Below are 72,089 nucleotides of genomic sequence, written 5' to 3'. Positions count from 1 at the left end.
TGAAATGCTTATGAAATTTTTCATTTCCATATTCATATTCTTTATAATGGTTGATGAACGTAATTGGCAATTTTTATATTTTCTCCAGTATTTATTGTACCTTTTTCTAGCTCTAAGCGTATTGATGATTGAATCAGATGCTAATTGTAATCATACCTTTGCAGTTTCTTGTTGTAATGTAATGCTTATTTGCTGAATATTTTTATGACATCTGATAGGATTTGTTCAATCGCATTGAGAAAGATATGGAAACCTTTCATGTGTCTGGACTGCCTGAAGATTCACAACCTGCCAAAGATTCCAAACAAGGGCGTGATGATGTTATCAGTCAAGCTGATCCAGATGACTTTGATAGTCAAAGTGGTATCAGTAAATCAATGCCAGAGAAAGGATCCAAGAAGAAAAAAGGAAAATCAATGGGGAATGTTAAAGCGGGGGGTTCTGAAATTGTGCCAGACTTCCAAGAATCTGCTGTGACTAATCCAAGAAAAATCAGAAAAAAGGAAAAGTTGTCTCTGCTTTACAAGTACCAGATTCTAAATCAGGTTCTAAAAAGTCTAATAGAGTGGACAATCCTATCTTTCTATCAGAAGAATCACTAATCCAGAAAATAAAAGAGCTGATCCCCGATTTAGAAGAGCAAGGTGCGTGTTTTATGAAGCTCCTGACAGGTCTACTAATTTGGAGTCTTTTGTTTTCACGTGTCTTGACAAAGACTCGTATTACAAAGGTTTTGACGATCCCGAGTCGATTCTTGCACCGTTGGCAAACTATTTGAGGCCCATGCTTCTAAATTCATGGATGGAAAGAAGAAATGCTGCTTTTACAGAAAATTCTCAGAAAATGAAACGAGTAATCGATAATTTGCAGCGCAAGCTTGATGAGGTAATGACAGACATTCCTTTTTTTATTTGTTTCAAAAAAATTTAAATGAAGATTTTCTTAGCTTATTCTCCCTTTTTATGTTGTTTTATGAAGTATTTGGAGTATGGTCTATGAATAACTGAGTAGTTCCTCTTAATTAGTTGGCATCGCATCCAGCACAAGCATTTGTTATGTTCTTATGAATCACTCAACGTCCCATGATATATACAATAGTCTTCTCATGATCTCTTCTTATTCATTTTGATTTTCTGCAGCTGAACTTGTAGTTATTGTACAGACCAGTTTTCTAATGACCTTACCGTCTTGATCTCCAGGCTTTCTTGAACATTCAACTATATGAAAAGGCTCTGGATTTATTTGAAGATGACCAGTCAATTTCTGTAAGGCCTTGGTTGAATTTTGATTTGCTCTGTGATTCATCCTACGTAGTGCTCAATGACATGGTTTTCCTTTTTCTGATAGGTTCTTTTGCACAAACATTTGTTACGAACTGCAGCTATCCCAATGGTGGATTCTCTCTTAGTTAACCTGGTAACTTATGCTGATTTTACATTTATTTGAATTTTTTGAACGCTAAATGATTGTCTTTCTGCTCTAATAATCTAATATCTTTCTATGTAGGACATGCACAGCAAATTAACCAATGGAATTCAAGTTGAGGAATCTCAGGATCCCAAAACTGAGTCACTTAGCTCTTCCACTAGAATGGCACTGGTGAATTTCGTGATATGGATGCTTCTCCAGCATTTGATCCTTATTCAAACCATGAATTATGACTCCGAGTTCTGTATTCACAGGCAAAAGGCTTACCTGGATCTTTGTCAACCAAAGCTATTGGACTAGTTGAAATTTTGGAGGGGAAAGTAAGTCCTTCATATAAGCCACACATCACACGTGATCCTCTCTCTATATAGCCTGGGGTCTAGGTATTTAAGTTCCTCTAATGACTTGGATTATGATTTTGTAACGCAGCGGGTGGAGTTATTTATGAGTGCAATGAGAGAACTGACAGAGGAAAGGTAAAGAAGATGCCTTTGTATTCTGTATTTCAAGTGCTCGTACATATAGAACTAAAGTTCTTCCCCCCGCCCCCGATGTTTGCAGTGGGATAATTCTCAAAAAACTTGATAAGAAGTTGGAGAGGACTCTTTTGAATTCATATCGTAAGGTTTGTTGGTCCTGCTCATCGATTTTGTTCAGTGTTCTCCGAGATGTTATCATTTCCAAATGAGTGGGGTAGATGAGCAGATCTGTGTTAGAGTTGTTTAACATTGCATTAGCATTTCAGGATGATTATTATATTCGTTAGTGTTGTGGCAAAATATTTCAATTGGTGTATTAATCTAGGCTAGTTATTTGGAATGATGCTGTGCGTAGGTGATCTTTTAGAAGGGATTCTACCTCACACACATTTCAGAATATCACACAGTTAATAGTTTTAGCTGGGGAGCTATTTGAATAATCTTTTTTGTTTTTGCTAGCATCTTTGTCCTTTTTGTCTCGGTAGCATCTTTTTTGTCCTTTTTTCGGGTCTCTTGTTGTTTTTAGTAGCTTTTGCTTTTTCAGATATTGGACTCTACCCACTCCCTGTATCAAGTTATCTAGTCATAGCACACATACAATAATGTATGTGTGAACACACTCGGTTATTCAGTGATGTCAGTTGCTCATGTTAATAACAATCAGATAGATCAAAAATTGATTTATATGAATGATGACACAAACTTAAATATAAACAAACTTAAATATAAACAGTAGCTCTATTTCATGTTGGTGGTGTTGTGAGTTGATAGGCAAGCAGGGTACATCTGTGGGCTTTTGGAAGGTGGTTATTTATTCCATAACGCGAGTCTACAACATAGCAAATCACTAGCTGATGGTTCAGGTATATAACATATACAGGCGTAGATATATAGGTTTGGAATTGCTTAGACTCCAGTCCATTAACTTCAATAACATGTTTGGATGTTTGCATTTTATGCTTCTGTTGAACATGCAGATAAATGTCTTTGAGATACAGATGTGCTAAATTTTGGAACAATCCTCTTGAAATTTACAGGATTTGACATCTCAAGTTTCGACAGAAACTGATCCTGTTTCTCTTCTACCTAAAGTTGTTTCTGTACTATACATCCAGGTCAGTTTTTGTTTTGTAATATATCACATAACCTGTTCACAGACTGTTAACAATTGACATCTTTTTTCGTTCTTAATTTAGATTTTTGTTTACTTACGGCAGGTACATGGAAAAGCTCTTCAAGCTCCAGGAAGGGCTATTTCTGTAGCTGTTTCTCGATTGAAGGTGTGAGATTTAATTTCTCATGAAAACATTCTATAGAACTTTTAGTCTTTATTGATTATAGTTGTGCTTTCAAATAGTCATAGGAGGTCGAGAATGTGAGCCTTCAGGACGGCAGCGGTGACTGAATGATATCTGATCATGGATGTTGGCCTTTCATTATAAAATGCTTTTTCATTACCTCTTCACACCCAAACAAGTTCATGCTAGTGAAGCTTTTATCATACATATTCATGCTAATACTTTTCTTTGCAAGAGAGCCCTTGGTGCACATCCCAATGATATCGTAGTTCACATCCACATCTGAAAATGTTTTTCTCGCTTTGGCATGTTAGCTTGTTAGACTCAAGAATTGCTTTAGAATACTGAGTGTAGCTTGAATTCACCTTCTCCGGTTATTGCTGAAAATTGAATATTGAACTGTTGCGCGTAACTTGATGTAATAAGCTTGTCGGTCAAAAGTAACTCGATTTGTGGTTTCACATTTAGAATGAAGGTATCTAATTATGTCTCTAACTGATGTGAGAGTAGAATGATTATTTGCTCTGACTTTTGAACTTTATTATTGGGGGTCTCCGAAATTCTGGATCTTACATGGATTAGCTTGTAGGGTAAATTGGATGATTCCGCGTTCAAGACTTTATCAGATTATCAAAGTGCCGCAGTAACCCTTTTGGCTCTAATATCTGCAGGAACTGGCAACGTGAGTTTATTCCCCATAAAACTTTTTAATATCCAGTTAATGATAAAAATGTAGAAATGTTTTACAAGTTACTAAGGATGTGCTATTATGTTATGAAATCCTCGTATCACAATTAACGGCTTGTGCACCATAATATGAAGAGCTCATTTAGGTGAACTTACTTTAATATCATATATTCATATAAGATTGACTTTATGTTCAGTCAACTGGACCTAATGTTATTGGATTAATTGTTCTTTAGGAGGATGATTGTTCATCAGATAGAATTTTGAGCAAGAAGGAGCTCCTTGAAGACTCAATGCCAGCATTGAAGAGCTTGGTGTTTGGTGGAAGCTCACAATCTTGATTTGCATAGTTATTTCTCCTAGATAAACTTAACATATGAAAAATTATCTTACACTTTCCTAATTTTCTTTTAGAATTGTTCTTTCATGGAATAATAGACTGATATTCCTCCTGTTGCAGTTACATGAGAATTCTGACTCCTTAAATTCTTTCTTTCTTTTTTCTTTTCTATCGAAAGAATATTCTGGTGGGTCTTCTTTCTCCTAGTTTCTAGATAACGAAATTAAATTCGATTTTTTATTAGCCAGTATTCATTATTTAATTGGAAGTAGGTCTGTGAAACTGTTTCACCCCCCACATATATATATATACATGTAAGACATGTCGATCTGGATCATTCTTTAAGTGAAAAATATTACTTTTAATATAAAAAATTATATATTTCATAGATTATGTCTGATAGAAGATTTTAATCCGTCTCACATAAAAGCGTGATTATTATCTATGGTGTCTATATTGAACAGATAAGAAAAAGTTTCTTGGAATAACTGGTCTCGTAGATTTTAAAATATGTAAATTGATATTGTTAATTTATTGTTAAATAAGAGACTATCGTAACTACTTTGGTGTTTAAAACACCGTCAAATTTCTTTTTCCAAATTATTCTTACATGATACCTTTTGCATATATAGATAATTTGTGATGGTTAAACGATTAGATATGATATGGAATATTCACAGATTGATAATATATTATTTATTCTAATGGAGTCAAATTAAGATTGAACCTTGTGATTGAAAAATGGAATGTATTTTTACATTTAGCCATATTAAATAAATGGTAGGTTTCTTATAGAATTGGTGAAAAAAAAAGCATTGATCCTGTCTCAATTTTTACATAGAGGACGCCTCTAGGAGTTGTTGTATTAATTGGTTGCCGCTTGAGCGGTTCGGAATCAACCTATGTTCAATTCAAATCAACAAGAAAAAAGAAAGGATGTGTCACTTGCTAGTGAAGCAATAATGACATGAGGATGAAGCATTGATGGTGGATATCAAGATGTTGAAACAAATGTTGAAGATATAATAGAAATTTACGAAGAAGAATAGAGAAAGAATATGTCATAAGTTTTGAATTTGAATCCGATACCAAAAAAATTTTAATCATGAGTTTGAATATGTTTATCACGAAAACTTGCGTACGTGCCAAACACGTGATCACACTAAATGTGAAATGACCTGACTTCTTTTATCAAGCATTGTGTCCCGATTCGACCGTCTGTTTTACTTCACTCGGTATGACTTCAAAGCTAAAATATAAAGTGAGGAATATGATTAAATTATAGAGAGAATCCATGAACAAAATCAAATTTAATTATGTTGTTATGAGCTTGAACGACATTTTTACAATAAAGTTGAAGGAATTTAAAGAAACTAGACTGCCGGAAATTGAAGATACAGAGATAAATTACTGAGAGAATTTGAAGAAGCTTTGTTGTAGCTTTTTTGTTGATTTTTGTGGAGTCCATTTTTTTATTCTTCCTTTCAGCTTTTGTTCCACTCCACCGAGCAGTTTAGTCTTCTTCCACGATCGTTCATCGTGGATCGTGAATCAACTCCTCCCATCATGGTCATCAACCGATCCCTTCATGGGCTTGCCCACTTGGCTCTTCATATTTTAAGGGCTTTCATTGCTAGTGGGCTTCAAAAGATTTGAGCTAAACAATTATAGGCTTCAAAGGATTTGGGCTAAATAATTACCCCTAGCCAATTTGGGTTATTGGGCAATTTGGCCCATTTGGGCAATTTGGCTATATTTGAACTTGTTTGTTGAGTTCAATTCTTCAAAGATTTAGAAATGAGCCAGAGTAAAATTTGATGGTTGGGAGGAATGGTTCTATAAACTTGTGGATGAATTGACGGCTGTGAGGTATGTTCTTCTTAAAATTTGATGGTTGGGAGGAATGGTTCTATAAACTTGTGGATGAATTGACGGCTGTGACGTATGTTCTTCCTCCAACAAATTAAATTTGAGTGTGCGTTCCTTGAACCCCAGATTCCTTTAGTTTTTCTCAACCTAAGGTTCATCACTGTAATTCATTTGTAGTGAGAAACCCACATCTCCTTTTCAAATTCCCCTTTCCACACCAAACACTGATATTTCTATCACAATCTTTAAACTCTTCATTCTCCCTTCCCTCATCTCCTCCATAGCCAAAAACCCCATCGGCGCCTACTGTTGTGCCTGAAAAAAACGCCTCACACCATCGCTACCCCTCATTTCTTGATTTCTCTCATCTTTCTAATGGCTTTCAGCGTCTGAGGCCCACAAATTTCCCTGCTCTAACTAGTGCATCAACATAACCATTAGCTAAAGCGGACGACACCTTCACGTGGCGACGCTCTCAGAGTTTGCTGGATCTTGTTCAAGCCTCTGTTAATTCCACTCTTCGAGTGGCATAGGTTCTTCTCCTCTAGGGTTCTACGTTTCGGCTTTCCATCTATCAACCGCAAAAATTCCAGGGACAAGTATTTGAATTCCCATTTTAGTCCGGAAAGTGTTGGACTTAATTAGATAATGCAGCCAGGTGCCTAATCTAAAATCTCGTTTAAAGATATGGGGTGCACGTCTTATGTTGTCATATTGATGTGGATGAAATCTTTGGTGATACATTAATAATTGACATTTTGTCCTTTAATCTCCTTCGCTTTGATTATGTTTGTGTCTCTAAGTGTCTACATAAATATTCAAAATTTCTAAGCCTCTGACATGAACTTCATACATGTGGATCGTATTTTCCGATCTCCATTAGCCGTCCTATTTGATCATCGTGTCATAAGACTATATAAAATGTTCTTAATCATACAAAATTTTCAGAGGTCATCTTATCAGTGAGGTAGGGTGATTTTCACGTTCTATATTGCAGAGACATCTGGTGATTCTCTTTTTGTTGGCACAAACTCTTTTGGATATTAGGTCTTCCTCGTGTCATAAAACTATATAAAATGTTCTTAATCATACAAAATTTTCAGAGGTCATCTTATCAGTGAGGGAAGGTGATTTTCACGTTTTATATTGCAGGGACGTCTGGTGATTCTCTTTTTGTTGGCACAAACTCTTTTGGCTATCGTGTCGATCCTCTCTCAGTAGCCAACAAGATGTCTAATCTTAGGTATTCTTTCATATTTTTCTGGCTTTGACAAATCAATTCGTGTTTCCTTATCCTGATTTTCCTGTGTATTTGCAGGTCAAATACATCCCTGAAGACTCCGCCTTGGTAAAGATCTTCAACCAAATCATCGATCTTTCTTACAGTCAAATTCCTTTATCCACCGAGAGAACCAACCTATTATTCCCTCTATCTACTCTCGAGTTTAGTTCTCTGTTGTTGAATCACAAAATGTCGCCACCTTTTGAGTATTCTAAGTTTAAATCTTTGCCACGTGGTGATATCAATTGGAATACTTGGGTAGATCGATTGAAAAAATTTGATGGAAGTACCTGTTAGAAAAAGTCTTTACCAGTTCATTCAAATATTTACTGTTGATACCACCTTTAATATAGACCTCCTTGAGGGTGATATCAGGTTGTGGGCTCCTTGTTGCGTGTTTTCTTGATTGCTCGAAAGAGCACGACGTCAAATTATAGTAAAATATATTTTTGAGTACAAGTGTTGATCCCACGAGGAGTGTGTATGTAAACGTATATCAGTGCTTGTAATTAAAATATTATCGAATTTATTTAGAAAAATCAAAAGAGGTCTGGTTTGTTTAAAAACAACTTAATTGCAAATAAATAATTAAACTAAACACCGAATGGAGAAATATCACCGAGAGAAAATATCTAGATGAATGATTTCATAAGTTTCTGCGATAATTATTCCTGACTGAATTTATATTCATGAATTCCAATTATTTAATGGCCAAGAATACTTAATTATTTTATTCCCCCTTTTCCAAGTGACGAATAAATTCAAACTTCGATTCAAATATTCCTAATAAAAATCTAAATTTCATTGATAAATGCAAACGATGTTCTCATTAAGCCTCGCTAAAGTTATACGCCTTCCGAACGATATAAACTTTCAACGATGTGTCTCTAACGATCTATGATCCTAATCCCTCTCCCGAGTTATAGAGTTAATCAAACAACACACAAAATTTATGGCCAGTAAATTGCAGTGAATAAAAAAACAAGAGACACAATTAAACCAAACGGAATTTAATCATATAAACAGCCGCATCAAATCATCGTATTGATAAAGCTACGTCATTCTCTAGATTAGAAAATTATTTCATAACGAATTCTAAATAAAAACAACAAATGTTTAAAGTTTTAGACATCGCAACATAGTAAAATATAGAAGTGAGAGAATAGATGACAAATCCCAAGTGTCGTCTCTGTCCCCAGATCCGTCATTCTTCGTATTTGTGATCGATCTTCGCACTCCGGATCTTCGTCTCGTGTTCGCTCCTGCTCGTCTATGAATTTTTCTCTCCAAAAACGGCGTACCTATATTTTGAACCCTCTTTTTCTTTATATTTCCGCGCCCGGGCCTTAAATGAAAGTCCATTAGTTATTTTCTCGCCGCCATTAGCGTCGCGGCGCTGCTTGGCAGGGCCTAGGCGCACGATCCTCGTGGGTGTGGCGCCGGCGCTGAGAGGCAGCACCTAGGCGCTTGTTGCGCGGCAGTTCAGCGCTGCGGCTCTGACAGTTGGCGCCTAGGCGCTTGATCCTTGGTGTTTCTGCTCCAGTTCATCAATGGTTCGACATCAGAAATTGCTCCTAATCGCTATCATTCGTCCAATAGTTGTTTATCTCCTGCACAGCACAAAAACAACAACGAACAAGCGTAATTCTGTTCGAAACAAACATAGATCAAATGGATTAACATATAAATTAAGTGCAATTCTTGCACTTATCACTCCTCCATGTAATTCATTTATATTCTCTTGTGGTCCTATGTCCGTTACTCTGCAGGATATCCTCCAATTCATAGATCTTCCACTTCTTTGGAACTACTTTGTTGGTCTAGCTGACACTCAAGATTTACCCCAGCTTTTCGAACAATACTTAAATCCTTCTTCCTACTCCAAAGTCATCTAGTCTTGGTGTGCCCTTAAACGAACTACCCCATCACCGAGGAGTGTATAACTTTTATCTGGGTTTTGATATGCAAGTATCTTTTTTGTCCTTCTTCTGATAAGCCTACCATGGAATATTTGGCTCTTGCTAGGTCTTTGAGTATTGGGTATGTCCATGGCCTTGGCATGATGTTCTTAGGGTCGCTTTATCATGGAAATAAGAACATACTGAACATTTTCTTATTTCCATGATTTGAAATCTCCTCCGAGCTCTCTTACTGAACATTTGCTGTGGAAGGATCTCATGTCTTGCCAGAGTAACTTTATTGTTGGAGAGACTTTTTCCTTCATGCAGTCTTTACCTTTAGATCTGCCAACCCGTCATCCACTTTGCTTCACAGTTAGGGCTGAAGATTATCAATGGATCGAACATATGGCCACTGCAAGAAAAATCAATGTATCATCCATCATTGAGGCTGTCTGTGTTACCATCCTTCACCATGGATTTTTAGTGTGTGATGAGACATCCTCTCATGATTAGAGCACTCATTCCTTCGAGTTTTACAATCCAGTGTTGTATCCTTCCCAGTTAGGTTTGTGCCCGAGACTCCTTCCAGCACCCTATAACTCCCCCATCCTATCAATGACATGATGAAAATGGAACTTTCCCAAAAGAATTTTACCTCACTATCTCTTATTGTGTCGTCTGAGCAAGCAAAATTCTTCAAGAATCCTATCATCGAAAATACTATTTATGCGTCTGACGGCTATTTTGATTGGTGGACTGCGAGATATATTTCTTTTGAACTTGAAGCGTTAAAAATCTCAGGTACATTTATTCATTCTTATTTCATTTGTCGTGATTTGTTACCATTATTGTCTGAAATGTATTGTGTTCCTATTTGAAGATACTCAAAGTGTCCGAAATGCATTAGATTTGTCGGTCACCTGGAATAATAAAAAGGTTAAGGAACCAAAGCCAACCCCCCAGCTAAACCAACCAAAATTGGTCGAGAAAGAAAGGTACCTACGTCTGAGTCGTCGAGGAGGCGAACTCAATCCACAATCAAACTACCTTCTGGAATATTCAAACATGTACCGAACCCATCGGCTGACACCATAACCGTGGAAGATGACAGTGATTCATCCTCTGAACCGAGTGTCCCCCCTTCGGCCGATCCAGAGACTGAATCAGATGACTATACTCACTCGGCTATTCCGTTGTCTTACAGTAAACACATGAAGATTGCTATGGAGAGCAATTCCGATGAAAGAATATTCCATGGTAGGCTTATCAGAAGAAGGACAAAAAAGATACTTGCATATCGAAACCTACATAAAAGATATACGCTCCTCGCTGATGGGGGAAGTTCGTTTAAGGGCACACCAAGAATGGATGTCTTGGGAGTAGGAAGAAGGATTTAAGTATTGTTCGGAAAGCTAGGGTAAATCTTGAGCCGTCGAGGAGGCGAACTTAGTCCACAACCAAACTACCTTCTAGAATCTTCAAACCTGTACCGAGCCCATCGACTGACACCATAACCATGGAAGATGACAGTGATTCATCCTCTGAACCGAGTGATCCCCCTTTGGCCCATCCAGAGACTGAATTAGATATATTCACTCGGCTATTCCATTGTCTTCCAGTAAACACATGAAGATTGCTATAGAGAGCCCCGATGATTTGGAAGAATGTCCTTTAGCAATCACTTCCAACATTCATGTGATTGTAATCTATTTATCTTCTTTTTTTATCACTCATGGATCATTTTTTCATCTGGCATTGCAGGATTTAACATCGAGACAAGCCATGGTTTCCTTGGTAGAAGAGAATCTAGACTTTGGCTTCAACTTCTTGGACCAGGACCATCCCACAAAATTTTTTCTTCTTATCTTCCCTCTAGTTTGGAATTAGCCACACCTAAAGCCTCATTGCTAGGGGTGGGCATCGGGTCGGGTTTCACGGGTTCGGGTACTTCGGGTCGGGTACCCGAAATTTTCGGGTAGCTTATTTAGTACCCGAACCCGAACTTTAATCGGTGCTACCCGACGGTTCGGGTACCCGAAACTTTCCTTTGTAGTCGGGTACCCGAAATTTTTGTTTAGATTAACATGTCTTTTAGGATTTTTTTTATTAATGAAGTTTTTGTCCAATCAATTCAATTGGTATATTTTTAAACTGCAATTGGTCTCAATCGGTATGGATTGTAAATAGGCTGCTAATCGCACACCACCGGTTGAGAGATGGTTTGGCACCGAAAACTAAGTTGTGTATTAGTACTTCGTGGAGGTATTACCCAAAAGCCAAAACTCAGTTCAATGATAATAAGTTTGAAAGACAATATTATCTATTTTAAAAACCACTATATTTTGTTACTATATCTTTTAAAGAATTATCACTTTAAATCTTTCATTTAGGAAAAAAAATTTAAAAATCTACTTAATAAGTTTTTTAAGTTAAATAGTAAGTACTCGACGCAATGAGTCGTACATATCCAACGGCTAAGATTTCACACCGAATTGTACCAAATTTCAACACAACAAGAAAAACGAAAGACTCAAATTTGACATTCATTTTGAAGTGAACATAATACCATTGTCAAACAAAATGACTCGACCTATAAGAACACATTATGCCAATTGCCCTAGCATATCGCCTGGCTGCAGTTGTAACCATCTTGAATTTTCATCCAAGCTACCCCAGGCGATGAACTGATTTGTGCGACAAGTGTGCTCGCTGTGGTTGACTCGCTGCATCATAGAGTTTCATTAATAATTTGCATCAAATTATAAAACACTACAAAGTGAAAAGACAAAGTAGTAAACACAAATTGTTGAGAAGAACGAGAAAACACAAATTGTTTAGATTAACTAGCTCTCCACGCAAAACATCTTCCTGTATCTGAAAAACCAGCTTAATAATGCTAGTAAGCCACAGTCACAATACACAATTATTTCTAGTAAACTGCATTGAAAAGCAAAACATGGATAAGGGTATGAGCATATTAGTATTTACAGTCATCGAATATAATGAATTTAGACTTTAAAAACTTACAATAATCGATTGTTGATGTTTTCCATAATTATATATCAATTATGGTTGAATCCTTCCCTGAGTTTGTTAATTCTATGCCAAAAATAAAAAAAACAAATAGATTAGTCATTAGAGAATAAAACATAACCATTAAGAATAAATATAGAAAAGTAAAAGAGACAAAAAATATGCCTTTCTCAAGTATTTCGATTTCAGCTAAATCTTCCTCCACGCATATAGGCTTAGAATCCAACCTTAGCCAATCTTGGGTACATACCAAAGCTTGAACTATTATAGGAGACAGTGAACTTCTAAAAGCATCCAAAACACGACCACCTGTACTAAATGTTGATTCCGAAGCAACAGTGGACACAGGAATAGCTAAGATATCACGTGCCAATCGAGAAAGAATAGGAAATCTGGGAGAATTGACTTTCCACCACTGAAGGATGTCAAAATTTTCATCATAATCTTCAGGATCCTCACCTAGATATTTCTCCAATTCTGACTTCACATGTTCTTTTTTCCCACCAAGTTTGTATTTTCTAAACTCATCTTTCAAGTATGTTCGAGAAGTCATTGAATTATTAGGTTGAGAATCTTTTGAAAATGATGTAGAACCTAATGCAGAACGTACCGGACTTCCTGGAGTTCCATGTGTCACTTTATAATCGAAAAAAATTTCTTGCATTCCACTCTTCACTTTTTCTTCATCATCGCTCTCTTTCCGATATCATCATACATTGTATCAAATGAAAACTCAACAAACTCTAATTTTTGACGAGGATCAAGAATCACTGCATAATACAACATCATGTTCATTTTTTCAATCGAGCCCCAATACTTGTCAAACTTATCTTTCATTTTTCTTGACATTTCACTTAGTTCAAAATCATCGCTTCCTAACCACTGTTTTAGAAGCATGTCAACAGCACTTATTTCATGAAATATGATGTTCGAAGTGACATATAGAGAGCCAGAAATTGCCAAAGTGAGCTTGTAAAAGTGTCCAAGAAACTTGACCAACAAACTAGCCATTTCCCAATCATATTCCGATGGAATCCCATCATACGGTGGTTTCAAGAGATCATTCACGTAGGCAAGATCTATATCGGCATATGAATCAAATGCTCTTTTCAAAGATATTGCAGACTCTAACATTAGATATGTTGAGTTCCATCTTGTAGGTACATCAAGGCTTAACAATTTCTTTGTATCTATCTTTTCGATCTCAACACATTCACAAAATCTTTTATACCTTGCTGGCGAGTTTCGGACATACCTCACTGCTCCTCTAATTCGAGAGATAGCTAAATGTTCGTCTTTCCCTTTCAGACCATCCTGCACAATAAGGTTGACAATATGTGCAATACATCGCATGTGTAAATATTTCCCCCCTAAAATATTTGTTTTCCAATTGTCAAACTTTTTTTGCAAATATGTTATTGCACCATCATTTGATGAAGCATTATCAACTGTGATGGTAAAGATTTTATCAATTCTCCAATCAAGTAAACATTTTTCAACTGCTTTACCCACATCATCACTCTTATGTTCGGAAATCGGACAAAAATTCAAAATTCTCTTTTGCAAAGTCCATTCATCATCAATGAAATGAGCCGTTAGACACATATAATTCACTTTCTGTATTGATGTCCATGTGTCTGTAGTTATAGAAATTCTTGGACCATGTTGTTTCATAAAAGACATCAACTGCACTTTTTCATTCATGTATAAATTATAAACATCCTTTGTTGTTGTCCTTCGAGATGGAATGCTAAACATTGGACATGCAGTTCTCAACTGTTTTGAATGGAAGTTCATCGACAATCAACCAATAAGTTAGTGCCTATCTTAATTTGTTCTGATCAAATTTCCAAGTACCAATTTGCGCTTCTTTCGGATCATCTTTTGATGGTTGAAAAGAAATCCGAGCTTGATTAGTTGCAACTACATGAGGTTTTTTTTTACAAGATGCGAAGTGATTCTGTAAAGGTCGAGTCCCATGTATTTTTGGATCTGCCTTGATCTCTCTACAACAATATTTGCACCTACCTTTTTGCACCTTGTCACTTTCACAGTAAAATTTTTCAAAGTGTTCCCAATATTGTGATCTAGAGGTCATATCTTTTCTAGCTCTCTTTTTAGACTCGGGTTTCACTTCATCTTTATCACCATCATTATCTAAATCTTCCACAAAATCAGCATCATTGTTCTTGTTTTCATCAACATTATGAGCTTCTTCCATTAAATGATCTATTACACTCTCCATTTACACAATAAAATTCTGAAATACAAAATATTCAATAACGTGGGCATAAATAATAATTGTGTTATCACAAACAATAGGATAAGGTCTAGGATGAATTCCTTGCCTTTGCAGCCCGTAGAGCGTAGACAGTAGACAAGAAGATGAAGGAACAGAAACGAGAAGACAAGGTCTAGGGATTTAGTTTTTTTTCCTTATTTTAAAATATAAAACAATATATATTACAAATATTACAAAACATTTTGGGTACCCGATTATCATGGCAAGCCACAGACTTCGGGAGGGAAAAGGGAAGAACAAAGAATCCTAATTATCATGGCAAGCCCACGTTTAACAACCCCCAACAAATAATAATATTTTACAATCCTAATAATAGTATTACTAGTTAGGAGAGATCTTTGCATTATACAATTTAGGTCTATGAACGATTTAATAAGATGTATACTCACTTTTTGAGAAGATGCGGCTAACTGGCTGAGGGGTGACCGACTGAGGCACAGCGTTGGGAGGGAAGATGAGGCGCAGCGTCGGGAGGGAAGAGTGAACTGTGAAGAGCCGAAGAGTGATTTACGGAGGGAAGACTGAAGACTAAAGACTGAAGAGTGAATTAGGGATTTAGGTTTTTTATTTCTTAATTTAAAATAAAAAACAGTATATATAATATATATGGAATTTCGGGTACCCGATTTTAATTTCGGGTAGTAATCTACTACCCGAAACTAACCCGACAGTTTTATATCGGGTTCGGGTACCCGACCCGCCACCCCTACTCATTGCAATGTTTCTTGAACATAAACCTCAATGCATTAGGGACCATGGAAAAACCCACTGTCTTGTCTGTTGTATCTATATTGAATAGTAGCCCTGATTTTCCTCCATCGCCATTGCATGATGTTTTAAATACTCTCCCCTCAATGTTCTCAACCTTTCAGGACTCGAGTTCCACTTGTTCAGAGACGTTGACTCAGGTGAGGGACTTCAAAGCACAAAAAAAATAGATGATATGCTTTCAGAGAGAAAGATCACCATAGCAACTCTACGACAGAATAACAAAGAGTTTGACGTCATGGAAGAGCTAGTAAATAAATTAGAAACAGAACTTGCTCAACACAAAGTTGATATGATGACCCGTTTGCACGACAATTAGGTTTTGAAAGTTTCCTTTGACAAACTCAAGGCCAATATCCAATGTCCTATCAGAATGAGGAAGACATTTTGAAGATGGCTGAGCAGATTCGGGCGAAGTGTCTTTCTAAATGGGAAGAATTGTGCCACCTCAATCTCTCTTAAGCACTTGTTCTCACCATTATGGCTAACATGATTCATTTTGGCATTTTCTATGTGATGTTTATGCCATAGTGTGGTACATTTCTTTTTTTGTTGCACTTATTTATCATGGTTTGGCTTAACACATTTTGTTTCATGGATGTTGGAAAGTGGTTAAAACCCAAACTTTGCTGGTGAAAATATGTTGTTGTCCTTATGTCTGCTTCTTGGGATTTATTTACTGGTATTTACATTTTTTGGCATATCACGTTTATAAAAGAAATTATACCAAAATTTTCTAAAAATTAAACAAATGGCAAAAAGGCTATTTTCTTCATCATTAACGCAAACATTGTGGGTCAACACTGTTTGTTATCAACCAATAGTTAAAATACAATTTTCTAATAATACTCCCCAATTTTTCAAGATATGCAATAAACAAACTTCACTTGGTCATCAGTTTGACCAACCAACACAACAAATATTCCTATCAAAATACGTCACCTATAGCGGATTCCATGAGCAATCATTTTTATTTATTCACCAGTGCTCTATCATTATTTACAAATAAGTTCAATAAAGAATGACTTAAAACCCTATTCCTCCCATATTTACATAAACTTATTATAAATCAATATGACAAAATTAACCAAAGTGGTCGTCCAACCTACTTTGTTAAATGCTTTTCTTCTATACCAGTTTCATGAACCACATTGTCTCCTGCATTTGTACCCAACTACCGGGATAATAATATTTCAAGTACTTGCACTAATGCATCTCTTGTGTGGCTCTCCATCTAGACTTGCCAACCAATATATGTTTCCACCCAATACTCGATGAACTTTGAATGGTCCCTTCCAATTGGGCGACCAATTACTGAATTCCATGTCCTTGGAGCCGAGGGGCAAAATCACCTTCCAAACTACCCCCTCCTCGAATATTTTCTTATTTACGCGCTTATTGTAACTTCTGACCACCTTGGTTTTCTAAAGCATCAAAGTATTATACGTTTTCATTCTTAATTCATCCAAATCTTCAAGTTTGTGATCACTGCCTCCGTATAAAGCTCTGGCTCCAACTCATTATGTTTTATCACTCTCAAAAAAGGAATCACCAGTTCCATAGGCAACACTACATCATGTTTGTAAGTTAAGGTAAAAGGACTTAAACCAGTATCATTTCTCTTCGATGTTCGATAAGTCCACAAGGTTTCTGATAGCAGCCGGTGTCAATCTCAGAGGTTATCCTCCATCATCTTTTTCAACATCTTAATCAACACTTGGTTTGAAGTTTCAGCTTGGCCATTGGATTGTGGATAGTGGGGTGAAGAATTAATCATCGAATTCCGAATTCTTCAGCAAAATCTTTCATTTCTGACCTTACGAACATAGTTCCCTGGTCGGTAGTGATCGATTGTGGGATCCCAAATCTGTGAATAATATACTTTTTCACAAAAATAATATCTTCCTGCTCTACCTTTTTCATAGGGAAGACTTCAACCCACTTGGTGAAAAAATCAGTAGCCACAATTATAAAGGAATGACCTTTAGATGAAGGAGGATAGATTTTTCATATGAAACCCATATACCACCCCTGAAATGACGATGACTTTACGATATGATGCATTTCATCAGTTGATATCCTTTGGATATTACCATGCTTTTGGCAGTGTTGACACCCTCTTGAATACCTTATACAGTCCTTTATCATCGATGGCCAGTAATAGCCAAGTCTGTAGATTAACCACCTCATTTTAATCCCCGACTGACATGCTCCACATATTCCTTATGATTGAAAAATGGATTGTATATTTACATTTAGCCATATTAAATAAATAGTAGGTCTCTTATAGAGTTGATGAAAAAAAGAGTACTGATACCGTCTCAATTTTTACATAAAGGACGCCTCTAGGAGTTTCCGCATTAATCAGCTGTCGCCTAAGCGGCTCGGAATCCGCCTGTGTTCAATTCAAATCAACAAGAAAAAAGAAAGGATGTCACTTGCTAGTGAAGCAATAATGACACAAGGATGAAGCATTGATGGTGGATATGAAGATGTTGAAACAAATGTTGAAGATGTAATAGAAATTTACGAAGATAAATAGAGAAAAAATATATCATGAGTTTTGAGTTTGAATCCGATACATAAAATATTAATCATGAGTTTGAATATGTTTATCACGAGAACTTGCAGGCATGCCAGGCACGTGATTGTGCCAAATGTGAAATGACCTGAATTCTTTTATCAAACGTTGTGTGTTCCGATTCGACCGTTCGTTATAATTCTCTCGGTAAGACTTCAAAGCTAAAAATATAAATTGAGGAATATGATGAAATTATAGAGAGAATCCATGATTAACATCAAATTTAATTATGTTGTTATGAACTTGAACGACATTTTTACAAGAAAATTAAAGGAATATGTCAAATATTAAAGAAACTAAACTGTTGGAAATTGAAAATACATAGACAAATTATTGAGAGAATTTGAAAAAGTTTTGTTATAGCTTTTTTGTTGATTTTTGTCGCGTTCTTTTTTTTGATTCTTCCTTCCAACTTTTGTTCCACTCCACCGAGCATTTTTGGTCATCTTCCACGATGATCATGAATCAACTCCTCCCATCGTGGTCATCAACTGATCCCTTCATGGGCTTGTCCATTAGGCTTTTCATATTTTAAGAGCTTCTATTGCTAGGGAGCTTCAAAGACTTTGGCCTAAACAATTGTAGGCCTCAAAAGATTTAAAGAAACTAGACAGCTGAAAATTGAAAATATACAGACAAATTATTGAGAGAATTTGAAGAAGCTTTACTGTAGCTTTTTGTTGATTTTTGTCGAGTCCCTTTTTCTGATTCTTTCTTTAAACTTTTGTTTCATTCCACGTAGCAGTTTGGCCATATTCCACGATCGTTCATTGTGGATCGTGAATCAACTCCTCCCATCGTGGTCATCAACCTATCCCTTCATGGGCTTGCCTATTAGGCTTTTCGTATTTTAAGGGATTTCATTGCTAGTGAACTTCAAAGGCTTTGGACTAAACAATTGTAAGCTTCAAACGATTTGGGCTAAGCAGAATCCAATTCATAAGAAATGTAAAAAAAATATGGAGATGAACAAGAAAAAATATCAGAGACATAGGCTTAAAAAAATCGCATAAGCGACGGGTGATCATCTTTCTCCGATCAAATGTTTTTTAGAACAATGCTCTATACAAGTTTAACATGGAAAGATAAAAATGTTAGGTGTAAACATATGAATGATTAAAATTTTATACTAAACAAAATTGTTCCTATAATCAAAATATTCTAACCCAATTTAGTTATGTCCATTACAAGAATAAAGACAAGAAAATGAATCCTTAATAACGGTGGAAGTAACTAAATTCAGAAATATCAGAAAAACAAGGCCAACAATTTTCAACAAAATAAAAAAAAAAAGAAATTTGTTGATGGCTTGTGATTAGAAATAATATGATATCGATATCTCAAGTTTGGAATGAAATCCAATCGTATATTTCTAGACTTAAACAACAATCAAAAAACCGTTTTTTGAATAAAGAAAAATAGTGTAAATATATAACTTTCTAGGAAAAATATATTTTTATCATGAAAATTATAACGAATAATAATATAATAAATATTAAATATCTAACGTTTCCGTCCAAATTATGCACACAAAAAACACGTGCAGGATATATGATAATAGATTAATAGATAGGAAAGGGAAAGAGCATCTCGTTTTCACTGGCTGAACTGATGCCGATTCTATGAAAACTCTCTTCCTCAATCTGTTTATCCGTATAAGGAATCAAATCAAAAGGTAGAAGGATCAAATTCAGATTTCATTGCTCTCCCAAAATTTGTACTGCTGTCCCTTTACAAAGTTCTTCAAAAGACTTTCTTCAGGCCGTGTTTTTCACAATCTACTGTGGTTTCATTTTCAGTATGTGTTTTGACGAGTTAATATCTATTTTCTTTGCTTCCTTTTCCCCTTACGTATATACATTTATTTTTTGTAATTTACGTGGCAGATCTCATAGTGGGCAGCAATAAGCTCAAATTTGTATTGATGGGTTCATTGGTTAATCAAATTGTTTTACCTCCAAATAATGGTAATAAGGCTTGGGAAGATCCGTCTTTCTTCAAGTGGAGGAAAAGAGATTATCATGTTCGATTGCACTGTCACGAGTCTGTTGAAGGTATTTTCTGCTCTCTTTCTCTTTGTATTACTTTCTGCAGCTATTGAAGTAAAAAAATCCGGAATGAATTCTAGTGAATGCATTTCTTAAGTAGTTGGAAGGTTGACGTGGTTATGTAAGCTTCTTGTTTTGAGGGGTTAATTATCTATTTCTATGTATCTGAGATTGAACTCTTTTGCAATTCAGTACTGAATCTTTTGCTTTGTACAACCTGCTTGTTTCAATGCACTTGAGGGTACTAGAAGAGATAAATTCTCAATCTACTAATGGATAGAATATAACAAGTTTTTTTTTTTTAAGTCTCTGTTTTTTCCAGCAGTTAACCAAGTGAATTCAAAGTAGTAAAATATTTTTACTGCTGATTCTTCTTAGGATCTCTGAAGTACTGGTATGAACGCAACAAAGTGGACATCTTGACGGCAAAAGCAGCCGTTTGGGATGATGGTGCGATTGCTAAGGCTCTCGATTGTGCTGCACATTGGGTCAAGAACCTGCCTTTTATCAGATCTTTGTCTGGGAATTGGAAATTTTTTCTGGCCTCCAAACCCAGCAGTGTTCCTCCGGAATTTTACGATAGTTCGTATGAAGATTCTTCGTGGGATACAATACCAGGTAATAGTTTTACCTCATCTTGTAATAGTAACTGGCATGTCTCCTGCACGTGCACCTTAATTTACCAAATTTTATACCTCATCAACCCGGAATTACCAGAGAGAATAGAAGTCTTACGTTCCTTGAGTCCCTTGGACGTTGAGAGAATAGAAGTCTTATACCTGTATCAATAGAAGGGAGGTTGAGAGAATAGAAGTCTTATACTTGTATCAATAGTGCACTGAATATTTTCATCAACTCTACCCCTAAAAGATAATGAATTTTATGTTGTCCAGGCTTGAACTACCTAAAACTTTTGTTGAAAACCTGTCCTCTTTTGAGCATTGATTAATGGTCAAGTTATTTTCACATTGAAGTGACTGAAGTAGCTAAGTTTCCTATTACTACTGTGCTGTGACATAATTGTTCTTTTCTTCAATTCAAACAGTCCCGTCCAACTGGCAGATGCATGGATTTGACATACCGATCTATACTAATGTCGTTTATCCATTTCAACTCAATCCACCTAAAGTACCTGAGGCTAATCCCACTGGCTGCTACCGGACTTTCTTTCATCTTCCTACAGACTGGGAAGGTATGGCTTTAGGGATGATTGTGCATTTCTAATGCCCACTCTATTTCTTGCAGTTTGCAATATTTTTTATACGATGAGCTCAGAAACCTGAGTTGAAATGTTAATTTATTCTTTTTGGCATCATTCAATATATTTTTTAATTCGCAATAGTTGATTTACAATTTGCTTAAAATACATTATAATGTTAAATTTATATTGCTTCCCTACAATGACTCTCTCTGCATTATGCCACTTACTAGATGCATCCATGAGCAAATGATAGAATCGATGTTTCCATTCACCTGAAGTCCAGTCGAATTAGATTATTTTTTCCCTTGATTCTCACTTCTTTTCTGCATCAAGTATTGTTGCTTAAATTTTTAATATGGAACTGCGCTGGATATCTTTTTAAAAATTTTTCCACGTTATCCTCTTTTTGTTTTTCACCTGAACTTATTTATTGATGAAGCTTAAATATTTACTGAATCACATTCAATATTTAAATGATGATCTTTCTTGCTGTTAATCATATCCTGCAATGCCTTTGCAGGTCGGAGGATATTCTTACATCTTGAAGCAGTTGATTCTTCCTTCTTTGCATGGGTGAATGGACATCCCACTGGATATAGGTTCGCCCTTACATTTTGTTAAATTGCATGATATGTGATAAGTTTGTGCTTGTGGAATTCCGTCCTCTATTTCCATTGGTTCCAACAATTGTAGTTCATACATTTTCATGGTCAGGAGATGTTATATTCTAACATTCCTGCTAATCTGTTAAGATAGTGTACTTGTCAAATTGATGCATAAAGCAAGTTGTGAAAGTGGAATGAAACAAAGAAAAGGTGGAGATGATAACCTTTTCCATGTAATTTTTCTACCTTTTCAGACCCTACCAGCATTCGTGATAGATTTGCAAGTAAAAACATCTTTGATCCTCGCACAATAGCCAGGATGTGGATTTGCAAATTTCATCATAACATAATATTGGACAAATTGAAATCCTAAAGAAGATAACGTTGGTATGGTTTGAAAATTATCCAAGAAAAGCCAAATAGGTGATATGGTTGTTTTTGTCAGAGCCATTTTGGAGGTAACAAAATCAAAGAAATAAAATCTCCAAAAAGCTGATCTCATTTTGGTTTAGAATAAGGTAATCATATTAGGTATCTGGGACAAGGATCAATATATAAGAATCATAGAGAGAGAAGCATATAATATTTGGTCATCAGCACATCATACATGAAAAAATATTTAAATTAAATGGTTGATTTGTGTTTGCTGTTTGTACTGGGGAGGAGGTGAGGTAACCCCACTGATCAATTAGAGTTCTTTCACCGAACATTTTCATCTTTTCTTTTGCTTAGGGGGTGGGAGAACAGTGTGTGCTACTCTTCATTTGTCTCTGCCCCTGTTTATTCGCCCGTTGTAGTTAAACTTAGCTAAAATTGAAGCACATCTAGGTATGATAATGTGTTCTACCTAGGTTGGTTGTGAACTTGTGAGAAGAAAATGCATGGTAAATAGTTAGGAGTACTTACAAGTTGCACTTGGGTTAACAAGTATAAAATCTTGTGTGTGGTTTTGTTAGTTTTGTGAGTCTGGAACTTATAATTGCTCATCACAATCACTTTTAAGATGATTGTTATGCATGATGACACTTTTTGTGAACTTAGTGAGTAGCATTACATTATGAATAGTTTTTTTGGCCTATAGGTGCACATATTTGAACTACTAATATTAATTATCTACATGCTGTAAGGCACTTCTTGTTGTGTGGCCAGTCAGGATAGCAGATTACCTGCTGAATTCGAAATCACAGATTTTTGTCACCCGTGTGGTTCTGAGGAGAGGAATTGTTTAGCAGTTCAGGTCATGCGATGGAGTGACGGTTCTTATCTTGAAGATCAGGATCACTGGTGGTTATCCGGCATCCATCGTGATGTCCTTATTCTTTCTAAGCCTAAGGTTTGTGGTCTGTGCACTGAGTCTTCACTGTGTGCAATTTTATGGTGATTCCTAAATTATAATTTAAGGATGGAGTATGCAATTACCTTTTTTGAAAGAAAGACACTGCTTGTAGACTGGCAGTTTATTGTAATCAAATAATAAATTTGAGGATGTATCTGCTTGGCAGCATGAATGTTGTGAAATATTTTCTGTCAAATTAGCCTTCTTTTTTCAATGGTTTAGAATTCAGACGTGCCGGAAATATCTGTTGTGATTTCACAGAAAGGGGAAGGGTTCATTAGTAAAGAGTATCACTTAAATAAATGATACTTTAATGACTTATTCACGTCTTTACCACCTTATTTGCCCCTTTTTACAGTTGAGTCATCACTGGTCCATGTGTTATTAACTAACAGAACTGAATATGATACGTGTTTTTGGAGATTGTGAAGCATGTTCTTAAAAATCATATAGATGGCTACAGAAAATTTTGGGGAAGCGTAATCAGCTGTCAAATTTAAGAGGGGCTGAAAAGCAAAAGAAAATTGTGATTACTAAAATTAGAAAGTAACATGCATCTATGCTTCTTATTTAATTCTCCAGAATTTCTTGATTATTTTCATTTCGCCTGGACATAGATCTTTGCGGAGTTAATATATTCTTTTGGCAAGTGGAACCACTATGGGTTTCTGACTTAAATTGTTTGAGCACTGTCATAATCTCTCTGAGCTGCCTCAACCGTATGGTCTTTACATTATAAGAAATGGTTTCCTCCCACCGCTACACATTCTATGTCTGTGTGTGTTGTGTGTCTGTGTGATGCTCCAGCTCCTGATTACTGCCTTGATAACTACAAAATAGATTAGCCATTGATTATCGTGTATCAATTATCGGAGTATCTTTCTCCAGTTTCCCTATTTTAGTCATATACCTATCTTGTCAACAAGAGATGGAAAAAGTTAAAATGGGTTATAGCCTTATACCACTCGCTTAACGAGCATGAAGTATCAATAGTATATTCGCTATTAGTAATATTTTACGTTTTTCCAGAAAAAGGTATGATTTTTGTGTATGAACTTAATTACTAATGGCTTGTAAGAGCTAAGAATATCACATGATCTAATCTGCAGGTCTTTATTGCTGATTATTTCTTCAAATCAAACTTGAATGGAGATTTTTCTAGTGCTGATATACAGGTACTGTAAGCAGTTTAACTGTGTTTTCTGCTTCTTTACGTGCAATCTGCCTTGGTGTATTATTAAATAAGCATTGATTAACCTTACAAATAAGTCTGTGACATTTTTCCTTACCATTAATCACGACTTGGAATGTTTGCCAATATATAGACCTTTAACACGATTAGCTTAAAGTTTGGATATCTTGTAAACAAAAATTTGTGTCATTTGATAAGAGAAGCGAGAATTTGGGGTTTAATGCAACACTCATATAGTAAGTGCAAGACATCATGCAAACATGTCCATATACTGACATTAAAGCAAAATCATCAATAGAACATCCCTTCTATCATTTACCCAGTAGTATCACTATCCTCTTCCATCTTTCCCTCCTATCTGCTCCTCAAGTGCTAGATTTCATATCCCACTTGTTTCACTCATAAAGAATCATCAAAATGGTGACAGCACCCGATATGCACCACATCATATAACAATTGACGTGATCTATAAATTAAATAACGTAGTAAGATGGGAAAGAGAATACCCTTCGCTTTATTTCATCTTGTGGAGCATTGATTTTAGATATTCTACAATTACATGTCAGTGCAGTTGGCGAGAAATCCAACTACTGTGGCCTAACACCCCCTTTCCTATGTGCATAAGTAAAAAGCCTAACATCCCTTCGTGATGCCTTGATGCCTTAGGGAGCATCTCCTTTTCTGTTTAAATGCACATAGCCTAATACCACTTTTTAGGGGATGGCCTCAACAACACCACATTCACCCTACCATTGCCATATTTCTCAATACCAAATAATATTATTTTAATTTTAATGTATAAATATGTAGCATACACAGCCCATTATGATGAAGAATAACCCATATATGTAATTCCAGTATCAACTATACACAGGGTACAGCATCACTTGATAATGTAGACGTGATTTATGAGGTTATACCTACATGAATTCTGATAGTTGAAACTGGTGCACATCTGGTATAATCATTTTATCAAAATCAATTTAGGCAATGCAATTCCGACATGAATTGATAAAGTTGTCCTTTTCTCCCTGGCATTAATGTTTCCACAAAGTTCTCAGTTTCCTTTTCTTCCTTCAACAATAATACCACTTATAAGCCTTCTTATTCGATCAAAAAAATTTAGATTTGTAACACATCTCAAAACTGTTTGCAATTCCCCAAAAACATGCAATTATGTTATGCATGTACACAACAAAATTATTTTTGATAAAAAGCAATATTATGTTGATTAATAGAATTAGTTACAAAAAATGAACCAGAGGTCCAGAAAAGACAACGCTGATTCCAATTCAAAATAGGTTAACACACAAGTAGACCCCAGTTTCTATACAAATCTGAGACCGAGAATGATTTAAACTCAGCAATCTTCGAGCTCTAGAATGAAACCCTGAATTTAATCTTGTCCCAAAACTCTTCTATTGAATCTTCATGTTCCTTTCCATCCATGCAGACCAGCTCAAATAGTGAACCACGAAATTCCAAAACAAAAAGCCCCATCTTCCCCAAATTCCATCCAAGATCCTCCTCGGATAAATCCCAAGTTGTTCTAGGAGATAATCAAACCAAGCCGAACTCTGCCAAAGCTTTAAACCAAAGACGACGTGAGAAAGGACAATGTATGATCAAATGCTCATAAGTCTCCACCTCTTACAGACATAGAACACACCAATTTGGACAAAGAGAGCATGAATGGAATCTTTTTTGCAACATCTCAGACAATGATTATTTCCCGAGCACTGAAATCCATGAAATTACTTGCACTTTGGATGAGATAGACGCTTTCAAAATTGTATGATAAAGAGAAAAAATAGGATAATTATGAAAGAAATAGTCAAAGAAAGATTCACTGAAACTGACCAGTAGAATCCCAAACCACTTCCTCCAGTCTTCTATAGCCTCAAGCAATCTGACCCTCTCTAAAGACTCGATTAAATAACCTAATTCAACCTTAAGATCCCACCGAAAACAAAAATTCAAAGAGTAGAATAAGTGAGTGAAGAATTGAATTGTGCAAATAAAGAAATAAGATGATTATGGATTGATGAAATATGGAATAAAGACGGATAAAGATCCCGAAAAGAAGTATTATCTCGCCATCCATCTTTCCAAAACCTAATATTTTCTCCATCCTTGACCACCGCTCTCACTGACTGAAGAAAGCCCGGATAGATTCTTGAAATAAATTTCCAATGACTTCTGAATGTACCACTTCTTGCAATACCCGCATCCCAATAGTTATTTTGTGTTCCATATTTGCTAATCATAATCCTCTTCCATAACGACTCACCTTCAGTTGAAAATCTCCACCACCATTTCTCTAACAAAGCCTGATTTCTCAAACATATGTTACCAATACTCAATCCACCTTGCTCATTTGGTCTGCACACTTGATCCCAAGCCACCCATGGGATCCCCATCTGTTCCATCCTACAAAAAATCTCTCATAATCTTCTCCGTGGCTTCCGTTACACCTCAGGGTACCCTAAAAAGAGCCATGGAATACATTGGCCGCACATTCAATACTGTTAAAAACAAAGTCAAACGACCACCTCTAGACAAGAAAGTTTTCTTCCAACAAAATGAGTCCAGGTTAATATATGACGTTTTTGGATAATTACGTCGAAGTGATGACGATCATGATGATAATATAATATCAAAATTAAAACAATCAACAAGAACACAAAGATTTACGTGGTTCACCTAATATAGGCTACGGCCACGGAAGACTTGATTCCAATCATGACTTCACACCATTAATGTATCAACTCATATCTCCTCATTATGTATAGAGTCCCAACTAAAGTTGAACTCAGTTTGTCAATGATCACAGCCTTTGTGAGCATATCGGCGTGAGCCTTTGTGAGCATATCGACGTGATTCTTACTTCCAGGAATCTTTTCGAGCATCTAGACTCCATATTCCAATTCTAAACTGATGAAATGATATCGAATCTGTATATACTTTGTCCTAGCATGATAAACAGGATTTTTTGCTAAATGAATAGCACTCACTGTCACAGTAAAATGTCCTCCCCTCAAGCTTCTGACCCAGTTCCTCCAGAAATAATCTCAACCATACCATCTTCTTACTAGTTTGGTAGCTGCAATGTACTCAGTTTCAGTAGTCGAAAGCACAACTATAGTTTGCTACTTAGATACCCAACTTACTGTCGTACCACCAGTGGTACTTTTTCTGCCATCTAGGCCACCACCTATGTCGGCATCGACAAAACCTTGTAAGTCAAAATTTGACCTTCTAAAGCATAAAGATGAACTAGCAGTACTTTTCAAATACCTCATAATCCATTTAACTACTTTCCAGTGTTTTTTTCCTGGATTGCTCATAAACCTGCTCACAACTCCCACTGCATGTGCTATTTCTGATCTACTGCACACCATTGCATATATGAGACTTCCGACTGTAGAAGCATAAAGAACCTTATTCATATAAACATGCTCTTACTCCGTTGTTGGTTTTTGTGGTTTGGTTAGTTTAAAGTGACTAGCCAAAGGAGTACTCACATGTTTAGCTTCATCGGTCATCATCTCGTGCAGTTGCTTCTTCATCTTCCTGGTTATTGCTTTTCGATTCATTCACATGAATATCTGTCGATGGAACTTCATCGGTCTTATTGACTTCAGGACATTCATCTCTAGCTCCAATGCTTGACTTGTCCTTGTATAATACTTGCTCATTAAAGATTACATCTCTGTTCCAAAGGATCTTCCGATTTTGATCATCCCATAAACGATAACCCAACTCATTATCACCATAACCAATAAAGAAACACTTCTTTGATTTCGGATCAAGCTTTGTTCCGCCAACTGAATCAATATGAACTTAAGATAAACATCCAAACACTTTCAAGAAAGAAAGGTTTACTTCTTTGCCGCTCCATACCTCTTCGGGTATTCTGCAGTCAATTGACACCGAAGGTCCTCTGTTGATTAGATATGTTGCAGTGTTAACAACACCTGTCCAAAATGATTTTAGTAATCCAGAGTGCAATCTCATGCTCTTAGCACGTTCATTCAGGGTCATGTTCATCATTTCAGCTACGCCATTCTGTTGAAGTGTACTAAGAATGGTTTTCTCCATCGTGATCCCGTTCTGTACACAATATATTTTGAGCTCATCATCTTCGTATTTTCCACCATTATCAGATCGTAAGCACTTCGTCTTCAAGTTGGTTTCATTCTCATCCATGATTTTCCATCTTTTAAAGGTCTTATAAGCATCATATTTATTTTCAGAAAATAAACCCAAACTTGCCGGCTCGAATCGTCCATAATTGTGACATAATTAGTATTTAACTCGTGCGATGTACGGGATCATATTATTAAAAATTAGTGAAAATGAATAAATATTTAAATTGAAAAAATAATATAATTATAAAAAATAAAAATAAAAATATTTTTCGCTAATTTTAAAAAACTTTCTTAAATACAACGAATGTCGATTAATTTTTTGGCTAATAATCACTATCATATATCAATCATATATCAAAATTTTAGATTATGTTAGCCTAAGGCAATGACATGATGCTTATCGAGTTTAGTGTATTGATGTCGACCACCAACCTTAATGCATATTTACTTCTTTAATTTTCGAGAAGCTATATATTATTATTTTTTAACATGTGATAAAAAAATATTTTTAAATCACATTCAATAAAATTAATGAGAAATATTTTTTTAAAAATTCAGTAATTTCGTCTAAATCCATTTTCACAAATAATTTTGTGACATGACACGTGTTTGACACATTTGAATGATAACAATAATTGTTTCATCAATATCTTTATACAAATGGGTTGTGATGTTATCTACAAAATCACTTCATAATATACACAACAACCTATTATTCCGAAAGAAAAATGAAACATGTGATCATATATAAGTAAATTATGTATAAATCAGAAAAGTTATTTTATTAACATTTATTATGTGTATTCCAAAACAATGTCAATAAATTTTATAAAGTGTCTTCTAATAAGATGCGTACTTTCTTTAGAATTGGTTTAATCATTTCCATTACGGGACATTTAATACTATCATGTATCCGCGAACTTTGTAATATAGAAGAAAATTATTGTAATACGTAATAATTAAAATTTTGTACAAATAGAAGAATAATATTTTTTACTTCTCGATCATGAAAGACAGATTTCAAACTTAATGTCTCGTTGTTCTCGTTGTTTCCATATGTAGGTAGTTCATAACAATGAACAAATCTAAATTTAAACGAAAATTACATCTTTGAAGGATTCAAATAATATATGGTGATGAAAAGAGAATTCATTTCAGAGTTCAAATTTGGAGTAGATAAATTTAGTAAGATAAATAGAATAAAATTGGTTTATAATAAAATATGCAATATTGCATTATTTATAATTTAAAATTCAAATAAGACATCCCAAGGGACAAAAATTATTAATTGGATGCTTTTGACAGAATTATATCTACATCAACTCTTTCAATTTATGAAAATCTCGAATTGCATGCATTGGGTGTTAAACATTTCTGATTATTGGGGGTAATATACATGTTTATTGAGAGTAATTTAATGTTCATTTGAAACTCTTTTGAATCTATCTCTTTTTATTTTTCTGTGCTATTTTATTTGAATTTTTAATAAGACAATTCAAGATATACAATATACATATGGTTTTGGAAGAAAAATACAATGCATTAATTCTTTTAAATTAAGGTAATTTCGAAATAATATGCATTTGGGATAAAAATTTATGATTATTAAATGATAATTTAATATCAATTGGAAAACATTGTTGTAGTGATAACTTTTAACACTCAACCAATTTTATTTTTAGAATAATTAAATAAAATAATTAAATATTGTATTTCTTTTTTATTAAGTAATTTGGGCAGGAAATTACTTAAAATAGCAAAATGTATTTTTGAATGATTTATCTCATGAGTGACACTGAACATTGCTATCATTTGTATTTTAAATTTATTTATACAGTTTTTAATTAAATTTATTGATATAATTAATGAAAATATTTTAATACAGTTTACGTTTTCAATAGAGTTTAGTTTCAATTTGAGTAAAAAAAAACTTATAATACATAACTTACATTTGAATTAATATAAAAATTAATTAAATTCAAAATTGAATTAAATGAATTGATATAATCAATACAAACAATAATTGAATTGATCATTTATTGCAGTACACATATGTCAATATTCATGATATATATTTATTTTTTTAGAAATGACATTTTGACGGGAATTTACTATTTTTGCGAAAATTCTCCATATATATATATATATATAGATGAGTGATGCTGAACTTTGCAATCATTTGCATTTAAAATTTATTTATACAGTTTGTAAAAAAAATTAAATATATCATAGTAACACAAATCATATCACAAATTAAATTTATTGATATAATCAATGCAAAAATTTTAACGTAGTTTATGTTTTCAATAGAGTTTAGTTTCAATTTGAATATATATTTAAATTAATATAAAAATGAATTAAATTCAAATTTGAACTAAATGAATTGTTATAATCAATGCAAACAATAAATGAAATCATCATTTATTGCGGTACATATATTTCAATATTCATGATCTATCTTTCCTTTTTTAGAAATGACATTTTGGCGGGAAATTACTAATTTTAGCAAAAACTCTGCTTTTATTTATATATATATATATCTTGAGCCTCCAAGGGATGTCACAAGAGATGCGCTCCCCATATATCAGTATGAACAAGCTCCAATTTTGCTGCTTTCAGTTCTCTACCGCCTTTTGAAAAACAGATATTTTATTGTTTTCCAAAGACATAGCTTTCACAGAGCTTGTGTTCAATGGTCTTTAATTTTGGTAGCTTTCCGTTTGATAAAAACATCTTCATTCCCTTCTCGCTTATATGCTCAAGCCTACAATGCCATAGACTTGAATTAGCTCCAGCATCCACGGCTACTAATGTATCTCTGCAACTGGAAGTCATATAAAGTGTTATAGTTTTCTTTCATCGAGCAACAACCATGGCTTCTTTGTTCACTGTCTAGGAACCATCACCAAAGGTCACATTATGGCTTTCGTCATCGAGTTGCCCCACGGAGATCAAATTGCATGTTAATTTTGGTACATGTTAACTTTGTTGATTTACCAGACAGATCCATTGACATCTTCATACAGACATCACTCATATCAATTATTTCCAAAGATTTTCCATCAGCCAGGAAAACTTTTCCGAATCGCCAGTGATGTAATTATCGAATACATCACGATTATCAGTGGTATGAAATGAAGATCATGAGTCCATAACACAAGAATCAGTCGGGCTTTCCATGATAATAATAGAGCATCATGTACCTCTTCAGTAGTAGCATTTGCATTATTCTTGGTTGATTTAAAGTTCTTTTCAAAAGTGTTAATGTTTTTTCCATTTCTTGGCTTGGATCTACCGCGCCATCGGTTAGAATTCCTTTCGCCACTCCTGTCTCTTCCTTTGTTTTCGAGATTTTGAGCAGATTTCGATGATGTCCATTCACCTGAATCCATCATGCGAACTTCTTCAACAAGAATTTGATCTTTGACATCATTAACAGAGTTGTTAACCGCTGTCCGTATCGGTTCCCAAACATTTGGTAAAGACACCAAAGAATAAGTGCACGAATTTCATCATCAAAATTAATTTCAACTGATGTTAGCTAAGAAACAATCGTATTGAACTCATTGATATATTTAGCCACCAAACCACATTCTCCATTTTCAAGTTGAATAACTTTTTCATGAGATGTAATTTGTTATTTGATGACGACTTCTCGTACATGTCTGATAAAATGGACATCATCTCTTCTGTTATTCGTGCCTTCACCACGTTATGTGCCTCGTTCTTCGTTAAGTTCAATCGTATTACATCCAACACCGGTCGGTCAAGGAGCTCCCGGTTATCATCCTCCATCTTTTCCGGCTTCTTTCCGGATAGAGGTTGATGCAACTTCTTGCTATATATATAATCTCTAATCTGTAACCGGCATAACAAAAATTATGTTCTGACCTACAACCTTCGCTTCTCTAGCCTTAGCAAAAAATCTAAAAAATCTATTTTGATGTGGAAGACAGACAAAGCTGCAACCACATTTATACTCAGAATTCTAAGAAATTTTATGACAAGGCTCTGATACCAATTGTTGTGTAATTACATCATAGCGATGGTGGTGATCATGATAATAATATAATATCAAAATTAAAACAGTCAACAAGAATATAAAAAATTTACTAAGTTCACCCAATATAGCTCACGTCCACGAAGCTATTGCAAATCTTTATTATAGAGAAATATTACAAGTGTATACAAAATACTCAATCTCTCGTTATCTCAACCCCAGCCTCAGTGTATACAAACAAGTTGAATTCAGGAAAGAAAAGTTTAAAGCCATCACCTCCTAAATCAGTTGTTTCTGCTATGTAGACGAAGGTAAAATGTAAATTCTATTATCCACAATTGTGTATATATACACATTTCTTAGTAAAATGGTTTTGCATACGAATGTGCAGCAAAACTCCTTGCCAAACAGCATTCATGGACAAAGTCCTTCACATACATCAGGCTAAGCATAGTCTGAGAACTGACTTTTGAGTGAAATAATTCAGCGTGTTTGCCGGTTTGGTCCTGTTTGCGGTCATATACATCCCAAGCGAACGCTGAGCTGAATACTAATGGTTTGCCCATTTCAGTTCATCCTTTTCCAATCAATTCCACTTGGCTCCCATGTTTTCGAATTTTAAACACCAAATACTTGAAACCCATTTCGGCCCACCAATAATTCTAAGACAAAGTCTGAGTGCTTAGAAACATGCTCATTCCTTTCCTGGCCACTTAATTTTTTTGTGACTCTTAATGAAATTTGCTTGAAAATTTAAATAGAATACCCGTCAAAACATTGAAAATTTAATTTTTATGGAATGATGATGTTCAGGTGCTGCTAATGTAGGAGCTTCATCATCCCCTTAATGTCAGGAATTTTTCCGTGAAAGCTATCAAGCATATAAATTTTTATCACTGGCCGTAAAAAATTAAAAATTGTTATCACTGGCCGTAAAAAATTAACGGAATACTATGAGGTGGGAGATAATTTTTCATGCGCAAACCAGCTTTTTAGATTAGCAGCTGGTTTCTTAATGCACCAAAACCCTGCGATTGTGAAGAATGTCTATAATTATGACGACCATATGTGGCAAATGTATGATGATCATTTTGACTTGTTCGAAATCACCATCCAGGTTGAGGTCAGAATTGACAACTCGACTGTGAATATAGACGATTCATCTGTAACAGCTAAAGATAAGTTTGTTGAGAACTTCACAATCGAAGCTGAAATTTTCGACACTGGAAGTTGGTACACCAGCAACGGACCTGTCAATCTTCTTGCGACGAGCGTGGCTCATCTAAAAATGATTCACTCTGTTGATTATATTCTTGGGTTCGTAGGGTATCATCTTAAAGGAGAATTGCAGATGCCTAAGCTGTGGACTGCTGAGCATGTAAGATGCTTTTGACCTACAAAGTTATAATTTGAATTGCATGATTCCTTGTTTGTGGAAGGAAAGTACACAACTATTTAGGACTCTCAATTTTTGCACAATGTCAGGGCATAAAACAGTTAAGTTGTTACGCATATATGGAATCGTAGGAGCTTTATGAACCATATTTTTGTATGTTAAACTATGTCATGCTTCCAACTTTAATTTCAACATATTGTATATATATGCAACTTTCTGGACGCATTATCAGTTCTCAGAACTTAACTTTTTCAGTGCATAGAACGCCAAACTTACTATGGTTATGACTTATGGTATCAAAATGGAACTTGGAAACCATTTCTCATTTTCCAGTAGTTTTGTTTTCGATGTAGCATCAAATGATGTTCTATTAATCGCATTTTCTCTTCTGATCTACTGTCATTTTTAATGATAAATACTTTATTATGTTCATTTTTAAACTCAAATACTTTGTTGTTCATTTTTAAACTCACGACATTTGACCTGAATCTTGCATAAAAATGAATCCCATCCATTTGGCTTTTGCTTTTTGTTCCATGCTTCTCTTATCCTTTTATTTGTGTTTTGACAGCCAAATCTTTATACTCTTGTTATCACCCTAAAAGATGCATCAGGGCATATAGTTGATTGTGAATCATGCCAAGTCGGTATACGACAAATAACAAAAGCTCCTAAACAACTTCTTGTAAATGGACAACCAGTGATGATAAGAGGGGTGAACAGACACGAACACCATCCTCGTCTTGGGAAAACAAACTTGGAGCCCTGCATGGTTCAGGTAACAAATCCACTTCCTTTTTCCCATACTTTTCAGACATTTTCAAGTCCACCCTTTTGGCATGTTTGTTTTGTTATATTTGCGTAGGATTTGGTTTTGATGAAGCAAAATAACATTAATGCTGTCAGAAACAGCCATTATCCTCAACATCAACGATGGTATGAGTTATGTGACCTATTTGGCATGTACATGATCGACGAAGCCAATATTGAAACACATGGTTTTCATCTTTCACCAAATGTGCGGCATCCAACAATGGAACCATGTTGGGCATCTTCCATGTTGGATCGAGTTATTGGAATGGTTGAGAGGGACAAAAATCACTCGTGCATCATAGCATGGTCATTGGGAAATGAGGCTAGCTATGGCCCTAATCACTCTGCTCTTGCTGGTATTTTATTTTATTAACTATAATGTTCTCTCGAAGTTAACTGTATCTTCAAATCTATAACTATATTATTAAGCGCGAGAATGATAGTGATTTGTGATATGACCTTTTTTATTATTTGCCAATATTACCCCTATTCATATTTTGATAATTGACATTTTACCCCTAGAAATTTTAAAATTATCAGTGTACTATTTGAAAATTTTAATGATTACTGTATAACATTTATTTTATAATAGTGTGCCTATTTTGATATAAAAATTGAACAAAATCAAATTTAAAATTCTCATAAAAAAGATTGTACGAGCGTACAACACGCTTGCATTGGGGCGCTCGAAATTATTAAAAATGGATTATTCTATATTGACATAAGAAATTACTCTACCACACGGAGTGTGAAGAAAGTTGATACTTCCAAGGATTCATCAGTAGGAGCAGATGCATGTCAAATATGCTTGTGTTGAATTTCCATTATTGCATTTAAACTTTTTGCTAAAAATACTTGAGAGCAACTTCAAGCTTCCTCGTCATAATCACTTCATTTATCGTTGTTTCATCAGAGAGCATTTAATCTAGTCAAATAGAAAACTATTAAGAGTTGTACAAGTAAAAACTTGTCTTAGCTAAACAGCTCATGCATTCTCATTTTTTTCACAATCTTTTTTGTCAGGTTGGATAAGAGGAAAAGATCCATCAAGGTTTATCCATTATGAAGGTGGGGGAGCTAGAACACCTTCTACGGATATCGTGTGTCCAATGTACATGCGTGTGTGGGACATGGTTAAAATAGCAGAAGATCCAGCTGAATTACGTCCGCTGATTTTATGCGAGTATGTTAGTTAGTTTCTTGATACTCTCATCATTTAAGATATATTAAATCTCTCAGTCCAATCTTTTCATGCATATTTAACTGCTCAAAACATTTGCAGGTATTCTCATTCAATGGGAAATAGTACCGGAAATATTCATGAGTACTGGGAAGCAATTGATAGCACATTTGGACTTCAGGGAGGTTTCATCTGGGATTGGGTTGATCAGGTCCGATTTTGGTGAATGTTTTTCATGAATTCTCTCACTTTTACAGTAGCATAATTTTGTGCAGTTTGTATGGAAAGAAAGAAATCTAAAGTAACAAATAAATATATTATCATCGGTACATTATTCATTAGCGAAAACAATATCTCCATGATTTTAGTTTTAAGTGTTGTGACAATCCCTATTCTTTTAATGGACAAACTTCATTAAGAACTCTTTAGATTTGACTTTATAACAGAAACAACCATGATTTTTAAATAATTTCAGCAATGCCTCTATCCTCCTGATGTTTGGCAAATCTTGCAGTTACACACCCCTTATTGACAGATGTTAGAGCCTCTTCTTTTTTCAGTTTCCATTTTTACCTTTCATAGGGGTGGCGGTGTTTACATATTTAAACAGGAAATCTTTCAAGAGGCAAGGGAGAATTGAAGCAATTATTGTAGCATTTCCTAGGTATCAATCAACTAAAACCATCTGGGTGCCATATGACAGGCGAGCTATGTGAGATTACAGAAAGGTTTTAAAATTCACAATGGAACCTACTAAAGATGCGTATCACATTAAATCAAAATATGGATTTGTTTTACTTCCATTACGGAAGGATGAAATTATTCAAATCTTACGGGGTATTCTGTGAGTTAACTGAACAGAAGGGGCATGTCAATGCCATGTATCCCTGCTGCATTAAGAGTTTCCGACTGGATTAGATGATGAATAGTTTTATTTTAATTCCATGTAGGCATTATTGAAGGAGGGCATGGATGGTAGCAAAAATTGGGCTTATGGAGGTGATTTTGGAGATACTCCTAATGATCTAAACTTTTGTCTCAATGGCCTTACATGGCCAGATCGAACTCCTCATCCTGCTCTGCATGGTAAATTGAGTGTTTTGATCTTTCGGCATGGCATAGTATCAGTACTCATTAATAAATGTTTTAAGAATCTTTTCTATAATCTCAGAGGTAAAGTTCGTATACCAGCCAATCAAAGTCTCACTCAATGAAGGAACGATGAAGGTGGTATTAAAATAATGACGTGCAAATTTCCTGGTTTTGTTCTCAAATTTAATGATATGAGACCGATATTTCTCCTGTAGATTACAAACACGCACTTCTTTGATACGACGGAAGCATTGGAGTTTCACTGGAAGGTGCATGGTGATGGTATCGATCTTGGTTCTGGAATTCTAAGCGTACACAAAGTCGAACCTCAAAAAAGTTGTGACATAAAGTGGACCAATGGCCCGTGGTATGCTGTATGGTCTACTTCAGATGCTGCAGAAATATTTTTGACTATAACTGTATTGCTTAAACACTCGACTCGTTGGGCTGAAAGTGGTCATGTAGTTTCAACTTCGCAAGTCCTCTTGCCGCCGAAACAAGAAATTGTTAATCATGTAGGTGATCATACTGTAATTATTATTCTCTAAGTATAACAAAATATTTAACTAGTGTTGCCGTTTCAGATCATCAAGGTTAAAGATGCAGCTATCTTCCCTGAAGTTCTGGATGATACCATTTACGTTAAGAATCAGAATTTGTGGGAGATCAAATTTAACAAAACAACTGGAACTATCGAGAGCTGGAAGGTAGCTTACAGCATCTGGTTTTCAAGATTTCACAGTCATCATTTACTGAATAGAAAATATATGTCATCTGGATCTCTATATTTATACAATAGCGAAATAGTGAAAGCAATACAGGATTTAAATTTTTGATGGAAAAGTTTTTTAGATTAGGTATTTTCATTTAGTTTTTATAAAAATCTTGGCATGATTTACTTGATGTATGGAAAAAATGATAGGTTGATGGAGTACTTGTGATGTACAATGGTATACTCCCGTGCTTTTGGAGGGCTCCTATAGATAATGACAAGGGAGGTGAGGCAGAAAGCTACCTTTCAAAGTGGAAATGCGCTAAAATGAATGATTTGGTATTCGTCACCAAAAGCTGTGTTGCTCAAAATATGACAGATAATCTGGTCAAAATAGCAATAGTTTATCTTGGCATGCCAAGAGGTTTAGAATCATCTCAATGCGATGCATCTAATATTCTCTATAAGATTGATTTAGTTTACTCAATTTATGGTTCTGGAGATGTCATACTGGAATGTCAAGTAAAACCAAGTTCTAGTTTGCCTCCTTTGCCTCGTGTCGGTGTAGAACTTCACTTGGACAAATCAATGGACCTGGTCAAATGGTATGGGAGGGGTCCTTTTGAGTGTTATCCTGATCGTAAGGCTGCTGCACATGTTGGAGCATACGAACTAGATGTCGGTAGCATGCATGTGCCATACATTGCGCCTGTTGAATGTTCTGGTAGGGCTGATATTAGGTGGGTAACGTTTCAAAACAAGGATGGCCACGGCATATATGCTTCAATTTATGGAGGATCTCCACCCATGCAAATGTCTGCAAGTTACTATGGCACAGCAGAGCTTGAAAGAGCGACACACAATGAGGAGCTAGTGAAGGGAGAAAACATCGAGGTATTCTTTTGGCGCTTTTATTATTTATCACTAATCGCCTATGGATATCTAAATTGACATTTTTCTTCGTGATATCTCTTAATAAAGGTGCATCTCGACCACAAGCATATGGGTATAGGTGGAGATGATAGCTGGTCTCCTTCTGTTCATGACAAATATCTAGTGCCTGCTACAAATTACTCTTTCTGCATCAGATTTTCACCTGTAAATGCATCCACCTCTGGTTTTTCCATTTATAAATCCCAGCTTCTGAAGAACTAGTTATTGGTTTGCCTGCATTTTATTGTTACCAGTTTTCTTTTGTATACCCCGTTGTGGTTTATGTTATAAACTGTACCGTGAAACCATGTCCTTTGAGTGATGAAATTGAACAAATCCAACTTTTTTTTAGAACAGCAGCTCCAAATAAAAGGCTCAGGGATTGACTGCAACTTCCTTTGAATGAATCAAATCTCATTTAATTTTAAGGTTTTTACATTTTGACTTTTAACACCATTGTGAGATAAAATTGCAATTTTTATCCAATATCGTTTTCTTCTTTCATCCAAATATTGACGGAGGATTGATCTTACCCACTCTCCCTGCTAAGGTAGAGGACCCAAGAGGGTATTAGCCTGTAACCGTGAATCATAGTCATGTATATTTCGACACCTATTACTGCCGATAATCCTGTTGTGAAGGCTCAAAATAATCTTTTTTAAATCTATTTGATCTTACTTCATTACTACACATTTAGTATTTCAATTTTAGGTTTTGATCGAAATATACATGAATGGGAAAGTGAACCGCGTGTGGTATGAGAGCGAACCTATGTGAATTACATTTTTTTAAATCCAAACCAAAAAATACTTAAATATAATTTTAGTGAACCATTCTCTTCGTGTCGAAACTTATAAAGGTAGAAGCAAATTATATTTATTAAAGTTTTTTCCATATATATGCACAAGAAGTTGCCCTCTGAAGTAAAATATTTGTAGTGATTGCACGACCATAAATATTGCAAAAGTTATTGATCCATACTTTTGGATGATATCTGGATTATTGCAAGACTCATATGTTGAATTCAATTGGGAGTATGGCATTCCCATAGATCTCTCGTATAAGGCTTGAGGTATATAGGTAAGTTTTCTTCTCTATATCTTCCCCGGTCACGGCACAATAGGGAAGTTCCCAAACCCAAGTTGTCGTCCCGAGACTACACTCAGTTTATAGCATAGTGTGTGCATGTTCGTGGAGTGATGTCGTTAGATTTCATTAAATACATGTGTTGGAATCCAACAACAGACCGTGGCAAAGTTTTGGTGTTTGCAAAGGGTGACCTTGGGCAGATATGTTCTGGGATTTTACAACGAATCAACAGCGGACGATGCTTGAGTAACCTCTAGGGTTTGGTGCAGCAATTGGGGCAGAACAACGATTTTGGCTTGCTAATGTTGCCATCATGGCTGGCAGTATAGGTTTAAAGATGATTGGATTCAATGATACGCATCGATTGGTTCGTTCATTCTCAGGCACCCACAGACAGACTCACCGGACTATCACATGATGTGAAACATGTTGGCTTGCTAATGTTGCCATCACGTAAAACTCAGCTATGGGTTAGTTTACACCGTATTCTCAAATAAAATGTTGTAGGGAAGGCCCACGGAATATCATGCAAGTTATGTTTATTAGTATCTTTTGATCCGTTCATTCACCAACCAAATACACACACACAAATTAAACATATTTTCAAAAAAAAATTAAGAATAATCTAATGTAACTTAATATATGAAATAAAATGGTGAAATTTAAAATATTACAAAACCAAACATAAATACAACACAAACTCACATAAAACCGTTAAACAGGTCAATTCTTACCTGACCCAACCAATGGAAAAAGCCAATTTTAAATATAAAACATTTAACCCGTCTCACAGATATAAATTTGTGAGATCGTCTCGCATTCATATATGAGACCTAGAATAATTATAAAGCATGCAGAAATTCAATCAATTCACATCAGATGAAATTACAAGTACATGTACATTTTTCAGAAAAAAGGTATTGCTAAGACATTTATGAAAATGCATATAATGTAAATCAATTTTATCAAACATTTACCAACATATCACTACAGAATACGGTTGAATTGTTACAAAATCTAACAAAGAGATTAGTAAAAGTACCTTGGTTTGTCAATGTGTTCCAAAGTTTAATATGAGAACAAAAAAATCCACAAAAACTGATCTATCATGCTTGAAATGTTCAATTCGACAACAAAAACACCAAGGAACTACAGAAAACAATATAGAACTATAATCATACTCCTGCCCTATAAAACACGTCGAACCAGAAGATTTACACTGTAAACAAATGCATTTGCTAATGTTGAGGTAGAGCTGGCCTCTTTTCCAACATGTCGTAATTAAGAACAAAATTTTCCTGCAAAAATTTATCCAGTCAATTGTGTTCAACTACAATAAATAATTATCGATGGCACTTGGTTCATACAACTTAAAGATTTTGAAGATAAATTGATTGATCCGGAATCAAAGAGGGTAGAAAATGTTGAAAAATGAGTACTGCAAAATCCCGATTGGTTGGGGCTGAGGCTCGTAGGAGTTACATTAATAAACAAGATATTCTTTCAGTTTCAATAACTGACAAAACAGAGGAGTGAAAAATGTAACAGGAAGAGAATCTCAGACCTTGCGAATTGTCTCCCACGTGTTTGGATCAAAACAAATATAAGAGCCCCTTTCATATATGTTTGTCTTCGCAAGAGGCTCCATATTAGCAACCCTCATGTACCAACAACGGTGCTCCCTGTGATAGAACCAGCTTCTGTTATATCTGAGAAACAGTGCAACAAAATCAGAATCAACCATGACAGCTGAGCCTATTCAATCCACAACAATTAAAAAGTATAAACAAAGAAAACAAAAGTTGCTAATGGCCAACATTAAAAGCAGCAACAGAAGAAGAAACAAGTAAGCAAACAAGAAAATGGCATAAATTCATAGCATAGAACATACAATTCATTAGCGGCATATAGTTGGGCTTCATCCTTTGGCATACTGCATAAGATCCATAAGAGGTAACAAATGTCATATTTATGTTGCTGATAAAAAAAATAATTTTGGTGATCGAAAGAAGACTTGCCTATAAAAAATATAGAACAATGTGTCTAATTGGAACTTTGAGAAGTAAACTTGCTGCATGCCAACCCAAAAAATTTCAGCAAATGAAAATGATAGAAGTAAAGCAGATAGAAAATAGAATATTGGGTAAACTCACACTTAGGGGTGGCGGTTGTTTAGCATAGTAACATTGTGGCACAATGAATTCTGGATCTCCTTTGACAGGCTCATCTGACCAAGGGGAAGCAAACGTCTTGTAGAGATTTTCAGTGGAATTCAAGTTCAATCCTAGTGTAGTTAGGTCAATTCCAAGTGCAAGAGACGTCAAATCCGGGTCACTCATCCTTATCACATTTAACAAACCATGCAAACCATAAAGGTCAGGAGCTGTCTGTGAAGCCTGCATTTGTTTCATTCCCTGTTCCCTATATTGTTGACTAACGGGAGGAACTTGCTGAAGTCGAAATTGGGATTGACCCTGATGCTGCTGATATTGTTGTAAAAGTTGGTCGTATGACCCTATGCCGGACACTGAACTAGGAGAATTCAGAGGTCTCAATCCCATGCCTTGTGGTGCACCACTCTGGATCATGTAAAATGACACACCAAAATGCATTTTATCGTACAAAACATTAGCTGTAACAAAATAGCAAGAAAGGAGACAACAATGTCATCTACAAACTTGTGAAAATATTCCTTCACAATCCACACATTCTTAACTGATTGTTTGATAAATTTGATAAAAAAAGCTATGAGATATGAGGCTTGTTACATAACACAATTTAATCAGCAAGCTGACAAGGGTAGCACACAATTTTCATGCAGATATCCATATAAATCTTTTCTGTTATTCCCATGCTTCAAAGGAAAAGTACTGGGTAAAAGACATACAAACTGAGTTACATTGCTAGAGCAAATAATAATATTAACACTTAGAAAACAAATTTTAAGATACCAAATTATTGTTTAGGTTTATGTTTACACCTTATGGTGAGGTTGAATATCAACTTAAGAGCCAAAAAGCACACCTGCGCATGATAGTTGGAATTTGATGATGGGAACATCTCTGAACTATGCAAATGGAGTAGATCCTGGTTATTCACATTCGAAAAAGGTCCACCAGTGCCGCTGGCAGAAGCATGTTGCTGCTGCTGCTGCTGTGGCCGATGAGATGAAAATGTTGGCCCAAAATTGAAACCAGCAGATCGCCCCATCTGCATTTTGAAATGGATTGAGGAAGACTGGAGATGATAGTTAATCCAAATGCACATCTATTAGTAAATTTCTTACAGAAAAATGTTGAGGTTGCATCATGGATACAGAACCATCATGAAGTTGATCTTTCTGGTGAAGGTCCATTGAATAATCAGCATTGCCACCTGCGTAAAATCTAAAAACATGTTAAAAATATCGCTAAATCGACCCAGAAGTTTTTCCAGGATTCCGACCGCAGTTTTAAAGGCCATACACCATAATAGAAAAGGCCGACAGGTTACTAGCGAGAATCTTTTTTTCAAAAAGTTGCATAATAATGTGTATCAAAAGACAATGATGCCCTGTCGGTCTGTTTGTTTTATCTGGAAAATACATCCATTATAATTGTGTCAGATCGATAACCATTTCAGATGGTCAATTCCAGATTAAAATGAATAAATCCGAATCAAGATAGTTATGCATGAATAAGAATTGCAAATGCCGTTGTGATTAAATGAACGAAAAAATGAGAGAAGATATTCCGAGCATATGATATCATAAACATTAAAATTAGAAGTTAATATGTATGCTAAAAAAAGATGACCAGTTCAATGATGTAGATGAACATAACAGCAACAGAGTGTGAAATGTTGATTGTTGAACAAAATTGGAAGACCGGAATTGCTGAAAGTTGGGACATATTTGTGCGACTGTTTTAGATTACATTCAATCCATCTAACAAATTATATTATACTATAGAAGTGTGCAGAGGATATATTGGCCAAAAGGTTAAATTTGAAAATAGAAAGTACATTGCTTCCCAATTACAACAAAACGCTTTAAAAAAGAAAGAAAGACAAGCAATGACAAGCAACAATCAAAGCCTCGTCAAAAGTTTTCTATGGGATATATTCTAATTAAAAGATATTGTCATATATATATGTTTTTTTTATAAAGCCAATTTTTGTTTAAGCAAAGAGAAAATATAAACTTCAAAATGTAAAAAGAAAAAATGTTGCATGACACATTTGTAACTGGGTAAACAAATTTCAAGGTCTTCAACACCAAAAGGCAAGTTGGAAGATTGTAGTGGTATTCCATACCCAAAGTTGGAAGAATCCAAGAAGGATAGCTGAGATCTCAGACTAAATGAGTTAAAGACCAATTGACGTAATAGACAAACAACAACCAACAACAATATAAAAGTTTCATCTGTCTCCTTATTGCCTGTTCTTCTTACTTGTCTAACTTGTTTGATGACATTTATAAATTAAATGGATTAACTTTTCTTGTTTGATAAGATTGACATAAACATATATGGGCACCTTTAAATCCAGGTAATGCTGGAAAATCTTCATTTTGAATACTGAACTCCTGATTTTGTTGAACAATAGGGCCAAGACTTTGTTTCCGCAGGGACCCTGCAAGATGGGTTTATATCGCGTCTTATAGCAGAAACACATCAGCAGAAAAAAGTAACATAAAATAAATATATCCACTCAGTTACCAAGTTGTCCTTGAGGACCTCCAGACGAACTAGGGCGACTAGTCAGTTGTGGGAAATCATTGATATCAAAAGAGGCACCATCATGGGTATTCACATCATTCAAGATACCCATACTATTTAGATTATTGACAGCTTGAACGAGGTTTTGAGATAAGGGACCACCGGCACCAGGATAGGAGTTTCCTAACATGGATAGTACCTGTGGGGAACCTGAACACCCGAACTGTCAGAATTGCAGTCGTTAAGCAAGTAGCATCATACTCTCACATAACATAAATATCATCAGACCGATTGATTCAAAATATACACATTAAAAGTTATGCACGTGAAATCCGTATCTCGTGTACTTTTGCACCCACAACATCCTACTACTTCGTAAAATTATAAATAAATAGCAGCAAATGATTGCAGAGTCGGTAGTGTTTTAGCATAGAAGAAAATTAGTAGCAACACAGGTATGTAAAAATATCGACAGTATCAAGTGATTTCTGTTGCAACAAAAACTGTAAAATCAAGTGATTTCTGTTGTAACAAAAACTATAACCGTTACTAATACTCATTTCAAATATTTTAAGCTGAATAGCTGCTCAAACATGTTTCGACCATTGTGCCACCACACATGCAACCACACAAGACATGCATGACAACCATCACACTTTCCAAGTCATGGTAACAAAAAACAGAACAGATCTGACTCCAAGTGCGTGTTGCGATGCAAAAAAACTATAATTGATGACAATGATACAATTAAATATTTTAAACTTAATAAGAAGCCCACATTTCAATCATAGTGCCACATCAGGGCTACGCATGAGAATGATGACTGTTTTTACTTGCCAAAATATTAAAATACACACGGGTGAAGTCGGTTTGTGGTATAAATGTTGGATTACTAAGTATTCACTTTATATATTATATTAGGTTGACTGTAGCTCACCAAGCTTCCATTGTAGACACAAATTTGTTGATAAATTGTCACATTATGGAGACGTGAATTCTTGTTAAAAATTGTATAGTGTTCTTGATAAGTAATGCTGTTTGCCTTAATACCCCTTTGTTAAAAGTACAGAAGCACAAGCTCTACTGGCCCGCACAAATTCACCAACACAACAGTTGAAGCCACCCCTCCTCTCTCTACACCATCACCATTGTAGTTGAAGGTTTGTGTATCGCTCCAGATCTGACGACTGTCCTCACTGTACCAAGACGAGTCTTTCTAGCGTGCTTATGTTCTCACTCACACGCACCCTAGGAAACTTCCCAGGGGATCACCCATCCCAGAATTGCCCCAAATCAAGCACGCTTAACTTTGGAGTTCTTATGTGATGAGCTACCGAAAAAAAGATGCACCTTCTTGATATGAGTAGTACATATCAAATCTTTTAAGCCCTCTTCAACTGCACAGTCCATTACATTGAACAGTCTCGGAATCCCTCTCATTCCGGTGTGGGATCGGTTCATTCATGTTCCCTCCACCTAGAAGGCTGCTAGGAGCCGCTCATTGTCCGTGCAACCTCATGGCACCGGCGATCACCCCCCGCCCTCTTCGGCCCCGAGCCTCACATGCCCACCAGCTTCCGCTTGGTTCGTCCCCGAACCACACCGTACTAAGAGAGGTCGGCTCCGATACCAACTGTAACGCTCTAGATTCGACGACTGTCCTCACTGTACCAAGACGAGTCTTTCCAGCGTACTTATGTCCTCACTCACACGCACCCTGGGAAGCTTCCCAGGAGGGTCACCCATCCCAAAATTTCCCCGTCAAGCACGCTTAACTTTGGAGTTCTTATGTGATGAGCTACCGAAAAGAAGATACACCTTCTTGATATGAGTAGTACATATCACATCTTTTAAGCCCTCTTCAACTGCACAGTCCATTACATTGAACAGTCTCGGAATCCCTCTCATTCCGGTGTGGGATCGGTTCATTCATGTTATCTCCACCTAGAAGCCTGCCAAGAGCCGCTCATTGTCCGTGCAACCTCATGGCACCGGCGATCACCCCCCGCCCTCTTCGGCCCCGGGCCTCACAGTTCGAGTGCAATGGAAAATGACAAAGAGGAAATGAAAGGTGGTTCGAGGCTATGATGGTTTAAGTAGATCATGGAGAACAGTTACATGGTCGCAAGTCATGATGGAGGCTAGTGGCAGCAAATGTGGTGATTGTGGCAATATATGCCTCCTCCGCAAACATGATCAACCACAAATTCATTAATTGGAAAGTAATCATTTGGAAAGGGTAATTCAATCTTGTTGAGGGTGTAGAAAAGGAAGTACGAAAAAATTAAATGAAAGAAGAAAGAGAAAAAAGACCGAAAATTAGAAATGTGATTGAAAGACTGTCCGCTAAGATCTAGCAAACATTTCATTACAATTTCATATTTTATCACACCTAATTAAATGCAGAACCTATCCTTTTATGACAACAGACCTTAATCATATAAATCCAACGAACGCACCTTAAACATATACTCTGAACAAGATAGTAATCCGTCGTTGAGTTAATCAATGAATAAATTATACTTCTACTATTCATGTTACAGTACTAAATCACAATTGGTGTGCTAATTAATGAATAAATGATACTTCTACCATTCATGACACAGCTTTGAAACAAAATTGGGATCCCATAACCAAGCCAATCAATTGTCAGATTTACTTAACGTGTAAATTCCTTTTAATTTAAATTGAATGTTAGGATAACACATTAAAACATTGAAAACCATAAAACCAATAATTTCACATATATTGCGACAAAATTTAAGTGAGTTGAAGCAGCAACTAATAATGTTATCCAAAAGGCATTCCAACGCACATCTCAAACACTAAAGCACTAGTTACAGAAGAGACCCATGATTGAAATGAAAATGCATAGTGAAGAATGAAAATGCATAGTGAAGCACCTTGCTGAAGCACACCACCCATCAATCTATTTTGTCCCTGCACATTTAGATTTCCAGAACCACTGTTGGCAGTTAAATTTAGGCGAGAAGCAAGACCAGGAACAGAGAGTCCTCCAGCTGAGCTAATGTTTCTGCCCATGTTTCCGCCACCAACTATGTTCCCCACGGAACTTGTAATCCGTTGCCCTGCGTTACCCAGAGCAGGAGACACTCCCAAACCTGTAACAGCAGTCCGATTACCAATTGCAGCAGAGGTTGGGAGAATCCCAGGGATAGAACCTCCAACTCCGTTGGTGCTGCTACTATACCCCTGGTTGCCAACAACACTGATACCACCTCTATTTGGAAGCCCTGAATGGCCATGCACACTGTTGTGAGAAATCTGTAGATCAGAAGACAACAAACAAGGAGTTCACCACAAGTCGTGATATAGACATGTTTAGATGGTTCAAATTTCAAAATATCAATTGAACTTTCTAGTTCTCTTTCTGCATGTTATAATGGTTTTTTTAATTCTCTCTCCTTTGAATGTATTCTCAACTCCATACTCACATTCTTTAGCATCAAAAAATCATATGCATAATGTAAAAGTAAAACCTCACCTGTGAAAGAGCAATCGGAAGGTTATTTGAAGCAAACCGTTGACTAGAAAGGTTTCCCGCAGCTTGTTGCACCCCAGTCGGAGGAATGTTATTCAAGACTGTATTTCGTGATCCTAGTGAACCAGGCAAGTTAGGAATATTGAAGTTTCCATGAATGTTGTGCAATCCCTGAATATTTCCTGTGAAAGAGAGTTTGCTGATATAGGAGAATTTTGAGAACATAAAGAATTGATCCTTGCAGCAAACAGCATACCACCGTGATGAAAAACAGGAGAGCCTCCACCAGATTGTGCAGAGAGAGAGAGAGAGAAAGTGCGTCCTGAGGGGTCGGAGAGATTTGAAGATGACCCATTCAATGTCTGCAGTTACAGAGTAAAAGAATATCCAAATATTTTACTACATGATTGTGAGGCCTCAACATATAAATATATAATATAAAATGCAATAAATAACCCTCATCCATTAAAGATTAGTTTTTATATGATCAGTACAGTATTTAGCCACTTCTCAACACAGGGAAAGGAATATTTAACTAAAACTGGAAAAGTAACTTGTCTCAGGATTCATATTTGATCACAGCTCAACCCAAAAGCACAAGATAGTTGAGGCATTTGGGAGAGTCAAAAGCATCCAAATTCATTTCAGTTGCAGCATGTTAGAACCACAATACTCAACAAAATAAAGAAGAAGAAAGAAAGCTGAAATATGATAATATACAACTGAAATGAAATGAAAAGGTAAACCCAGAGGAAATCCTCTGTACAAGGGACATAACTCCCTTCCCTAACTTTTAGCTAGTCTTGAGTCTCAACACTCAAAAGAAAACATTTGAATGCCTAAATCTATTCTACTTCATCCTCTTAAATTTCCCTTGCCCCTCACCCAATTCATTCCATCTAAAATTCCATTCATAACTAGATGAAATTTTTGGCTCAATCTATTTAAGCCCATGAAAATATAACCATCACGTCTAATAAGGCCATTAGACATAAGTTACTAACAATATCGCCCTCTTGAAAATCAGTCTTGTCTTGTCCTCAAGGTTGAGCTTAAGAATTCGATCTTCAAAGTTTTCCCTTTCCTTGGCTTCACAGTTCCAATTTGTGAACCTCTGATTGTTAATTTGAACTTCCACCATACGTGATTTACTTCCACCTTACTGCATGATTTGTCAACCACAACACTGGTTGGGGGCACAACAGTCAATCTGTGGACCGAGTAAAGTAAAATCTCTGGTGAGAATTGTGTTGCCTTTCCTTATGATCTGAAACAATGCATCTTCTGCATTCAGCACCACTTTAGTGTCAAGAATGCATGCCCCCAATAGTGAAGAACTGAGAAAAGTTCTTCAGCTGCCACAATTCCCATACACAAGCCTGCTTCACTTCTAGTAGAAATGATAATTGTATCATTAATTATATGCAATTTGAGTCAGAGGCAAGAATACAATTCCTCCCCAATTTTGCTTCAAAGATAATAGAAAATGACAAATCCCACGGTTCCCTCATCATGAAGAATTACACCTTTATCAACAAAAAATCCCTAGTGCCTTTTCTTTCAGATTTTACATTTTGAAAGCTCATCTTGCAATCCTTCTTGTGGACAGCAAAGTGAAAATATTCAACAGCTTGGTCAATTTTCTTGATTCTCATTGGCTGGACTTTTAGAAGTGAACCTCATTTCCATTATGAATGTCTGCTCTGAGTAGAATAGATTCCTAAGATTGAGGCCTCTTGATGTTTCTAGATTTTCTTCAAAATTCTTTGGGAAAACTTCAATATCCATTGCAGCCCTCCAAGGAGACAACCCCTTAAACAGATTATGTCCAGTACCCACGATGCATAACCCACTGCCATACGCCACTTTTGTGCGAGAGATCATTGACTGTAATGAAGGAGCAAGATTTACATTCAACAAAGACATATGCTTACAAGTAAGAAAAACTTCCTCTCCATTAGGACTAAAAGTGTCTTGACTAAGATGCAAGCTGATATCAAAAAACTTCAAAATAAGAATCTGCTTGGAGGAATTTGCTATGGACTTTTTTGCTCCATCATGCAATTCAAGAAAGATATTACAAAGTTCTTGATGAGAAGACCCAGAGGTAGGACACGAAGCACATTCACAAAAACATGCTGCCTAAGTGCCCCATTTTCATTGCCACTCCACACTTGATTAGGATTTCCATCTTCCACGTCTATTTTTCAACCCTCCTCATGGGACATTGAAAAAGTGCGAGGAGTTGATTACACCATCCTGCAATTCTTTCCCTCTTAAACATATATCCTGACTCAATTTCCTAATCGAACCCAACACAAATCCTCCCTAGTTGTAGAAACAAATCACGATATTTTTTGCAGATAAAGTCCAAAACCCTTACAACTATTATTGGGCCGTGTCTATTTCTCTTGTCCAAATCTCATTTATGGTCCTCTTAGTGACATAGCCAGCGTCTCTTCAGTCGATCGCCTCTGCATCAATTTAACAAAAAAGAGTCATGAATTGTTTTTGGTGCCAATCTGTTGCTCGGCTCTCAGAATCCATCCAATCGAGTCTCTCCCATCGAATCCCAGTGAATTTTCTATCTCGGAAGCCACATCAGATCCGAGGTTTTCACTCCCAAGTCCCAACGATGTTTTCTCCTTCCTTTGCCTTGATTATGGGATTTGATGCAAAGTGAGACGTACCCATAACTGGTCTGCCTATTTAAATTGTTTGAGCCCAATTTTACTTATGATTTACAGCCCAAAAACATACTCCACTATTCCCCCTATAATCCTTTTAATCCATAACTAAATTGACCGATTCTACGGCCCATTTGATGGTGGTAAGCCATTGGGTTCTCATCCCTCTCCATAATTTGTCTGTGAGCTCATTATCCACATGACCTATATGTTGCTCCTCGTGGTCATCCATCAAAATCTCCAACAGCTGACCCACCACCATAACACGACCTTCCAACCCATCCTCCATCAATGTAGAAACAAGTTCATAAGGATCCGCTAGTTTTCTACCACAATATCTTTTGATCACTTCTTTTGTAAGTCATTTCCAATCCATGTTCGCCCCCTTCATACAATCTTCCGCCTTTGGATAATCAATTATTTCAGATTGCTCCTCTCTGTATTTCCCATCCAGTTGAGTCTGTACCATCCTTCATCTTCTGGTCTGAAATTTTTGATACTTGAATCAAATAAGATCTATTGTAATGACCTGAATCCTCATTTGAATGAAGTACTAATTAAGACATGATCAAAGAGTTGTTAATTAAGTATTATTAAGAAATTGATTAATTGAGTATCAACACGATGGATCTACTGAACTTTAAAAACGGAACAATCAATCTACTTCAGATTACATTATCCCAAGAAATCCAACTAGACGAATAAGATTTTGACACGTGACGGATAAGATTAGGTTCGGATCTTCTGAACTAGTCCGGATACAATTTATAAATAGAAATTGATTTCATTTGTTTCCTACATCACTTTCTCTCAGCTTCTCTTTCTCGAGGTCTAGCCATACATCTTAGGTTTTTAGCCTAGGACAGTTTAGTGTCGAGAAGCTTCGGAGCTAGTGTTGGCACAAGGATGGGTGGGTCACCTAAGACACGCAGATCTAAATGTCATCAACGGGCTGACGACGAACGCAGCTATAATCTTGAAGCCATAAATAGTTGTTTAAGGATAATTAAAAAAAACTTTGAAGCGTGTTTAATGATTACGGATCTGACAAGATAGTGATTTCAGTATGTTGGTATTGTCTAGGTTCAGACGAATAGACTTTCGGTCAGATTGTCTTAGTGAAGTACGCATTGTACTGACTGAAATATCCAAGTGTAGCATACATAGTTATAAGCTGCATATTTATTTCTTGCATCATCCTTGTTTTACCGCTTTGACATATTATGCATGACATATCACGTTGGGCATGATATTTTTTGAGATATACCTCGTTTGTTTCGGAAACGCGGTTTTATTCTGTATTGTGGACAGTTGGATATCGATAGCTACAGTGTCCGACGGGACCCGCGGGCTCTGATGACCCTGAACATTGTAGGCCCACATCTTGACGATGAGTATGAGAGAAAAAACATGCATATGGCAAATTAAATACTACACTTCGGCGCCTCTAGGCCGAGCATGATATTCTTGACTTGATCCTTGATATTTGAGCATGTTGCATTTTACATGCATCACATCATAGTCGTACATTCGAATATTGGGCGATTGTCGCTCACGTCTTTGTTTTAATCTTGGACACCCTATTCCACGAGACAAGTCTTAGTTTGGACGGTTCGGACAGCCGGGGCAGTTGCTAGAACAGTTGGATTTTCGATGGTGAACCAGTTGAGGTTTCATCTGGTTTCTCGTATTCTCGTGCATGATTATCAATTCGATATGGTTGTATTAATGATTAATAATGAGATTATTGTTCTGTTTTCGTTTGGGTTGTGAGATGATTAAGTTATTTGGTTTTCGCTGTTTAATTATTGTTATTAAGTTTTAATCATGCATGCTTACCAAGTTGTTTAGTAGTGGCTCAGGTAAGGGCGCTAAATTTAGTGGTATCAAAGCGTCCAAAAATATTTGGTTATGTTTTGAGGATTTAAAAGTTGATTTTGGTTTTCTTTTAAATTTCAGGTGTAGACATTGCCGTTATGACGACGAGGAGGTAGGCCGAGAACATCGTCTATCGTGACGGAAAGCGTCATCGAGACCATGATGAAAGGAAACATAGGAACTGCATCAACATTATGGATTACATGAAGATTGGACCTCCACCGTTGACAGGAGATGAAATTGTTGGTTTTTCTGAAACTTGGGTCGATATCATGGAACAGTGTTTTAAGTAATGCACTACGATGAAGATGAGAAGATGGAGGTAGCCAATTTCATGAACATAGGAAAAGCTCGGAAATGGTGAAAATATGTTTGTCATTCCAGTTCAACAGCATGGACAGATTAGTTGAGAACATTTTCATCATGCTTTGATCAATCATCACTTCCCGCTAGCTTTTGTCAGGCGATGTAGATGGATCTGTTGACCATTAAGTAAGAAGATTCGAGCATTGAGGATTACCATAAGCATTTTATGGATCTCTTGTTGTATGCTCCTCACATCAGTTAATTCTACAGTAAAATATTCGCATTTTCTGAATGGTTTGAACCATGAGATTTTTTATCGAGTTTTTGTATGTGACGATACGATTTCATAAGAAGGGTTAGTGAATCGCTGTCGTCAAGTCGAGATCAGTATTACTAGGAGAAAGGCTATGCAAGCTAGCAAAAGTTACAGTTTGTTGGAACGAAGGGTCGGTCTTTCAAGAAGTCTATATCTTCTTCCGGTTCCGGAAGAATGCACAGTTTTGGTAAGAAGAAGTTGCAATGTGGCCATTGCGGAAGCAACCACCAGATGGAGAAATGTCGAAGGGTTTCAGGTGCTTGTTTCAATTGTGGTGGTTTTGGTCACATGAAGAAGGATTCCCCTAACTCGGAGGATCAGGGTGGAGGCGGAGGCTCTATGGTCGGGTCTTACAGTGGAAAACAGTCTGAGGCCACTATGCAGCAGAAAGGTTTTCCTACTCAAGGTTCCCGTCGTGGGAGGGTATCGCAAGGATCTTAACAACACCTAGGAGTCCAAGGGCAAGTGTACCCTAAATCAAGAACAAGCTGGTGAGAAAAATGAGAGAGCCGTTGCAGGTAATTTCTTTTATGTGGTATTTCTACATATGTATTAATTAACATTGGGGCATCACATTCATTCATAGCATCAAGGTTTGTTAAGAAGTATAAACTACCATACTTGTCATTAGATGTTTTAATGTCGATGTTTACACCTATGGGACAAGAGGTTTTAGCTAAGCGACTAGTTGTAGACTGCTTGTTAGAGTTTGAAGGAAAATTGGAAGATTTCGATTGTATTATGGGGAATCGGTATATTGACTAAGTATAGAGCGACGGTAGATTGTTATCAGCATCTCGTTCAGTTTCGTCAAGGAAAAGACGATTATTGGTTCTCCTACGTGAAGAACATCCCAGTTGTCGATGAATATCCTGATGTTTTCCTCTGATGAAATACCTGGATTTCCCCAGAGAAGGAAGTGGAATTTGAGATAGAATCGGTACCAATAAGCGCACCAATCTCCAAAAGCGCCTTATAGATTAGCATCGTCGGAGATGAAAGAGTTGAAGCAACTGTTACAAGATCTACTTGACAAAGAGTACGTTAGACCTGGAGAGCACCAGTGTTGTTAGTTAAGAAGAAGGATGGTCTATGCAGCTTTGCATAAAATGAGTTACAATCAAGAATATATATAGGTTACCACAGATCGATGGACTTGTTTGATCAATTGCAAGGAACTTCATTGTACTCAAAGATCGATTTACGGTCTGGATATCATCGGCTTTGAGTTCATCAATGTTATATCCCTAAGACTGCAATCGAACAAGGTATGGGCATTATGAGTTTTTAGTAATGTCATTTGGTTTGACGAATGCTCAAGAATTGTTTATGGATTTGATGAACCGGGTATTCTATGACTATCTTGACAAGTTCGTCATTGTCTTTATTGACGACATATTGGTATACTCTCATAACCTTAAAGAGCATGCACAACATTTAAGGATTGTGTTGCAAACATTGAGGAATCACCAACTCTATGGTAAACTGAGCAAGTGTGAGTGTTGACTAGACAGAGTTGTCTTCTTGAGATATGTCATATCCAAATATGGGAATAAGTGGATCCTAACAAGATCGATGTAGTGTTGATAAGAAGTTTATAGGTTTGGCAGGTTATTACCGGAGATTCATCTCCTGATTCTCTTAGATTGCCAAGCCATTGACACAGCTGACGTATAAGAATGTGCAGTCCGAGTGGATACAGAATTGTGAAAATAGTTTCAATGAACTGCGTCAACGTTTGACAACTGCACCAGTTTTAGCTTTTTCATCTGGATCAGGAGGGTACATTGTGTATATTGATCCATCACTTCAAGGACTTAAGTGTGTTTTAACCCAGATTTTTTTAGTGAAGTACGTGATGTACTGACTGAGATATTTAAGCATAGTATACACCTTATATGCAGCATATTTATCTGTCGCATAATATATGTTTTATTGTTTTGATATTTTATGCACGATATATCATGTTGGGCCGAATACTTTTGAGATGTATCTCGTTTGTTTGGGCCGCTCAGCACTATTCTTTATCGTGAACGGTTGGGTATCGAAAGCTACAATGTTCGACGAAACCCGCGGGCTTTGATGACCCTGGACATTGTAGGTCAACGTCTTCCTGATGAGTGTGGGAGCAAAAAAATGTCTATGGCAGATAAGAGACTACACACTCAAGTGCCTCTAGACTGGGCATGAGATTTTTGACTTGATCTTTGATATCCGAACATATTGCATTTTACATGCATCATATCGGTTTGTATACGCGTACATCCTTGTATTGGGCGATTGTCGCTCACGCCCATGTTTTCATCTTGGACACCTCATCCCACGAGCCAGGTCTTAGGTTGGACGGTTCGGACAGCCAGGGCAGTGGCTAGAGCAATTGGGTTTTCGGTGGTGATCCAGTGGAGGTTTTATTTGGTTCTCATATTCCCATGCATGATTATGAATTCGATAGGGTTGTATTAACGATTAAGATTGAGATTATTGTTTTGTTTTTGTTTGGATTGTATGATGATTAAGTTATTTGGTTTCCGATATTTAATTGTTGCTATTAAGTTTTAATCATGCATGTTTATTAGTCTGTTTAGTAGTGGCTCGGGTAAGGATGCTACATCTACACTTCAATGCACAATTTTGAATAATCTTCTCATACAATTTCTTTGCATTTGGAAGAGCAACCCTTTGTTTCTTTTCAAGTTAGCAAAAGTGGGTGTGAGTAGGTGTTATGAGCACGGGTAAAGGATCGGGTTATGGGTCGGTGAAGAGGTTGATCGTTTACTCTGAGATTTGTTTGTGGCTTTTTCTACCTTGTCTACCTATTTTTTTGGATGTTCGAGGCTCGTTTGAGAGAACCTCGCGATCTCAATATTAGCTATATTTTTTTGAGAAAAGCTGAATGTTTATTTCTTTCATCAGCAACCCTTTAAATACAAGATAAGCATTAAATTGACATCCAAGAAATATGCCCATTATTCCCCTATCTAAGCTCGAGATTCTAGCACTTATTAAAGGAAAGTAAATAAAAATCCAATCAATCTCATTCCTTATTTCCTAAACTTTCCATGAGTAAACCTTTGATATAGCACATCCTTGATTTTTGCTGCTCGATTCTTGTTTGAGTTGGGCTGGGCCCCATGGTTTGAGTCCCTGACATCTGCTCCCCCTTGGAAATCGGGGTTGTCCTCAAACACGAAAGAAGGAAAGCGAGCTGTGAGCATGGCAGCATCTTCCCAAGAAGCTTCTGCAGGTGACAGGCCTTCCCAATGCACTAAGACTTCAGATTTGCCTTGGTTCGTGCGTTTGTCCAGTACTGCCATTGGTGAAGGATGAAATGCTTCCAAGGGAGGGGGAGGAAGTACTGGGTTGGAGAAGGAACCTCCTTTAAACTTCTTTAAGGATGAGACATGAAAAATTGGGTGGGTCCTCGAGTTCTCTGGAAGGTGTAGCTTGTAAGCCACTTGCCCTACTTTGGCCACCACCTTAAATGGACCGTAGTAGCGAGGGGAAAGCTTTGCATTGCCTCTGGATGCTAAGCTTTGCTGTCGATAGGTTGGAAGCTTGAGAAGTACCAAATCCCCTTCTTTGAACTCCACTTCCCTGTGTTTCTTGTCATAATGCAGCTTCATAACATTCTGAGCTTGTAGCAAGCGATCACGAGCTTGGCGTAACAGTTGATCACGCTGTTGCAATGCGTGATCCACGGCCTCCAGACGTGCCTGGCCAGGGAGATAAGACAGAAGGCTTGGTGGTTGGCGACCATAAACGATCTCAAAAGGGGTGGCCTTAAGAGCTGTGTGAAAGCTTGTGTTATAGCAAAATTCTGCCCAAGTTAGCCATTCAAACCATTTCTTCGGTTGATCACTTGTAAAGCACCTCAAATACATTTCTAAGATGCGATTTATTGCCTCGGTTTGTCCGTCGGATTGGGGATGATAAGCTGAGCTGAAACACAATTTGGTGCCACTCAGATGAAAGAGTTCCTGCCAAAAAGAGCTTGTGAAGGTTACGTCTCGATCGCTTACTATTGTTTCTGGTAGCCCATGTAACTTGAAAATGTTGTCGAAAAAGATTTTGGCGATTGAAACTGCGGTGTAAGGATGGGCTAAGCCAATGAAGTTAGCATATTTAGAAAAGGGATCGACAACCACGAAAATTACAGTGTTCCCTTGTGAGGTAGGCAACTCTTCGATGAAATCCATTGAGATGTCGGCCCAAATGTGGTGAGGAATGGGCAGAGGTTGTAGGAGTCCAGCTGGCTTCATTGCTTTCGTTTTGTTGTGTTGGCATGTGGAACAATTGGACACTACTGCTTGGACTTGACATTTCATCCCTGGCCAATAAAAATCTTGTCCTATGCGGTGGAGAGTGCGCTGGTAGCCTTCATGACAGCCTTCATGTACCATTGCAATAATAGGAACAGTTAATGGTGATTGTGGAGGAAGGTAGATTTTGGATTTAAACCATAAAATGTCGTTTTTAACTTCCCATGGTCCGAAAGCCTCTCCATCGTCAACCTCTCGAATTATGCGTTGTACTTCTGGTGTATTAGAGTGTGCTTCTCTGATGGCTGCCAGAAAATCCCACTGTGGTTTCGAAATGGCCATCAAACAGCCCTCCTCCTCGCCTAGGCGTGAAAGTGCGTCCGCCACGACATTTGATTTTCCTGCCCGATATTCTACCTTAAAGTCATAACCCATTAATTTGTTTATCCATTGTTGTTGTGGAGAGGTTGAAATACGTTGTTCGAGCAAAAATTTGAGACTATAATGATCCGTACGAACGATGAAGGAGTTTCCCCAAAAGTAAGAGTGCCAGTGACGCACGACTTTGATGAGTCCAATGAGTTCTCCTTTTCATAGGCGGGTAGTTTCCTATGGCGGAGGGCGAGTGCGCTGCTGAAGAATGCAATGGGGCGCCCTTGCTGTTGAAGTACAGCCCCTATTCCTGTTTCTGATGCATCACACTCCACGATGAAAGGTATGGAAAAATCGGGAAGAGCAAGGACGGGTGTAGAAGTGAGCACTTTCTTCAATGTTTCAAAGGCATGCAGGCTATCAGCTGTCCATGAAAAGCCTTGTTTGCGCAGCATATTGGTTAAGGAGGCAGCAATAACTCCATAGTTTTGCACAAATTTGCGGTAGTACCCTGTTAGTCCGAGGAAGCCCCGGAGTGCCTTTAGAGTCATGGGTTGTGGCCAGTGTTGAATGGCTGTTATTTTATTTTCATGTCGTAAGTAAGCAACCTGTCTTTGAGCAAAGTAACATTTGGATTTTTAAGGAATAAGTGCTGTTGTTGCAGGATTGTGAAGACAGCACGAAGATGGCAAATGTGATCTTCCCAGGTTGCGCTGTAAACGAGGATGTCATCAAAGAAAACCAAAACAAATTTCCGTAAAATGCCGCCGAAAATTGAATTCATTAAAGCTTGAGAAGTAGAAGGCGCATTAGTGAGGCCAAAAGGCATCACCATAAACTCAAAGTGGTCGTGGTGGGTGCGAAAGGCCGCCATGTGGATGCTACCGGGGTCCATCAAAATTTGATGGTAGCCGGATCGCAAGTATAATTTCGAAAAATATTCAGCGCCGTGTAATTCCTTCAATAATTCGTCGATCACCGGAATGGGGAACTTGTCCTTTACTGTTTTTGCATTCAAGGCACGATAGTCGATACAAAAGCGCCAAGTGTCATCTGATTTTTTTACTAACAATACTGGTGAGGAGAAAGGGGATGAGCTGGATCTAATAATCCCTCTTTGTAGCATCTCATCACATTACTTCTCAATTTCATCTTTCTGCATATGAGGGTATCGATAAGGTCTAACAACAATGGGGTTGGTACCTTGTTCCAGTAGGATTTTATGGCTGAATCCTCTTGAGGGTGGGAGTCCTTGAGGTTCCTCGAACAGGCTGTTGTAGGTTTCCAGAAGGTGTTGTAGCTGTGTAAGGGGTGCCTCCTCTAGTATAGTTGCCGAGAGGTTTCGGTGTGACGGAATGTAGGATGAGTCTTCGTGCCACGTAACCAGCATGCCTTCTCTTACAAACTGCACCTGCATTTTTTCAAAATCACACGTGATACTTCCTAAAGAGCGGAGCCAATTTACTCCCATGACAGCGCCAAATTCTCCTAGTGTGAGGACGTAAAAATCAACATGGAAGATATGATTTTCCAGTTGAATCTGAACAGCCGAAACACATCCCCGAACATAGTAGACTCTTCCCATTTGCGACCTTCACAAATATGTCTCCTCGTTGCGATATTTCAAGGTTCAATTGTGAGACCAAATTGGAGTCTAAGAAACAGTGCGTGCTGCCGGAATCAATAAGGAAACGGAGAGATATCGAATGGATGTACCATATTATTTGCATAGTCTGGGCGTTAATGATTCCCGTGATGGCGTGAAGAGAGATGTCTGGATCGTCTGGATTAATCGTGTCAACTTCATCTTCTGGGTCGCTGTTCTCGACCACTTCTAGACGAAACAACCGTTTGCAATGATGTCCTAGAACGAACAATTCATCACAGTTAAAGCACAACTCTCTTGAGCGTCGTTCCTCCATCTTTGATCTGCTCAATTGCCTCGTGATCGATGGTCGTGTGTTTGTTGGGATGGTACGTCTTTTTGGATAATTGGGTTCTTGTCGTAGGCTTCCCGTGCGTCTTTCGTAGAAACGGGCCAGGCCCATAGCAGTTGTTAAATTTTTTGGGTGGTGAATGTCTACCTCAATCGCGATGTGTTCTTGTAGGCCGCTAATGAAAATTTATACTTCTTGCTCGCTTGTGAGGGAGGAAGCTCGTGCAGAAAGTTGTTCAAATTGACGTTGGTATTCTCCCACCGTGCCTATTTGTCGCAATTTCGATAGTTCTCCCAGTTTGTTGGTGCGAATCGGTGGTGCGAACCTCACGTGGCAGTACTGTGCAAAAAACTCCCATGTAAGATCGGGTCGATCTCGCTCAAGTTTTAAGAACCACAGTTGAGCGTCTCCTTTAAGATGAAAAGACGCGAGCCCCACACGCTGATCTTCTGGTGTGCGTTGATGGCAGAAAAAATGTTCACATCGGCTTATCCAACTAATGGGGTCGGTTGACCCATCATATGTTGGGAAATCCATCCTGGAATATTTGGGAATGAATTTATTCGAGTTCCCCAACTCATTGGCTTTGGGCTGATCTCTTGTCTGTGAATCAGATGCTCCGCTGCTATCCTCAGTGTCCTTGCTGGCTTTTGACACTTGAGCAGCCAATTCTTCAAGCCTTTTGTGTAGATCTTGCTGGCTGCGTTCCTGTTCATCTTGTCTGCGTGCTTGGTCTTCTCTTTCGGATTTGAACAGGTTGAAGAGGGTCGTAAGTTGCTGTTGGATAGCTTGCAAATCGCCCATAACTACTGGCTCTGATACCAACTTGTTATGATCACGGGTAAAGGATCAGGTTATGGGTCGGTGAAGAGGTTGATCGTTTACTCTGAGATTTGTTTGAGACTTTTTCTACCTTGTCTACCTATTTTTTTGGATGTTCGAGGCTCGTTTGAGAGAACCTCGCGATCTCGATATTAGCTATATTTTTTTGAGAAAAGCTGAATGTTTATTTCTTTCATCAACAACCCTTTAAATACAAGATAAGCATTAAATTGACATCCAAGAAATATGCCCATTATTCCCCTATCTAAGCTCGAGATTCTAGCACTTATTAAAGGAAAGTAAATAAAAATCCAATCAATCTCATTCCTTATTTCCTAAACTTTCCATGAGTAAACCTTTGATATAGCACATCCTTGATTTTTGCTGCTCGATTCTTGTTTGAGTTGGGTTGGGCCCCATGGATTGAGTCCCTGACAGTAGGGCTGAAGATTCATCTCCACTTTCTTCTATCATAAATGACATCACTGTCTCCATTGATTCGACGACAGCTTCTGGGTCATGAACTCTTGCATATCCAAGGAAGTGCTTAAACATTTCAATAATCATCTCATCTACATCTAAGTCCAACATGACTATGCAGTACCTGACTTAAGCCATGGTTTCCAAAATTGTTATCCTCTTACTTGTAGTAGTGTTCGTCAAGTATTTATTAACTTATGGTGACAAATTTTAATAATCACTTGAATGTATATTGAAAAATGCTATAGAAAAATCCATGAAGGGAAAAGAGCATCAATCAATCATAGGTGCATATTTAGGGATGTCAATGGGTCCGGGTTATACCCAAACCCGCAATGGACCCGTGCGTATGGGGTGGGGCGGGCATACTAAATGGGTCATGGGGCGGGTCTCGGGTCCAATTTTTCAGACTCGTCTGGGTATGGGGCGGGTCATGGGTCCTATAATACCCGCCTCATACCCTCCCCATATATGTGGTTATAAATACTCTAAAGTTTTAGTTTTATTAATTTTCATTTTTTTAGTAGCTCACCTCATCCATAACGGTTTTAACTATTCCTATGTCAACTGTTGCATTTGAATCTGGTTTTAGCAATAGTAGAAGAATAGTTGGTCCTCATCTTAGCAGGCTTAATCCAACGACTTTAGAGACATTGACGTGCCCGCGAAGATGGTTGTGGGGTGAGGTAAAAGGTAAATAAATCATAATTTTATTATGTTATTGTACTTTCATTTTAATTTCATTATTGTACTCTCTCTCTTTAAATTACATTTGTTTACAGTTTTATTTTTTCAATGTACTTTCTCTCTTTAATTTTGTAGTTAATTCTTCAAATAGTTTACCAATTAGTCCCACCATTCTTAATGAGAAGATAATCCTGAAGAATGTGTCTGAAATATTGCATACTCGCTGATTTTATATTGATCTGTTTAACTTATGTTATGACTTATTTTTGGGATGTCAAGATTTTTTTGGAGAGCTGGTAACTCTTTTTTTATGTAATTCTTTATGTCGATTAAGTGTGGTCGAAGACATTAATTAATTTTCTATTGTGTTGTATTTAGAGGCTCGTTTGTTTCATAATTCAGTCATGTGAGAAGAAAGATTACTGTTTTTGTTTTAAAAAATTTCGGGTCTCACGGATCTACCCGGCCCCGTTTCATATTCGAGGTGGGGCGGGTCCGAAGAATATTTAACCGGGGTGGGGCGGGTAATGGGTCAAAGTTTTCTTCATGGGGCGGGTCTTGGGTTTAGCCATACCCGCCCATATTGACATCTCTATGCATATTCACATTATCAACATCAAGATGTCTTCACTGAATAAAGATCAGCCATTTACTAGATTGATCAACCTTCACTCAAATGATAACAAAATCGGATCGGTCAAACGAAATTGACAATCTCAAACAAACCATGAAGCAATCACATTTGAAGATACCAGCTGTAGTGTTCAAAGTAAAAGAACCCAAAAAAATATTAAAAAACATATTCACGTTTCTAAAGATTATCATCTGATATCGATAAATGTATCTGTTGTGGATGAAGGATCATTACATTGGGTAACCCTGACATTGTGAGAATGTCAAGAGGTCATGAAGACAATTATCCCTTGCTAAGAAGCAGCTTTCCTTTTTCCCTAAAGTAAGAAAGATTTCCAAATGTGATCCGGGGCCTGTTTCCTGAGAGAGAGAATAATTAAAACAGCCATCAAAATAATGAGCTGCAATTAAATCTATAATTGCAGAAAAAACATACATAAGCTAGAATATGGGATAGAATTTCAGAAATTGTATAAAAGAGAAAGACATCAGACGTGTAATATCATGAAAAGACGGAGTAGAGATGAACCACTGGGAATTCTAGGGACCCTAGGCATAATCGAACATAAAAAATCAATTTACAACAAAAAGTGTTCAAGAAAATTAAATTGGCATGCATAACATATGAATGATAAAATAACATATCATAGAGAACACTCACACCTTTGAATTTAATATGGATAAAAAATTATAGATATCCACAAAGTATCCTTCTTTGCCTGTATTGGCATGCTTTATTTATAAATGCAAAGGAACCGACTAGAATGCACAAGAAAATAAGTCCTATAATAACTGGAAACTGCTTCACTTGAGTCACAAGAGTTTCACAAGTGATAAGATTCAAATCCTCGGTTTTCCTTAAGGATGCATTTGGATTAAGGTATTTGGAACATGGATTTCAAGTACATGAATTCAATTCTATTTGATTCTTTTGATGAACTTATATTAGGTAAAAAAAATTCAAATCTACCTTCTATTAATTTAGGAAAATGTGATGGTAATTGAGATGGATATGAATGAAATTCTCCCAATATAGGTGTCATTTCGAATCTATGTTTAAAATCCATTCACAAATCAAAATCTCCCATTCATATTAAACTCATCCATCTAAACACAACCTAAACAAAATGATAAATTCATAAATATAAAGCATATGATGTCTAAAGAAGTTAATAAAATTAAAACCTAACAGACTGTAACCTAATTTCCCAAAAGATCCAACAATTATTGTTAATTATTCTACAAGCTGCAGATCCCCCATTCTAATGTAACTAAAATAGCGCCTCCATGATAAGATAGAAATTATGGTCCAAAAATAATTGACCCGACCAACTATTTGCACAATGTATCACAATCAAAAAAATATCATGACCAAAATACTCCACTATGGTAAGGAACAAACACAGAAAAATGGACAATCCGAAATTGCATCTCACATCCATGGACTAACTCATTTTGGAAACTGCAAAGTAACATCTACAGAAGCAGCAGACTGAATGCAAAAGAAAAATATAAACATGAGTCATACAGCACATAGTACTCAGTAACAGTATCAACAATTCTTAATCTTAAAACACCAATAAAAAGGCCAAATTCAATCACAAGAACAGCCATGCGCATAAAAACAAAGAAAAAATCACCCCGAACCTCAAGAACAACCCTAAGAACAGAAAAAATGGCAGTATTCATTAAGAACAAAAATCATGTAGGCAACAATCCACTGACCAGAAATAACAATAATAAACCAATAACAGAAGAGATTGAAACCTAGATAACAAAGCATTTCTGAATCTCAAAAGGTCCACCTAGAAAACACAAGAAGCAAATAAACATAACCAAAAGGAAGTAAACGCTGACCTCCGATAGAATAAAACTGAAAGCGATCTGTAAATGATAGGTCTGAAAATTGGAGTGAGAGAAAATTGGGGAAACAGAGAGACAAATAAACGGATTGCTCCTACGCACGAAGCAAAACCCCTAAAACACACATCGCGGTCAACTTTTTTTGCGTCATCTGTCGGGCTAGCCCGGCCCAGGTACCAAAACTCTACTTAGAGAATGCTGGGCCGGGCCGTTAGAAGAAAGGCCCAACTATAGTGGGCTAGGTTTGTGTTGCTCAAAAGAAATAGGACAAAAATTATATCGGTAGATTACTTAGAATAAGCTCATATCTTTTAAAATTAATAATAGTTATATATTTTTTAGCAAATTATCAATCACTCTCCATCATCAAACTTGACTTTCTCTTTACTCCATACTCTTTTAAATCTTTGTTTGAGCTCTCCAATTTTTTAAAATTTCCAAAAATATCCTCAATCTTCATAATTATAGTATGTGACATTATTTTACATATCGAACATGTTCTTAAAAGCATATAGCCCAAAGACAAGCAGTTACGCAAAGTTTATAGCTTATATATCATGTTTAGATTATCAATTTTTTATATATACAAATGACTCATAATGCTTCTGTATAATAAATTGAATATTTTACCTTTTTTACCAGAGTGCCTTGGGTTGTATTCACCGGATTTTACAGATTGCTCCTCACAGCCTAACCACGCAGTCGCAACAGATAGTTCCTGACGTAGATTCCTTCAACAGCACCTAGCACAACTTTGTTTCGTTTACTACCTTAGGGTGTATAGTAAAGTAGTTTTTTGAAAATAATACATGAGAGGGGCAATAAACATTGATCTTTTTATTCAAACATACAAACTATTATTATATAGTAACCTCCTGTAGAGGAACTTGTTTAAATACTTATAGTAACTGCGAATACAACACACATAAGCTAGAAAGAGAAAATATTATATTTTATTGGAAAGAAAATGAAGTGGTTGAATGATGGTTTCATCTTCTTTCTGCCTTGGTAATTAAATAAGTCTTGATGGATTTGAAATCCGGACTTCAAATCTTGTGAATTATTCTGCTTGTTATGGCTGACAGCATCTAGTGAGTGATCATCTTTTCAAGCAATAATTGATGGTTTTTCTTTATGGTGGTTGAGTGCCCTATCTCTTAGACTAGTTAGTGGAATCGTCTTCTAATAGTGGTCCATCCTCCACTAATGTAGTGGTTGGATCAAATGTCTACTTTTCTTTCTCGAGGAATCTTTTGCTTTTGTATTGTCCAAGAGGAAATTGTTTCTTATGTGGTCCTTCACTACTTGGTCATTTTTGTTCAAGATGCTTTCGATCCGATCTGGGTCAAAAACCTTTACCAAATTCTCTCTCTTTTTCATTTGGGCATTCTGGGCAGATGTTTTCTGACCATATTCTCACACGAGTCATATTACAGAATTTTCGGCGAGTTTCTTTTCTCCTTGACAGCTTGCTATTTCACAGAAGATTTCTTTTCTTTTCAAATAGGTCTTATACAAAACTTGTTATTTTTTTTTTTAGTATTTAACAGGAATGACCCATTTACATAATTATGATAAAATTTAAATAGAAACTTGTCTTTGTTCATCTCGGTTAGATAGACCCATAGACCACATGCTCTTCTAGTAGAGATGTCATCTTCAGTTATCGAAGCAACAAGGAGTGTTTCTTCTACTGAATGATCCTTGATAAACTTTTGAACATTCATATCTGGCCTCCTTAGCTTGATAAAATGAAAGACTTTGTGTGAGTCTTTTCCGACTGGTTCTGGTGCTGTATTGAAATAGTATAACTCCAAAATATCTCCTATGGACAAATAATCATTGTTTGCCCATGTTTCATGAACTGTTTATTGGATCCACTTAGATAATCCTGAAATATCTTGGAAGTTGGTTGATGTTGTATAAACTGAGGCAAATGCCCTGAATTCATACACTGTATTGACCTCCTTTGGATATGAATTTAGTTTCATCCATACCCTGCGATATTTTTCTGATACATCAACCCTGATTGTGGTTTGGTTAATGCATATTCTTGTTTTCAATTTCTCCTAATTTTGTTGATACATCTGAAATGGATAAACTTCATTTTCATTAGTACAAACCTTAAATTTACTTTTGTATATATTCGGTCTAAGGTTGATCTTTCCTTCTTCAATCCCTAAGGTGAAGGGATGACTTGAAGACTCGAGATAAGAATTTGGAGTCTCAATTTTTGTTTTAGCCGATTCATCTAAAGATGATCTCGACTTAACACTTGTGCATAAGTTATTTGAATCCCCTGCTCAAGGTATAGAGTCTTGTACTCAAAAATCTCCATTTATTAAACCAGTAGCTTCTCAATGCCTTGGAGTATAGGTCTTTGCATTACAGGCAATGACTTGGTATAGGCCTTTGCATTACAGGCAATGACTTGGTATATGAAACTTCCACTACTCGTTTTTCTTTAAAAAAAATATACTAAATTTTTTTCCTAAACCATTCGGCCGAACCACAAACATATATATAGAAATATTTTTCACCATTTAAAAATAAACTCACCAACTAATTATTTGAAAATCCCAAAAACAAATTTCAAAACATGAAAACGTAAATCGTCAACTAAATCTAAATTTATCATTTTTCAAAATAAAGCATAAACATCTTAATATCTCAAAACCTCTTAAAAGCATCATAAATCATAAAGTGCACCTTCAGTCCAGCTAGTTCAACCATCAAGTCCTCTATCAAAATCATGCTCACCTGCATAGATCACACCTTATGAATCTAATGATTCAGCAAGCCTTAACCCTGATAACAAGTAGTGCATATACATTTACAGACAACAGTGAAGATACTTTTAATAAAATAGCTTTCATGAACATACATAAACTTTAAACATTTATCATTTCATCATAAACATTTTCATTCATCATATATGTATACGTTTTTTTTTATTGAATTCAGATCCTTAATTGTGACCTTGTATCAGTTGTAGGTCGATGGATCCATCTACGTATAACCATGGTACCAGGCGGCGGAGACATCAGCAACACTCTCACCCGTACTGAGCCTTGGTCTTACATATCATAGTATCATCGTATCATAGTGTTAGTAACAATCAATTCACCTCCTTCAACCTTTCATTATTTTCATTAGTTATAGAATTCATGCATATATAAATCATTTTATTTTAAACCAAGCATGCAACACGTCTTTTAGCATTAACGTTTTTCATCATAAAATTACATAAACATTTAAAATAGACATTTTAACATTCATTACAGCATTCAGGGCACTGCCAGGACGTCTAACATTTTTCAGGTGTAAAATGACCGTTTTGCCCCTGAAACCCTAACTTTCTCAATTTATCCTTAGACATTAAAACGACAACTCAAATTCATTCAAACTTAACATAACACCTTAAAATACACCCATAAATATTTCTTAGACGTAAACTTAAGCTCCTCGACTAATTTCATAATCTGTTTTTAAAACTTAAACGTACATCCCAGTTTTAACCCAAATCGACTCAAAACTTAACCAAACATTACCAAAGTTGAACCATAGTTTAATAACACCTAACCATACCATATACAACCCAAATCAAACCCATTAAAACCATCAAACATGCCTAGAACAGCTACTGAATTTTGCCCCTATCGAAACCTAGCTTAACTTGCCATGCATCCCCTTCAGCCCTAGCCCTTAGCCAACACAACCAGCCCCTATGAAGCCTTCCTAGGACCATGACTGAATCCTAGGAACCTATTGGACAAAGCTTAACATGCCTAGAAGCCGCAGCTCTCAAGGACGATCACCCCTAGCCATGCGCCCCAAGCCTTACGTCTCAACGCTTTGCCTTCGAACCATCCCTCGTGCAGCCACCCTAGGACCATCATACAGCCCCTTTAGGTCACTTGGAGGCGCCAAACAGCAGCTAAGTGTCGTTGTAACGTACCGTACTTTTACTACTTCAAAATTTGCGGAAAAATTAAAAATTTTCTTAAACATAAAATTTCATACGGTCGTCACTTGTCATTTAACTTAATAATATTAAAATCAACATTCCCAACTAATATTTTCCAACAAAGTACTTATTTCAAATCATCTCACATCCAACATAAAAACATAATATTTTAAAGTTTTCATAAAACATAAACATAGTGGTCCTCGGGTTTAGCCTTCCGCTCAGTCCAAGCCTGCCCCTTGGTCGCCACCTCCTGTCTCCTCCTCAACGTACTCACCTGCATCGTTCAAGTCTAGTGAGTCTAAAGACTCAACACGTATAAACTGGGAATAACGAGTATTACATAATAAAACCACATACAACTTCAAAATATAACATATATACTTGAAACTTAAACTTTCATAATAACTTTGAACTCTCATAAACTTCTTTGAACTTGAACATACATACTTTGAAACTTGAACTTGCATAATAACTTGAACTTTCATAAACTTGAGCTTTGCATAAACTTTGAACATACATGCATACATAATATGACGTGCCATCACATAAACTTTTCTTTAAACATGCTTTCATACTTCAACATACTTAACTTCATCATTTTTCGTAGAGGATGTTTCAAAGCAAGTGACCCATAACATAATAAATGCCTGATCAGACAAACCACAGTACTGGGCTGACAGGGACGTATCCACTGCCACATACATGAGATCCATGTTCATAATTTAACAGGCCAGTTGATCCACGTTCATAATTTAACGCTTCACAACCACGATCTAACCCGTTCATAATTTAACGGGCGGATTGGTCCCCGTTCATAATTTAACGCTTTCCAATCTTAACTTCAAACCCGTTCATAATTTAACGGGGTGGAGAGGTCCTCGGCCACGTTCACCGACTTCCAAACTCATTCACTTTTGGTCACAAGACATTTAGCATACCTCAAAAACTTCAAATATTTTCTTTGCACGTCATACATACTTACTTTGCATTGAGGGATTCGTTGGATGTCAATCGGGTCGTTGCTGCAACATACTAATATGAATACATAAACTTAACTTGTACAACTTAAACGTAAATGTCATGCTTAATCCCAAGCTAAATAAATTCTTAGAACATTCTATAATTTCCCATGACATAACCCTGTAAAACATCATATTAAACCATGGTATAAAACCTCAAATCAAACCTTAAATAATAAAAGAATATACCTAAAATCTGAAGGTACACGGACCCCGTCCCTAGGTCTGTATCATGGTCCGTGTCCGTGCGCTTAAAAATTGTTGTGATGAAATAAGAAGGCACGGACACCGTGCCTACCTCCGTGTCCGCTCTGTTCGACGAATTATTTTATGAAAATTTTGCGACATGTCTATTCTCCCAATTAACACATAAGGCATCAAGATTCATCACTATGAGACCATTCTAGGACACCATAACAATGAACTAAACTTTTATAATCACCCTACAATTCATACGACCCAAAATATTTTCATTTATATTAAAGTTTATATCTTACGACATCTTAATAATTCAAGCTCTTAACGACATGAATCAAAACCTCAAAAATACTCTAAACATCATTACTAACTTTTTTATATGCAGCAACGATCACCCATCGATCCCCAACAAAGCCTGCAACATAAAAACTTCAAGAACATATTAAAATTCATAACTTTCTTGAAACACGATTTGAGCAGTCATACTAAAAACTCCATAACTCACTCGTTTTTAATCCAAATAACTCGAATTTTATATCAAATCGAACGTATCAAAAAGATCTACGTTTTTGTAATTAAAAGTTTTCTCAAAATATGTACCAAAAAATCGCAGTTTTTGAAAGAACAGCGAAACATGAGTTTTCGGATCTAAAAATAGCAGTCATACTAAAAACATCATAACTCACTCGTTTTTAATCCAAATAACTCGAATTTTATATCAAATCGAAGGCATCGAAAAGTTCTACGATTTTCACGTTGAAAGTTTTCTCAAAATCAATACCGAAAAATCGCAGTATTTTATAGAACAGCAAAAACGTGAATTTGGTGATCCAAAATTGTTTCAAACTTGATCTAGACGTGATTGCTCAAACTTCTACGCATCACACATATAATTTTCGCATAAATAACAACACAACGCATAATATGACAAGATCGATGCATCAAGAACAGAATATACGTGCCTTTTGATATTTAAAAATACCGAAACGACGATACCGAAGCGGAGATGATACGGGAGACGATCCGGGACAAACTTAGCTCAATTTCTTCAAAGAAAACTTACTAAATATATGCTGGAAATTTTTAGAGAAGATGTGCTCGTTGAATGAAAAAAAAAGAAGGAAGAAAATGAAATAAATAAATTGAGAGAGGAGTGTTTTAAAAACACAACCTTCTCTTTAGTCAAAAAGTTTAATAGCATGTTTTGTTTTGTGTTTTGTGTTGTGTGTGTGTACGTGTATATGTGTGTGTAAATGTGTGAGTGTGTGTGTGAGTCAAAGTGTGTGTGCTTGTGTGTTGATATATATATGTGTGTATATATATATACCTACATATATATAAACAATTGTAACATATGTATTTAATATACTAAAAAATCTACTTAAAAACATTTAACATACTAATTTAAAATAAATCTCATATTAACCTCATTATAAATTTTAAATTTAAATAAGATGCACAAATACTACAACTTTAAAATTTTAAAATAAATTAATCATTTAAATAATTAAGCTCTTAAATTACTAAAATTAATTAAATTATTTAAAATACTCCATCCTTATCTTAAATAAAATACTGCATTAAAATTTACTAAAAAAAAATCATCCCTATCTCCTTTCCTCGATCTCGCCTCGAATAATCGCCTGAAACATAAAACTTTAGAAAACATTTTAATATACATTAAATAAACATAAATAATTAAAATAATAAATTTCATAAATTAAATATATGCATGAATTTTACGTATACTATTTTGGGCTTTACAATATCTCCCCCCCTTATAAAAATTTCGTCCTCGAAATTAAGTCTTACCGAACAACTCTGGGTAGCGGATTCTCATATCTGCTTCAGCTTCCCAAGTGGCCTCCTCCACTGATTGATTCAGCCACTGGACTTTGACTAACTTAGTCGTCTTATTTCGAAGTCTACGCTCTTGTCTGTCTAAAATTTTAATCGGTCTTTCCTCATAAGACAAGTCTGGAGTCAACTGCAATGGCTCATGGCTCAGAACATGCGAAGGATTTGCTAGATACTTCCTCAACATCGAAACGTGAAATACATTGTGCACTCCGGCCAAATTCGGCGGTAGGGCTACACGATAAGCTAGTGTTCCAACTCTGTCAAGAATCTCGAACGGTCCAATAAATCTCGGACTCAGCTTACCTCTCTTCCCAAATCTCATAACACCCTTCATAGGTGCTATCTTAACAAATACATGATCACCTACAGCAAATTCAAGATCTCTCCTTCTCTTATCAGCATAACTCTTCTGACGACCCTGGGCGGTCTTCATTCTGTCACGAATCTTAACCACCACATCTGCAGTCTGCTGAACTATTTCTGGACCAAGTTCTGCTCTCTCACCAACTTCATCCCAATGAACTGGCGATCTGCACTTTCGTCAATACAAAACTTCATAAGGAGCCATACCTATTGATGATTGAAAACTGTTATTGTAGGTAAACTCCACAAGTGGTAGTTTAGACTCCCAAGTCCCATGAAAATCAATCATACAAGCTCTCAACAAATCCTCTAATATCTGAATCACTCGCTCAGACTGGCCATCTGTCTGAGGGTGAAATGCAGTACTGAATAACAATTTCGTCCCCATGGCTGCATGTAAACTTTTCCAGAAGGACGATGTAAACCTCGGATCCCTGTCTGACACAATAGAAACTGGAATCCCATGCAAACGAATTATCTCCCTTATATAAAGCTCCGCATACTGCGTCATGGAGAAAGTCGTC

At 36.5% G+C, this 72,089-nt stretch overlaps 3 protein-coding genes and 1 non-coding gene across 8 annotated transcripts in view; 3 read left to right on the top strand and 1 right to left on the bottom strand.

Moving 5' to 3' along the window:
• The window catches only part of LOC142528711 (E3 UFM1-protein ligase 1 homolog), a 14,680-nt gene extending 10,210 nt beyond the window's left edge, over positions 1 to 4,470 (top strand). Inside the window, 13 exon segments of the mRNA XM_075633821.1 lie at positions 219 to 477; positions 480 to 644; positions 731 to 885; positions 1,200 to 1,265; positions 1,348 to 1,416; positions 1,507 to 1,599; positions 1,683 to 1,748; positions 1,858 to 1,904; positions 1,990 to 2,053; positions 2,945 to 3,022; positions 3,125 to 3,187; positions 3,795 to 3,887; positions 4,129 to 4,470. Coding sequence (XP_075489936.1) covers positions 219 to 477; positions 480 to 644; positions 731 to 885; positions 1,200 to 1,265; positions 1,348 to 1,416; positions 1,507 to 1,599; positions 1,683 to 1,748; positions 1,858 to 1,904; positions 1,990 to 2,053; positions 2,945 to 3,022; positions 3,125 to 3,187; positions 3,795 to 3,887; positions 4,129 to 4,233 — 1,323 coding nt within the window. The 3' untranslated portion in view covers positions 4,234 to 4,470.
• Positions 4,471 to 19,524: 15,054 nt separating this feature from the next.
• Positions 19,525 to 39,055, top strand: LOC142529380 (uncharacterized). Of its 2 annotated transcripts, none has more exons than XM_075634910.1 (18): positions 19,525 to 19,643; positions 19,855 to 20,022; positions 20,395 to 20,634; positions 21,062 to 21,208; positions 21,738 to 21,816; positions 22,972 to 23,155; positions 24,268 to 24,333; positions 33,619 to 33,879; positions 34,469 to 34,675; positions 34,763 to 35,066; positions 35,734 to 35,893; positions 35,993 to 36,101; positions 36,841 to 36,976; positions 37,062 to 37,117; positions 37,198 to 37,497; positions 37,567 to 37,689; positions 37,905 to 38,588; positions 38,676 to 39,055. In XM_075634910.1, exons 2-18 carry the CDS (start codon positions 19,893 to 19,895, stop codon positions 38,847 to 38,849), a joined length of 3,360 nt encoding a protein of 1,119 aa, XP_075491025.1. In that variant the 5' UTR covers positions 19,525 to 19,643; positions 19,855 to 19,892; the 3' UTR covers positions 38,850 to 39,055. The 2 variants fall into 2 exon arrangements, with proteins under 2 accessions (XP_075491025.1, XP_075491024.1); XM_075634909.1 differs by having other exon boundaries at positions 19,532 to 19,766.
• Positions 39,056 to 40,759: 1,704 nt separating this feature from the next.
• On the bottom strand, positions 40,760 to 64,292 carry LOC142528846 (putative NOT transcription complex subunit VIP2). Of its 4 annotated transcripts, none has more exons than XM_075634075.1 (14): positions 64,150 to 64,292; positions 62,528 to 62,652; positions 48,172 to 48,280; positions 47,919 to 48,097; positions 47,317 to 47,698; positions 44,414 to 44,623; positions 44,232 to 44,327; positions 43,003 to 43,091; positions 42,741 to 42,926; positions 41,870 to 42,295; positions 41,735 to 41,787; positions 41,608 to 41,649; positions 41,281 to 41,425; positions 40,760 to 41,014 (listed from the first exon to the last, which is right to left on the bottom strand). In XM_075634075.1, the coding sequence occupies exons 2-14, from the start codon at positions 62,543 to 62,545 to the stop codon at positions 40,955 to 40,957; spliced, it is 1,995 nt and encodes a 664-aa protein (XP_075490190.1). In that variant the 5' UTR covers positions 62,546 to 62,652; positions 64,150 to 64,292; the 3' UTR covers positions 40,760 to 40,954. The 4 variants fall into 4 exon arrangements, with proteins under 4 accessions (XP_075490190.1, XP_075490192.1, XP_075490193.1 ...); XM_075634077.1 differs by having other exon boundaries at positions 48,172 to 48,277; XM_075634078.1 differs by lacking the exon at positions 64,150 to 64,292 and adding an exon at positions 64,060 to 64,078 and having other exon boundaries at positions 48,172 to 48,277.
• On the top strand, positions 48,172 to 48,252 carry LOC142530270 (small nucleolar RNA snoR35). The gene has a single exon (XR_012816108.1). It is a non-coding gene; the product is annotated as a small nucleolar RNA snoR35 (small nucleolar RNA).
• Positions 64,293 to 72,089: the final 7,797 nt, after the last annotated feature.

Source organism: Primulina tabacum, chromosome 16 (genome assembly GCF_025594145.1).
Source record: "Primulina tabacum isolate GXHZ01 chromosome 16, ASM2559414v2, whole genome shotgun sequence".
Lineage (NCBI taxonomy): Eukaryota > Viridiplantae > Streptophyta > Magnoliopsida > Lamiales > Gesneriaceae > Primulina > Primulina tabacum.
Note: the sequence above shows the minus strand (reverse complement) of the source record. Positions and strands in the feature narration are given on the sequence as shown.

Excerpts from the sequence above, each read along its gene's own strand:
- LOC142529380 (XM_075634910.1), top strand. The coding sequence starts at position 19,893 with ATGGGTTCATTGGTTAATCAAATTGTTTTACCTCCAAATAATGGTAAT. Across the intron at positions 20,023-20,394 it reads CTGTCACGAGTCTGTTGAAG|GATCTCTGAAGTACTGGTAT; the intron begins GTATTTTCTGCT and ends GATTCTTCTTAG. Across the intron at positions 24,334-33,618 it reads TTTCTAGTGCTGATATACAG|GTTGAGGTCAGAATTGACAA; the intron begins GTACTGTAAGCA and ends ATCACCATCCAG.
- LOC142528846 (XM_075634075.1), bottom strand. Across the intron at positions 43,092-44,231 it reads AGCATTACCTGGATTTAAAG|GTGGCAATGCTGATTATTCA; the intron begins GTGCCCATATAT and ends GATTTTACGCAG. Across the intron at positions 41,650-41,734 it reads TTGTTCTATATTTTTTATAG|TATGCCAAAGGATGAAGCCC; the intron begins GCAAGTCTTCTT and ends GATCTTATGCAG.